We start from the raw sequence: 72,089 nt of genomic DNA on the forward strand, positions 1-72,089 counted from the left end.
GTCCTCCTCCATCTTTCAAAACATTCGACATGTTGCTGGCTGAAGGAGGAGAGCCCAGGCAGTGAATGTGTAAGCAGAGCAGCACGGGCAGTGGATATGTCAGCAAATCTCTGCATGGCTACTCCAGCAGCCCGGGTTTCCTCTTGGTAGGTCCATGTGTCTTCGGCTCAGGGACGTCTTGCCAGAAAGGAGCCTTGACAGCTAAAGCAGGGAACAAGCTGAGGCAGCTGCACCCTGCTCCCACATTCAGAAATGAAGAGACCCAACTAGAATGGCAATGATCAAGGAGCCATTGATCTCTCCGCCCTTCATTTAACCGCATGTGTGTATCGCCCAGGTTGGCACAGTCCACGAACTAAATCCACATTTATGAACCAGGCACCCGTCCAAAATTCTTTAACCGCAACATGGAATTAAGTTACATCAGACCTTAATTCTAAAACTTATGGAATGTTGCCCCACTCGGAAAGTTTGTAAGCCAACTACTCTGTGCCTTTAAACGCCAAATTTTAGCTATCCACTTTATCTATGGCCCACTAATATAAAACCAGTGCTCAGAGGAAACAATCATTGCTCGCTATGAAGAAATCTTCATTCCAATAGGAACCTTTCAAAGTCTGTGTCCATCGGCAAAATCAAAGCCGGACAGGCCGTGCATAAAATCAGCACTCTTAGGCACCAGTTCACAGTCTCCAATATCGCCCTATGGTGGGCTTCTGGTCGACCCGTGCCAGCTACCTCACTCAGCCTCCACGGGGTGTCCACCGGTCTCCTTGCTTGTAGACCATGGGCTCTCGCCAATGTTCAACAAGTTGGGCTCCTGATGGGACGTGGTTAACTTTACTCGAGTCACCCTCGTGTTCTCCTTTTCAGGTAAACCAAATCCACAGGTATCCGTGCCCATACGCAAGCAGTCCATTATTGCTGCATTTCTCCGACCTCCACACCATATGTAGATCCATGTGGTCACCCAGCAAGCAATTCAGCCTGCCACAGGCTCTCTTTAACACACAGTCCAGGGAGATGTTTTCTCCCTACTCTCAGATTTTATTTTAACTTCTGGCAAAGGCTTTTGGTTCCTGAGTACACGAAAGCACTGGTGGGCATCTAATTCACTGCACAGCAGTCTTCCCAGAGGTAGCTTAACCCAGCTAAAAATCACCCAATTTTGGTGGCTCTAAGCATGTGGGCTTACAAACTTTCATTTTTCCCACTTCCCATATTTTCCTCAGAAAACAACCGAGTAAAGGGTGGCTTTGTCTGACCTCTAAATAGACAAGGAAGAAGAATTACCAAGAGGGCAAAGTCAAACAAATAGCTACTCTCCATCTTAAGATGAGTTTTTCCATTGCCACACTGCTAGGTATCCTATTTGTGACTCTGGCTCTCGTAGAGAAACAGGGGCACAGAAACTCATGTCTAAGTGAGACTCATATATAAAGGTTAAGTGTTCATCAAGCAGACATCTGAAAGCAGTGTGGTCCAAACCCACAAGTCCGACATTAACCCATTAACCCACATGTCCAAGACCAATTGCAATGTCCTCCTCCATCTTTCAAAACAGACGACATGTTGCAGGCTGAAGGAGGGGAGCCGAGACAGTGAATGTCTAAGCAGAGCCGCGTGGTCTGTGGATATATCAGCATATCTCTGCATGGCTACTCCAACAACCCGGGCTTCCTTTGGGTAAGTACATGTGTCTTCGGCTCAGGGACGTCTTGCCCGAAAGGAGCCTTGACAGCTAAAGCAGGGAACAAGCTGAGGCAGCTGCACCCTGCTCCCACGTTCAGAAAAGAAGAGACCCAACTAGAATGGCAATGCTCAAGGAGCCATTGATCCCTCCGCCCTTCATTTAACTGCACGTGTGTATCACCCAGGTTGGCACAATCCTCGAACTAAATCCACATTTGTGAACCTGGCACCCGTTCAAAATTCTTTAACCCCAACATGGAATTAAGTAACATCAGGACCTTAATTCAAAGCCTTATGGAATTTTCCCCCACTAGGAAAGTTTGTAAGCCAACTGCTCTGTGCCTTTATACCCCTAATTTTAGCTATTCACTTTATGTATGGCCCACTAATATAAAACCAGTGCTCAGAGGAAACAATCATTGCTCGCCATGAAGAAATATTCATTCTAATAGGAACCTTTCACAGTCTGTGTCCATCGGCAAAATCAAAGCCGGACAGGCCGTGCATAAAGTCAGCACTCTTAGGCACCAGTTCACAGTCTCCAATATCGCCCTCTGGTGGGCTTCTGGTCGACCCGTGCTGGCTACCTCACTCAGCCTCCACGGGGTGTCCACTGGTCACCTTGCTTGTAGACCATGGCCTCTCGCCACTATTCAACAAGTTCGGCTCCTGATGCGATGTGTGAACATTCCTCGAGTCCCCCTTGTGTTCCCCTTTACAGGTAAACAAATCCACAGGTATCCGTGCCCATACGCAAGCAATCCTGTTATTGCTGCATTTATTCGACCTCCACACCATACGTAGATCCACGTGGACACACAGCAAGCAATTCAGCCTGCTCACATGCTCTCTTTAACACACACTCCCAGGGAGATGTTTTCTCCCTAATCTCAGATTTTTTTTTTTTACTTCTGGCCAAGTCTTATGATTCCTGAGTACACCAAAGAACTGGTGGGCATCTATTTCACTGCATACCTGTCTTCCCAGAGGTGGTCAAAACCCAGATAAAGATCACCCCATTTTGGTGGCTCAAGCAAATGGGCTTACAAACTTTCATTTTTCCCCCTTACCGTAGTTTCCCCAGAAAACAACCGAGTAAAGGGTGGCTTTTTCTGACCTCTGGATCGACAAGGAAGAAGAATTACCATGAGGGCAAAGTCAAACATATAGTTACTCTCCATCTTAAGATGAGTTTTTCCATTGCCCCACTGCTAGGTATCCTATTTGTGACTCTGGCTCTCGTAGAGAAATAGGGGCACAGTAACTCATGTCTAAGTGAGACTCATATATAAAGGTTAAGTGTTCATCAAGCAGACATCCGAAAGCAGTGTGGTCCCAACCCCCAAGTCCGACATTAACCCATTAACCCACATATCGAAACCAATTGCAGTGTCCTCCTCCATCTTTCAAAACAGATGACATGTTGCTGGCTGAAGGAGGAGAGATGAGGCAGTGAATGTGTAAGCAGAGCAGCGTGGGCAGTGGATATGTCAGGATATCTCTACACGGCTACTCCAACAGCCCGGGCTTCCTCTGGGTAGGTCCATGTGTCTTCGGCTCAGGGACGTCTTGCCAGAAAGGAGCCTTGTCAGCTAAAGCAGGGAACAAGGTGAGGCAGCTGCACCCTGCTCCCATGTTCAGAAATGAAGAGACCCAACAAGAATGGCAATGCTCAAGGAACCATTGATCCCTCCGCCCTTGATTTAACCACACGTGTGTATCGCCCAGGTTGGCACAACCCACGAACTAAATCCACATTTGCGAACCCTGCCACCCGTTCAAAATTCTTTAACCACAACATGGAATTAAGTAACACCAGGACCTTAATTCTAAAACTTATGGAATGTTTCCCCACTCAGAAAGATTGTAAGCCAACTACTCTGTGCCATCATACGCCAAATTTTAGCTATTCAATTTATCTATGGCCCAAAATATAAAACAAGTGCTCAGAGGAAATATCATTGCTCGCCATGAAGAAATCTTCATTCCAATAGGAACCATTCAAAGTCTGTGTCCATCGGCAAAATCAAAGCCGGACACGCCGTGCATAAAGTCAGCACTCTTAGGCACCAGTTCACAGTCTCCAATATCGTCCACTGGTGTGCTTCTTGTCGACCCGTACCGGGGACCTCGCTCAGCCTTCATGGGGTATCCACCGGTCACCTTGCTTGTAGACCATGGGCTCTCGCCACTATTCATCAAGCCTGGGGTCCTGATGCACATGGTGAACTTTACTCGAGTCACCCTCGTGTTCTCCTTTTCAGGTAAACCAAATCCACAGGTATCCGTGCCCTTACGCAAGCAGTCCTTTTATTGCTGCATTTCTCCGACCTCCACTCCATATGTAGATCCCCGAGGTCACCCAGAAAGCAATTCAGCCTGCTCACAGTCTCTCTTTAACACACAGTCCCTGGGAGATGTTTTCTCCCTACTCCCAGATGTTTTTTTAACTTCTGGCAAGGGCTTATGGTTCCTGAGTTCACGGAAGCACTGGTGGGCATCTATTTCACTGCATAGCTGTCTACCCAGAGGTGGTCTAAACCCAGCTAAAGATAACCCCATTTTAGTGGTTCAAAGCAAGTGGGCTTACAAACTTTCATTTTTCCACCTTTCCATAGTTTCCCCAGAAAACAACCGAGTACAGGGTAGCTTTGTCTGACTTCTGGATAGACAAGGAAGTAGAATAACCATGAGGCAAGGTCAAACAAATAGCTACTCTCCATCTTAAGATGAGTTTTTCCATTGCCCCACTGCTAGGTATTCTATTTGTGACTCTGGCTCTCGTAGAGAAACAGGGGCACAGAAACTTATGTCTAAGTGAGACTCATATATCAAGGTTAAGTGTTCATCAAGCAGACATCCGAAAGCAGTGTGGTCCAAACCCACAAGTCCGACAATAACCCATTAACCCACATGTCCAACACCAATTGCAATGTCCTCCTCCATCTTTCAAAACATTCGACATGTTGCTGTCTGATGGAGGAGAGCCCAGGCAGTGAATGTGTAAGCAGAGCAGCCTGGGCAGTGGATATGTCAGCATATCTCTGCATGGCTACTCCAGCAGCCCGGGTTTCCTCTTTGTAGGTCCATGTGTCTTCGGCTCAGGGACGTCTTGCCAGAAAGGAGCCTTGACAGCTAAAGCAGGGAACAAGCTGAGGCAGCTGCACCCTGCTCCCACATTCAGAAATGAAGAGACCCAACTAGAATGGCAATGATCAAGGAGCCATTGATCACTCCGCCCTTCATTTAACCGCACGTGTGTATCGCCCAGGTTGGCACAATCCACGAACTAAATTCACATTTGCGAACCAGGCACCCGTTCAAAATTCTTTAAACCCAACATGGAATTAAGTTACATCAGACCTTAATTCTAAAACTTATGGAATGTTCCCCCACTCGGAAAGTTTGTAAGCCAACTACTCTGTGCCTTTATATGCCAAATTTTAGCTATCCACTTTGTCTATGGCCCACTAATATAAAACCAGTGCTCAGAGGAAACAATCATTGCTCGCTATGAAAAATCTTCATTCCAATATCAACCTTTCAAAGTCTGTGTCCATAGGCAAAATCAAAGCAGGACAGGCCGTGCATAAAGTCAGCACCCTTAGGCACCAGTTCACAGTCTCCAATATCGCCCTATGGTGGTCTTCTGGTCGACCCGTGACAGCTACCTCACTCAGCCTCCACGGGGTGTCCACCGGTCTCCTTGCTTGTAGACCATGGGCTCTCGCCAATGTTAACAAGCCTGGGCTCCTGATGCGACGTGGTGAACTTTAGTCGAATCACCCTCTTTTTCTCCTTTTCAGGTAAACCAAATCCACAGGTATCTGGGCCCATACACAACCAGTCCTTTTATTGCTGCAGTTCTCTGATCTCCACTCCATATGAAGATCAATGTGGTCACCCAGTAAGCAATTCAGCCTGCCACAAGCTCTCTTTAACACACAGTCCAGGGAGATGTTTTCTCCCTACTCTCAGATTTTATTTTAACTTCTGGCAAAGGCTTATGGTTCCTGAGTACACGAAAGCACTGGTGGGCATCTAATTCACAGCAGAGCAGTCTTCCCAGAGGTAGCTTAACCTAGCTAAAGATCACCCAATTTTGGTGGCTCTAAGCATGTGGGCTTACAAACTTTCATTTTTCCCACTTCCCATATTTTCCCCAGAAAACAACCGAATAAAGGGTGGCTTTGTCTGACGTCTGGATAGACAAGGAAGAAGAATTACCATGAGGGCAAAGTCAAACAAATAGCTACTCTCCATCTTAAGATGAGTTTTTCCATTGCCCCACTGCTAGGTATCCTATTTGTGACTCTGGCTCTCGTAGAGAAACAGGGGCACAGAAACTCATGTCTAAGTGAGACTCATATATAAAGGTTAAGTGTTCATCAAGCAGACATCTGAAAGCAGTGTGGACCAAACCCACAAGTCCGACATTAACCCATTAACCCACATGTCCAAACCAATTGCAATGTCCTCCTCCATCTTTCAAAACAGACGACATGTTGCAGGCTGAAGGAGGGGGGCCGAGACAGTGAATGTGTTAGCAGAGCCGCATGGTCTCTGGATATATCAGCATATCTCTGCATGGCTACTCCAACAACCCGGGCTTCCTTTGGGTAAGTACATGTGTCTTCGGCTCAGGGACGTCTTGCCGGAAAGGAGCCTTGAAAGCTAAAGCAGGGAACAAGCTGAGGCAGCTGCACCCTGCTACCACATTCAGAAATGAAGAGACCCAACTAGAATGGCAATGCTCAAGGAGCCATTGATCCCTCCGCCCTTCATTTAACTGCACGTGTGTATCACCCAGGTTGGCACAATCCACGAATTAAATCCACATTTGTGAACCTGGCACCCGTTCAAAATTCTTTAACCCCAACATGGAATTAAGTAACATCAGGACCTTAATTCAAAGCCTTATGGAATGTTCCCCCACTCAGAAAGTTTGTAAGCCAACTGCTCTGTGCCTTTATACCACTAATTTTAGCTATTCACTTTATGTATGGCCCACTAATATAAAACCAGTGCTCAGAGGAAACAATCATTGCTCGCCATGAAGAAATCTTCATTCTAATAGGAACCTTTCACAGTCTGTGTCCATTGGCAAAATCAAAGCCGGACAGGCCGTGCATAAAGTCAGCACGCTTAGGCAGCAGTTCACAGTCTCCAATATCGCCCTCTGGTGGGCTTCTGGACGACCCGTGCCGGCTACATCACTCAGCCTTCACGGGGTGTCCACTGGTCACCTTGCTTGTAGACCATGGGCTCTCACCACTATTCAACAAGTTGGGCCCCTGATGCGACGTGATGAACATTCCTCGAGTCACCCTTGTGTTCCCCTTTACAGGTAAACCAAATCCACAGGTATCCGTGCCCATACGCAAGCAATCCTGTTATTGCTGCATTTCTCTGACCTCCACACCATATGTAGATCCACGTGGACACACAGCAAGCAATTCAGCCTGCTCACAGGCTCTCTTTAACACACACTCCCAGGGAGATGTTTTCTCCCTAATCCCAGATTTTTTTTACTTCTGGCCAAGTCTTATGGTTCCTGAGTACACCAAAGAACTGGTGGGCATCTATTTCACTGCATACCTGTCTTCCCAGAGGTGGTCAAAACCCAGCTAAAGATCAGCCCATTTTGGTGGCTCAAGCAAATGGGCTTACAAACTTTCATTTTTCCCCCTTACCGTAGTTTCCCCAGAAAACAACCGAGTAAAGGGTGGCTTTTTCTGACCTCTGGATCGACAAGGAAGAAGAATTACCATGAGGGCAAAGTCAAACATATAGTTACTCTCAATCTTAAGATGAGGTTTTCCATTGCCCCACTGCTAGGTATCCTATTTGTGACTCTGGCTCTCATAGAGAAACAGGGGCACAGAAACTCATGTCTAAGTGAGACTCATATATAAAGGTTAAGTGTTCATCAAGCAGACATCCGAAAGCAGTGTGGTCCAAACCCACAAGTCCGACATTAACCTATTAACCCACATGTCTAAAAACAATTGCAGTGTCCTCCTCCATCTTTCAAAACAGATGACATGTTGCTGGCTGAAGGAGGAGAGACAAGGCAGTGAATGTGTAAGCAGAGCAGCGTGGTCTGTGGATATGTCAGCATATCTCTACACGGCTACTCCAACAGCCCGGGCTTCCTCTGGGTAGGTCCATGTATCTTCGGCTCAGGGACGTCTTGCCGGAAAGGAGCCTTGTCAGCTAAAGCAGGGAACAAGATGAGGCAGCTGCACCCTGCTCCCATGTTCAGAAATGAAGAGACCCAACAAGAATGGCAATGCTCAAGGAGCCATTGATCCCTCCGCCTTTGATTTAACCACACGTGTGTATCGCCCAGGTTGGCACAATCCACGAACTAAATCCACATTTGCGAACCTGGCACCCGTTCAAAATTCTTTAACCACAACATGGAATTAAGTAACACCAGGACCTTAATTCTAAAACTTATGGAATGTTCCCCCACTCAGAAAGATTGTAAGCCAACTACTCTGTGCCATCATACGCCAAATTTTAGCTATTCACTTTATCTATGGCCCAAAATATAAAACAAGTGCTCAGAGGAAATATCATTGCTCGCCATGAAGAAATCTTCATTCCAATAGGAACCATTCAAAGTCTGTGTCAATCGGCAAAATCAAAGCCGGACACGCCGTGCATAAAGTCAGCACTCTTAGGCACCAGTTCACAGTCTCCAATATCATCCTCTGGTGTGCTTCTTGTCGACCCGTACCGGGGACCTCGCTCAGCCTTCATGGGGCATCCACCGGTCACCTTGCTTGTAGACCATGGACTCTCGCCACTATTCAACAAGCCTGGGGTCCTGATGCACATGGAGAACTTTACTCGAGTCACCCTCGTGTTCTCCTTTTCAGGTAAACCAAATCCACAGGTATCCGTGCCCATACGCAAGCAGTCCTTTTATTGCTGCATTTCTCTGACCTCCACTCCATATGTAGATCCCCGAGGTCACCCAGGAAGCAATTCAGCCTGCTCACATTCTCTCTTTAACACACAGTCCCTGGGAGATGTTTTCTCCCTACTCCCCGATTTTTTTTTAACTTCTGGCAAAGACTTATGGTTCCTGAGTTCACGAAAGCACTGATGCGCATCTATTTCACAGCACAGCTGTCTTCCAAGAGGTGTTCTAAACCCAGCGAAAGATAACCCCATTTTTGTGACTCAAAGCAAGTGGGCTCACAATCATTCATTTTTCCCACTACCCATAGTTTCCCCAGAAAACAACCGAGTAAAGGGTGGCTTTGTCTGACCTCTGGATAGACAAGGAAGAAGAATTACCACAAGGGCAAGGTCAAACAAATAGCTACTCTCCATCTTAAAATGAGTTTTTCCATTGCCCCACTGCTAGGTATCCTATTTGTGACTCTGGCTCTCATAGAGAAACAGGGGCACAGAAACTCATGTCTAAGTGAGACTCATATATAAAGGTTAAGTGTTCATCAAGCAGACATCCGAAAACAGTGTGGTCCAAACCCACAAGTCCGACAATAACCCATTAACCCACATGTCCAAAACCAATTGCATTATCCTCCTCCATCTTTCAAAACAGACGACATGTTGCTGGTGAAGGAGGAGATCCAAGACAGAGGATGTGTAAGCAGAGTAACGTGGGCAGTGCATATGTCAGCATATCTCTTCCCTGCTACTCCAACAACCCGGGATTCCTCTGGGTAGGTCCACGTGTCTTCGGGTCAGGGATGTCTTGCTGGAAAGGAGCCTTGACAGGTAAAGCAGGGAACAAGCTGAGGCAGCTGCACCCTGCTCCCACGTTCAGAAATGATGATACCCAACTAGAATGGCAATGCTCAAGGAGCCATTGATCCCTCCGCCCTTCATTTAACTGCACGTGTGTATCACCCAGGTTGGCACAATCCACGAACTAAATCCACATTTGTGAACCTGGTACTCGTTCATAATTCTTTAACCCCAACATGGAATTAAGTAACATCAGGACCTTAATTCTAAACCTTATGGAATGTTCCCCCACTCAGAAAGTTTGTAAGCCAACTGCTCTGTGCCTTTATACCCTTAATTTTAGCTATTCACTTTATCTATGGCCCACTAATATAAACCCAGTGCTCAGAGGAAACAATCATTGCTCGCCATGAAGAAATCTTCATTCCAATAGGAACCTTTCAATGTCTGTGTCCATCAGCAAAATCAAACCCGTACAGGCCGTGCATAACGTCAGCACTCTCAGGCACCAGTTCACAGTCTCCAATATCGTCCTTTGGTGGGCTTCAGGTCGACCCGTGCCAGCTACCTCATTCAGCCTTCTCGGGGTGTCCACCAGTCACCTTGCTTGTAGACCATGGGCTCTCGCCAATGTTCAACAAGACTGGGCTCCTGATGCGGCCTGGTGAACTTTAATCGAGTTACCCTCGTGTTCTCCTCCTTGTTAGGTAAACCAAATCCACAGGTATCCGGGCCCATACACAAGCAGTCCTTTTATTGCTGCATTTCTCAGACCTCCACTCCATATGTAGATCCCCGTGGTCACCCAGAAAGCAATTCAGCATGCTCACAGGCTCTCTTTAACACACCGTCCTAGGAAGATGTTTTCTCCCTACTCCCAGATTTTTTTTTTAATTCTGGCAAATACTTATGGTTCCTGAGTACACGAAAGCACTGGTGGGCATCTATTTCACTGCATAGCTGCCTACCCAGAGGTGGTCTAAACCCAGCTAAAGATAACCCCATTTTAGTGGTTCAAAGCAAGTGGGCTTACATACTTTCATTTTTCCACCTTTCCATAGTTTCCCCAGAAAACAACCGAGTACAGGGTGGCTTTGTCTGACTTCTGGATAGACAAGGAAGTAGAATTACCATGAGGCAAGGTCAAACAAATAGCTACTCTCCATCTTAAGATGAGTTTTTCCATTGCCCAACTGCTAGGTATCCTATTTGTGACTCTGGCTCTCGTAGAGAAACAGGGACACAGAAACTCATGTCTAAGTGAGACTCATATATCAAGGTTAAGTGTTCATCAAGCAGACAACCGAAAGCAGTGTGGTCCAAACCCACAATTCCGACAATAACCCATTAACCCACATGCCCAACACCAATTGCAATGTCCTCCTCCATCTTTCAAAACATTCGACATGTTGCTGGCTGAAGGAGGAGAGCCCAGGCAGTGAATGTGTAAGCAGAGCAGCACGGGCAGTGGATATGTCAGCAAGTCTCTGCATGGCTACTCCAGCAGCCCGGGTTTCCTCTTTGTAGGTCCATGAGTCTTCGGCTCAGGGACGTCTTGCCAGAAAGGAGCCTTGACAGCTAAAGCAGGGAACAAGCTGAGTCAGCTGCACCCTGCTCCCACATTCAGAAATGAAGAGACCCAACTAGAATGGCAATGATCAAGGAGCCATTGATCTCTCCGCCCTTCATTTAACCGCATGTGTGTATCGCCCAGGTTGGCACAGTCCACGAACTAAATCCACATTTGTGAACCAGGCACCCGTCCAAAATTCTTTAACCGCAACATGGAATTAAGTTACATCAGACCTTAATTCTAAAACTTATGGAATGTTGCCCCACTCGGAAAGTTTGTAAGCCAACTACTCTGTGCCTTTAAACGCCAAATTTTAGCTATCCACTTTATCTATGGCCCACTAATATAAAACCAGTGCTCAGAGGAAACAATCATTGCTCGCTATGAAGAAATCTTCATTCCAATAGGAACCTTTCAAAGTCTGTGTCCACAGGCAAAATCAAAGCCGGACAGGCCGTGCATAAAATCAGCACTCTTAGGCACCAGTTCACAGTCTCCAATATCGCCCTATGGTGGGCTTCTGGTCGACCCGTGCCAGCTACCTCACTCAGCCTCCACGGGGTATCCACCGGTCACCTTGCTTGTAGACCATGGGCTCTCGCCAATGTTCAACAAGTTGGGCGCCTGATGGGACGTGGTGAACTTTACTCGAGTCACCCTCGTGTTCTCCTTTTCAGGTAAACCAAATCCACAGGTATCTGGGCCCATACACTAGCAGTCCTTTTATTGCTGCAGTTCTCCGACCTCCACTCCATATGAAGATCCATGTGGTCACCCAGCAAGCAATTCAGCCTGCCACAGGCTCTCTTTAACACACAGTCCAGGGAGATGTTTTCTCCCTACTCTCAGATTTTATTTTAACTTCTGGCAAAGGCTTTTGGTTCCTGAGTACACGAAAGCACTGGTGGGCATCTAATTCACTGCACAGCAGTCTTCCCAGAGGTAGCTTAACCCAGCTAAAAATCACCCAATTTTGGTGGCTCTAAGCATGTGGGCTTACAAACTTTCATTTTTCCCACTTCCCATATTTTCCCCAGAAAACAACCGAGTAAAGGGTGGCTTTGTCTGACCTCTGGATAGACAAGGAAGAAGAATTACCATGAGGGCAAAGTCAAACAAATAGCTACTCTCCATCTTAAGATGAGTTTTTCCATTGCCCCACTGCTAGGTATCCTATTTGTGACTCTGGCTCTCGTAGAGAAACAGGGGCACAGAAACTCATGTCTAAGTGAGACTCATATATAAAGGTTAAGTGTTCATCAAGCAGACATCTGAAAGCAGTGTGGTCCAAACCCACAAGTCCGACATTAACCCATTAACCCACATGTCGAAACCAATTGCAATGTCCTCCTTCATCTTTCAAAACAGACGACATGTTGCAGGCTGAAGGTGGGGGACCGAGACAGTGAATGTGTAAGCAGAGCCGCGTGGTCTGTTGATATATCAGCATATCTCTGCACGGCTACTCCAACAACCCGGGCTTCCTTTGGGTAAGTACATGTGTCTTCGGCTCAGGGACGTCTTGCCGGAAAGGAGCCTTGACAGCTAAAGCAGGGAACAAGCTGAGGCAGCTGCACCCTGCTCCCACGTTCAGAAAAGAAGAGACCCAACTAGAATGGCAATGCTCAAGGAGCCATTGATCCCTCCGCCCGTCATTTAACTGCACGTGTGTATCACCCAGGTTGGCACAATCCACGAACTAAATCCACATTTGTGAACCTGGCACCCGTTCAAAATTCTTTAACCCCAACATGGAATTAAGTAACATCAGGACCTTAATTCAAAGCCTTATGGAATGTTCCCCCACTCCGAAAGTTTGTAAGCCAACTGCTCTGTGCCTTTATACCACTAATTTTAGCTATTCACTTTATGTATGGCCCACTAATATAAAACCAGTGCTCAGAGGAAACAATGATTGCTCGCCATGAAGAAATATTCATTCTAATAGGAACCTTTCACAGTCTGTGTCCATCGGCAAAATCAAACCGGACAGGCCGTGCATAAAGTCAGCACTCTTAGGCACAAGTTCACAGTCTCCAATATCGCCCTCTGGTGGGCTTCTGGTCGACCCGTGCCGGCTACCTCACTCAGCCTCCACGGGGTGTCCACTGGTCACCTTGCTTGTAGACCATGGCCTCTCGCCACTATTCAACAAGTTCGGCTCCTGATGCGATGTGTGAACATTCCTCGAGTCCCCCTTGTGTTCCCCTTTACAGGTAAACAAATCCACAGGTATCCGTGCCCATACGCAAGCAATCCTGTTATTGCTGCATTTATTCGACCTCCACACCATACGTAGATCCACGTGGACACACAGCAAGCAATTCAGCCTGCTCACATGCTCTCTTTAACACACACTCCCAGGGAGATGTTTTCTCCCTAATCTCAGATTTTTTTTTTTTACTTCTGGCCAAGTCTTATGATTCCTGAGTACACCAAAGAACTGGTGGGCATCTATTTCACTGCATACCTGTCTTCCCAGAGATGGTCAAAACCCAGCTAAAGATCACCCCATTTTGGTGGCTCAAGCAAATGGGCTTACAAACTTTCATTTTCCCCCCTTACCGTAGTTTCCCCAGAAAACAACCGAGTAAAGGGTGGCTTTTTCTGACCTCTGGATCGACAAGGAAGAAGAATTACCATGAGGGCAAAGTCAAACATATAGTTACTCTCCATCTTAAGATGAGTTTTTCCATTGCCCCACTGCTAGGTATCCTATTTGTGACTCTGGCTCTCGTAGAGAAATAGGGGCACAGTAACTCATGTCTAAGTGAGACTCATATATAAAGGTTAAGTGTTCATCAAGCAGACATCCGAAAGCAGTGTGGTCCCAACCCCTAAGTCCGACATTAACCCATTAACCCACATATCGAAACCAATTGCAGTGTCCTCCTCCATCTTTCAAAACAGATGACATGTTGCTGGCTGAAGGAGGAGAGATGAGGCAGTGAATGTGTAAGCAGAGCAGCGTGGGCAGTGGATATGTCAGGATATCTCTACACGGCTACTCCAACAGCCCGGGCTTCCTCTGGGTAGGTCCATGTGTCTTCGGCTCAGGGACGTCTTGCCGGAAAGGAGCCTTGTCAGCTAAAGCAGGGAACAAGGTGAGGCAGCTGCACCCTGCTCCCATGTTCAGAAATGAAGAGACCCAACAAGAATGGCAATGCTCAAGGAACCATTGATCCCTCCGCCCTTGATTTAACCGCACGTGTGTATCGCCCAGGTTGGCACAATCCACGAATTAATCCATATTTGCGAACCCTGCCACCCGTTCAAAATTCTTTAACCACAACATGGAATTAAGTAACACAAGGACCTTAATTCTAAAACTTATGGAATGTTTCCCCACTCAGAAAGATTGTAAGCCAACTACTCTGTGCCATCATACGCCAAATTTTAGCTATTCACTTTATCTATGGCCCAAAATATAAAACAAGTGCTCAGAGGAAATATCATTGCTCGCCATGAAGAAATCTTCATTCCAATAGGAACCATTCAAAGTCTGTGTCCATCGGCAAAATCAAAGCCGGACACGCCGTGCATAAAGTCAGCACTCTTAGGCACCAGTTCACAGTCTCCAATATCGTCCACTGGTGTGCTTCTTGTCGACCCGTACCGGGGACCTCGCTCAGCCTTCATGGGGTATCCACCGGTCACCTTGCTTGTAGACCATGGGCTCTCGCCACTATTCATCAAGCCTGGGGTCCTGATGCACATGGTGAACTTTACTCGAGTCACCCTCGTGTTCTCCTTTTCAGGTAAACCAAATCCACAGGTATCCGTACCCATACGCAAGCAGTCCTTTTATTGCTGCATTTCTCCGACCTCCACTCCATATGTAGATCCCCGAGGTCACCCAGAAAGCAATTCAGCCTGCTCACAGTCTCTCTTTAACACACAGTCCCTGGGAGATGTTTTCTCCCTACTCCCAGATGTTTTTTTAACTTCTGGCAAAGGCTTATGGTTCCTGAGTTCACGAAAGCACTGGTGGGCATCTATTTCACTGCATAGCTGTCTACCCAGAGGTGGTCTAAACCCAGCTAAAGATAACCCCATTTTAGTGGTTCAAAGCAAGTGGGCTTACAAACTTTCATTTTTCCACCTTTCCATAGTTTCCCCAGAAAACAACCGAGTACAGGGTAGCTTTGTCTGACTTCTGGATAGACAAGGAAGTAGAATTACCATGAGGCAAGGTCAAACAAATAGCTACTCTCCATCTTAAGATGAGTTTTTCCATTGCCCCACTGCTAGGTATTCTATTTGTGACTCTGGCTCTCGTAGAGAAACAGGGGCACAGAAACTTATGTCTAAGTGAGACTCATATATCAAGGTTAAGTGTTCATCAAGCAGACATCCGAAAGCAGTGTGGTCCAAACCCACAAGTCCGACAATAATCCATTAACCCACATGTCCAACACCAATTGCAATGTCCTCCTCCATCTTTCAAAACATTCGACATGTTGCTGGCTGAAGGAGGAGAGCCCAGGCAGTGAATGTGTAAGCAGAGCCGCCTGGGCAGTGGATATGTCAGCATATCTCTGCATGGCTACTCCAGCAGCCTGGGTTTCCTCTTTGCAGGTCCATGTGTCTTCGGCTCTGGGACGTATTGCCAGAAAGGAGCCTTGACAGCTAAAGCAGGGAACAAGCTGAGGCAGCTGCACCCTGCTCCCACATTCAGAAACGAAGAGACCCAACTAGAATGGCAATGATCAAGGAGCCATTGATCACTCCGCCCTTCATTTAACCGCACGTGTGTATCGCCCAGGTTGGCACAATCCACGAACTAAATTCACATTTGCGAACCAGGCACCCGTTCAAAATTCTTTAAACCCAACATGGAATTAAGTTACATCAGACCTTAATTCTAAAACTTATGGAATGTTCCCCCACTCGGAAAGTTTGTAAGCCAACTACTCTGTGCCTTTATATGCCAAATTTTAGCTATCCACTTTGTCTATGGCCCACTAATATAAAACCAGTGCTCAGAGGAAACAATCATTGCTCGCTATGAAGAAATCTTCATTCCAATATCAACCTTTCAAAGTCTGTGTCCATAGGCAAAATCAAAGCCGGACAGGCCGTGCATAAAGTCAGCACCCTTAGGCACCAGTTCACAGTCTCCAATATCGCCCTATGGTGGGCTTCTGGTCGACCCGTGCCAGCTACCTCACTCAGCCTCCACGGGGTGTCCACCGGTCTCCTTGCTTGTAGACCATGGGCTCTCGCCAATGTTAACAAGCCTGGGCTCCTGATGCGACGTGGTGAACTTTAGTCGAATCACCCTCTTTTTCTCCTTTTCAGGTAAACCAAATCCACAGGTATCTGGGCCCATACACAACCAGTCCTTTTATTGCTGCAGTTCTCTGACCTCCACTCCATATGAAGATCCATGTGGTCACCCAGTAAGCAATTCAGCCTGCCACAGGCTCTCTTTAACACACAGTCCAGGGAGATGTTTTCTTCCTACTCTCAGATTTTATTTTAACTTCTGGCAAAGGCTTATGGTTCCTGAGTACACAAAAGCACTGGTGGGAATCTAATTCACAGCAGAGCAGTCTTCCCAGAGGTAGCTTAACCTAGCTAAAGATCACCCAATTTTGGTGGCTCTAAGCATGTGGGCTTACAAACTTTCATTTTTCCCACTTCCCATATTTTCCCCAGAAAACAACCGAATAAAGGGTGGCTTTGTCTGACCTCTGGATAGACAAGGAAGAAGAATTACCATGAGGGCAAAGTCAAACAAATAGCTACTCTCCATCTTAAGATGAGTTTTTCCATTGCCCCACTGCTAGGTATCCTATTTGTGACTCTGGCTCTCGTAGAGAAACAGGGGCACAGAAACTCATGTCTAAGTGAGACTCATATATAAAGGTTAAGTGTTCATCAAGCAGACATCTGAAAGCAGTGTGGACCAAACCCACAAGTCCGACATTAACCAATTAACCCACATGTCCAAACCAATTGCAATGTCCTCCTCCATCTTTCAAAACAGACGACATGTTGCAGGCTGAAGGAGGGGTCCTAGACAGTGAATGTGTTAGCAGAGCCGCATGGTCTCTGGATATATCAGCATATCTCTGCATGGCTACTCCAACAACCCGGGCTTCCTTTGGGTAAGTACATGTGTCTTCGGCTCAGGGACGTCTTGCCGGAAAGGAGCCTTGACAGCTAAAGCAGGGAACAAGCTGAGGCAGCTGCACCCTGCTACCACATTCAGAAATGAAGAGACCCAACTAGAATGGCAATGCTCAAGGAGCCATTGATCCCTCTGCCCTTCATTTAACTGCACGTGTGTATCACCCAGGTTGGCACAATCCACGAATTAAATCCACATTTGTGAACCTGGCACCCGTTCAAAATTCTTTAACCCCAACATGGAATTAAGTAACATCAGGACCTTAATTCAAAGCCTTATGGAATGTTCCCCCACTCCGAAAGTTTGTAAGCCAACTGCTCTGTGCCTTTATACCCCTAATTTTAGCTATTCACTTTATGTATGGCCCACTAATATAAAACCAGTGCTCAGAGGAAACAATCATTGCTCGCCATGAAGAAATCTTCATTCTAATAGGAACCTTTCACAGTCTGTGTCCATTGGCAAAATCAAAGCCGGACAGGCCGTGCATAAAGTCAGCACGCTTAGGCAGCAGTTCACAGTCTCCAATATCACCCTCTGGTGGGCTTCTGGTCGACCCGTGCTGGCTACATCACTCAGCCTTCACGGGGTGTCCACTGGTCACCTTGCTTGTAGACCATGGGCTCTCGCCACTATTCAACAAGTTGGGCTCCTGATGCGACGTGATGAACATTCCTCGAGTCACCCTTGTGTTCCCCTTTACAGGTAAACCAAATCCACAGGTATCCGTGCCCATACGCAAGCAATCCTGTTATTGCTGCATTTCTCTGACCTCCACACCATATGTAGATCCACGTGGACACACAGCAAGCAATTCAGCCTGCTCACAGGCTCTCTTTAACACACACTCCCAGGGAGATGTTTTCTCCCTAATCCCAGATTTTTTTTACTTCTGGCCAAGTCTTATGGTTCCTGAGTACACCAAAGAACTGGTGGGCATCTATTTCACTGCATACCTGTCTTCCCAGACGTTGTCAAACCCCAGCTAAAGATCAGCCCATTTTGGTGGCTCAAGCAAATGGGCTTACAAACTTTCATTTTTCCCCCTTACCGTAGTTTCCCCAGAAAACAACAGAGTAAAGGGTGGCTTTTTCTGACCTCTGGATCGACAAGGAAGAAGAATTACCATGAGGGCAAAGTCAAACATATAGTTACTCTCAATCTTAAGATGAGGTTTTCCATTGCCCCACTGCTAGGTATTCTATTTGTGACTCTGGCTCTCATAGAGAAACAGGGGCACAGAAACTCATGTCTAAGTGAGACTCATATATAAAGGTTAAGTGTTCATCAAGCAGACATCCGAAAGCAGTGTGGTCCAAACCCACAAGTCCGACATTCACCTATTAACCCACATGTCTAAAAACAATTGCAGTGTCCTCCTCCATCTTTCAAAACAGATGACATGTTGCTGGCTGAAGGAGGAGAGACGAGGCAGTGAATGTGTAAGTAGAGCAGCGTGGTCTGTGGATATGTCAGCATATCTCTACACGGCTACTCCAACAGCCCGGGCTTCCTCTGGGTAGGTCCATGTATCTTCGGCTCAGGGACGTCTTGCCGGAAAGGAGCCTTGTCATGTAAAGCAGGGAACAAGATGAGGCAGCTGCACCCTGCTCCCATGTTCAGAAATGAAGAGACCCAACAAGAATGGCAATGCTCAAGGAGCCATTGATCCCTCCGCCCTTGATTTAACCGCACGTGTGTATCGCCCAGGTTGGCACAATCCACGAACTAAATCCACATTTGCGAACCTGGCACCCGTTCAAAATTCTTTAACCACAACATGGAATTAAGTAACACCAGGACCTTAATTCTAAAACTTATGGAATGTTCCCCCACTCAGAAAGATTGTAAGCCAACTACTCTGTGCCATCATACGCCAAATTTTAGCTATTCACTTTATCTATGGCCCAAAATATAAAACAAGTGCTCAGAGGAAATATCATTGCTCGCCATGAAGAAATCTTCATTCCAATAGGAACCATTCAAAGTCTGTGTCAATCGGCAAAATCAAAGCCGGACACGCCGTGCATAAAGTCAGCACTCTTAGGCACCAGTTCACAGTCTCCAATATCATCCTCTGGTGTGCTTCTTGTCGACCCGTACCGTGGACCTCGCTCAGCCTTCATGGGGCACCCACCGGTCACCTTGCTTGTAGACCATGGGCTCTCGCCACTATTCAACAAGCCTGGGGACCTGATGCACATGGAGAACTTTACTCGAGTCACCCTCGTGTTCTCCTTTTCAGGTAAACCAAATCCACAGGTATCCGTGCCCATACGCAAGCAGTCCTTTTATTGCTGCATTTCTCTGACCTCCACTCCATATGTAGATCCCCGAGGTCACCCAGGAAGCAATTCAGCCTGCTCACATTCTCTCTTTAACACACAGTCCCTGGGAGATGTATTCTCCCTACTCCCAGATTTTTTTTTAACTTCTGGCAAAGACTTATGGTTCCTGAGTTCACGAAAGCACTGATGCGCATCTATTTCACAGCACAGCTGTCTTCCAAGAGGTGTTCTAAACCCAGCGAAAGATAACCCCATTTTGGTGACTCAAAGCAAGTGGGCTCACAATCATTCATTTTTCCCACTACCCATAGTTTCCCCAGAAAACAACCGAGTAAAGGGTGGCTTTGTCTGACCTCTGGATAGACAAGGAAGAAGAATTACCACAAGGGCAAGGTCAAACAAATAGCTACTCTCCATCTTAAAATGAGTTTTTCCATTGCCCCACTGCTAGGTATCCTATTTGTGACTCTGGCTCTCATAGAGAAACAGGGGCACAGAAACTCATGTCTAAGTTAGACTCATATATAAAGGTTAAGTGTTCATCAAGCAGACATCCGAAAGCAGTGTGGTCCAAACCCACAAGTCCGACAATAACCCATTAACCCACATGTCCAAAACCAATTGCATTATCCTCCTCCATCTTTCAAAACAGACGACATGTTGCTGGTGAAGGAGGAGATCCAAGACAGAGGATGTGTAAGCAGAGTAACGTGGGCAGTGCATATGTCAGCATATCTCTTCCCGGCTACTCCAACAACCCAGGATTCCTCTGGGTAGGTCCACGTGTCTTCGGGTCAGGGATGTCTTGCTGGAAAGGAGCCTTGACAGGTAAAGCAGGGAACAAGCTGAGGCAGCTGCACCCTGCTCCCACGTTCAGAAATGATGATACCCAACTAGAATGGCAATGCTCAAGGAGCCATTGATCCCTCCGCCCTTCATTTAACTGCACGTGTGTATCACCCAGGTTGGCACAATCCACGAACTAAATCCACATTTGTGAACCTGGTACTCGTTCATAATTCTTTAACCCCAACATGGAATTAAGTAACATCAGGACCTTAATTCTAAACCTTATGGAATGTTCCCCCACTCAGAAAGTTTGTAAGCCAACTGCTCTGTGCCTTTATACCCTTAATTTTAGCTATTCACTTTATCTATGGCCCACTAATATAAACCCAGTGCTCAGAGAAAACAATCATTGCTCGCCATGAAGAAATCTTCATTCCAATAGGAACCTTTCAATGTCTGTGTCCATCAGCAAAATCAAACCCGTACAGGCCGTGCATAACGTCAGCACTCTCAGGCACCAGTTCACAGTCTCCAATATCGTCCTTTGGTGGGCTTCAGGTCGACCCGTGCCAGTTACCTCACTCAGCCTTCTCGGGGTGTCCACCAGTCACCTTGCTTGTAGACCATGGGCTCTCGCCAATGTTCAACAAGACTGGGCTCCTGATGCGGCCTGGTGAACTTTAATCGAGTTACCCTCGTGTTCTCCTCCTTGTTAGGTAAACCAAATCCACAGGTATCCGGGCCCATACACAAGCAGTCCTTTTATTGCTGCATTTCTCAGACCTCCACTCCATATGTAGATCCCCGTGGTCACCCAGAAAGCAATTCAGCATGCTCACAGGCTCTCTTTAACACACCGTCCTAGGAAGATGTTTTCTCCCTACTCCCAGATTTTTTTTTTAATTCTGGCAAATACTTATGGTTCCTGAGTACACGAAAGCACTGGTGGGCATCTATTTCACTGCATAGCTGCCTACCCAGAGGTGGTCTAAACCCAGCTAAAGATAACCCCATTTTAGTGGTTCAAAGGAAGTGGGCTTACATACTTTCATTTTTCCACCTTTCCATAGTTTCCCCAGAAAACAACCGAGTACAGGGTGGCTTTGTCTGACTTCTGGATAGACAAGGAAGTAGAATTACCATGAGGCAAGGTCAAACAAATAGCTACTCTCCATCTTAAGATGAGTTTTTCCATTGCCCAACTGCTAGGTATCCTATTTGTGACTCTGGCTCTCGTAGAGAAACAGGGACACAGAAACTCATGTCTAAGTGAGACTCATATATCAAGGTTAAGTGTTCATCAAGCAGACAACCGAAAGCAGTGTGGTCCAAACCCACAATTCCAACAATAACCCATTAACCCACATGCCCAACACCAATTGCAATGTCCTCCTCCATCTTTCAAAACATTCGACATGTTGCTGGCTGAAGGAGGAGAGCCCAGGCAGTGAATGTGTAAGCAGAGCAGCACGGGCAGTGGATATGTCAGCAAGTCTCTGCATGGCTACTCCAGCAGCCCGGGTTTCCTCTTTGTAGGTCCATGTGTCTTCGGCTCAGGGACGTCTTGCCAGAAAGGAGCCTTGACAGCTAAAGCAGGGAACAAGCTGAGTCAGCTGCACTCTGCTCCCACATTCAGAAATGAAGAGACCCAACTAGAATGGCAATGATCAAGGAGCCATTGATCTCTCCGCCCTTCATTTAACCGCATGTGTGTATCGCCCAGGTTGGCACAGTCCACGAACTAAATCCACATTTGTGAACCAGGCACCCGTCCAAAATTCTTTAACCGCAACATGGAATTAAGTTACATCAGACCTTAATTCTAAAACTTATGGAATGTTGCCCCACTCGGAAAGTTTGTAAGCCAACTACTCTGTGCCTTTAAACGCCAAATTTTAGCTATCCACTTTATCTATGGCCCACTAATATAAAACCAGTGCTCAGAGGAAACAATCATTGCTCGCTATGAAGAAATCTTCATTCCAATAGGAACCTTTCAAAGTCTGTGTCCACAGGCAAAATCAAAGCCGGACAGGCCGTGCATAAAATCAGCACTCTTAGGCACCAGTTCACAGTCTCCAATATCGCCCTATGGTGGGCTTCTGGTCGACCCGTGCCAGCTACCTCACTCAGCCTCCACGGGGTGTCCACCGGTCTCCTTGCTTGTAGACCATGGGCTCTCGCCAATGTTCAACAAGTTGGGCTCCTGATGGGACGTGGTGAACTTTACTCGAGTCACCCTCGTGTTCTCCTTTTCAGGTAAACCAAATCCACAGGTATCTGGGCCCATACACAAGCAGTCCTTTTTTTGTGCAGTTCTCCGACCTCCACTCCATATGAAGATCCATGTGGTCACCCAGCAAGCAATTCAGCCTGCCACAGGCTCTCTTTAACACACAGTCCAGGGAGATGTTTTCTCCCTACTCTCAGATTTTATTTTAACTTCTGGCAAAGGCTTTTGGTTCCTGAGTACACGAAAGCACTGGTGGGCATCTAATTCACTGCACAGCAGTCTTCCCAGATGTAGCTTAACCCAGCTAAAAATCACCCAATTTTGGTGGCTCTAAGCATGTGGGCTTACAAACTTTCATTTTTCCCACTTCCCATATTTTCCCCAGAAAACAACCGAGTAAAGGGTGGCTTTGTCTGACCTCTGGATAGACAAGGAAGAAGAATTACCATGAGGGCAAAGTCAAACAAATAGCTACTCTCCATCTTAAGATGAGTTTTTCCATTGCCCCACTGCTAGGTATCCTATTTGTGACTCTGGCTCTCGTAGAGAAACAGGGGCACAGAAACTCATGTCTAAGTGAGACTCATATATAAAGGTTAAGTGTTCATCAAGCAGACATCTGAAAGCAGTGTGGTCCAAACCCACAAGTCCGACATTAACCCATTAACCCACATGTCGAAACCAATTGCAATGTCCTCCTTCATCTTTCAAAACAGACGACATGTTGCAGGCTGAAGGTGGGGGACTGAGACAGTGAATGTGTAAGCAGAGCCGCGTGGTCTGTTGATATATCAGCATATCTCTGCACGGCTACTCCAACAACCCGGGCTTCCTTTGGGTAAGTACATGTGTCTTCGGCTCAGGGACGTCTTGCCGGAAAGGAGCCTTGACAGCTAAAGCAGGGAACAAGCTGAGGCAGCTGCACCCTGCTCCCACGTTCAGAAAAGAAGAGACCCAACTAGAATGGCAATGCTCAAGGAGCCATTGATCCCTCCGCCCTTCATTTAACTGCACGTGTGTATCACCCAGGTTGGCACAATCCACGAACTAAATCCACATTTGTGAACCTGGCACCCGTTCAAAATTCTTTAACCCCAACATGGAATTAAGTAACATCAGGACCTTAATTCAAAGCCTTATGGAATGTTCCCCCACTCCGAAAGTTTGTAAGCCAACTGCTCTGTGCCTTTATACCACTAATTTTAGCTATTCACTTTATGTATGGCCCACTAATATAAAACCAGTGCTCAGAGGAAACAATGATTGCTCGCCATGAAGAAATATTCATTCTAATAGGAACCTTTCAAAGTCTGTGTCCATCGGCAAAATCAAACCGGACAGGCCGTGCATAAAGTCAGCACTCTTAGGCACCAGTTCACAGTCTCCAATATCGCCCTCTGGTGGGCATCTGGTCGACCCCTGCCGGCTACCTCACTCAGCCTCCACGGGGTGTCCACTGGTCACCTTGCTTGTAGACCATGGCCTCTTGCCACTATTCAACAAGTTGGGCTCCTGATGCGATGTGTGAATATTCCTCGAGTCCCCCTTGTGTTCCCCTTTACAGGTAAACAAATCCACAGGTATCCGTGCCCATACGCAAGCAATCCTGTTATTGCTGCATTTCTCCGACCTCCACACCATACGTAGATCCACGTGGACACCCAGCAAGCAATTCAGCCTGCTCACATGCTCTCTTTAACACACACTCCCAGGGAGATGTTTTCTCCCTAATCTCAGATTTTTTTTTTTTACTTCTGGCCAAGTCTTATGATTCCTGAGTACACCAAAGAACTGGTGGGCATCTATTTCACTGCATACCTGTCTTCCCAGAGGTGGTCAAAACCCAGATAAAGATCACCCCATTTTGGTGGCTCAAGCAAATGGGCTTACAAATTTCATTTTTCCCCCTTACCGTAGTTTCCCCAGAAAACAACCGAGTAAAGGGTGGCTTTTTCTGACCTCTGGATCGACAAGGAAGAAGAATTACCATGAGGGCAAGGTCAAACATATAGTTCCTCTCCATCTTAAGATGAGTTTTTCCATTGCCCCACTGCTAGGTATCCTATTTGTGACTCTGGCTCTCGTAGAGAAACAGGGGCACAGAAACTCATGTCTAAGTGAGACTCATATATAAAGGTAAAGTGTTCATCAAGCAGACATCCGAAAGCAGTGTGGTCCCAACCCCCAAGTCCGACATTAACCCATTAACCCACATATCGAAACCAATTGCAGTGTCCTCCTCCATCTTTCAAAACAGATGACATGTTGCTGGCTGAAGGAGGAGAGATGAGGCAGTGAATGTGTAAGCAGAGCAGCGTGGTCTGTGGATATGTCAGCATATCTCTACACGGCTACTCCAACAGCCCGGGCTTCCTCTGGGTAGGTCCATGTGTCTTCGGCTCAGGGACGTCTTGCCGGAAAGGAGCCTTGACAGCTAAAGCAGGGAACGAGGTGAGGCAGCTGCACCCTGCTCCCATGTTCAGAAATGAAGAGACCCAACAAGAATGGCAATGCTCAAGGAGCCATTGATCCCTCCGCCCTTCATTTAACTGCACGTGTGTATCGCCCAGGTTGGCACAATCCACGAACTAAATCCACATTTGCGAACCCTGCCACCCGTTCAAAATTCTTTAACCACAACATGGAATTAAGTAACACCAGGACCTTAATTCTAAAACTTATGGAATGTTTCCCCACTCAGAAAGATTGTAAGCCAACTACTCTGTGCCATCATACGCCAAATTTTAGCTATTCACTTTATCTATGGCCCAAAATATAAAACAAGTGCTCAGAGGAAATATCATTGCTCGCCATGAAGAAATCTTCATTCCAATAGGAACCATTCAAAGTCTGTGTCCATCCGCAAAATCAAAGCCGGACACGCCGTGCATAAAGTCAGCACTCTTAGGCACCAGTTCACAGTCTCCAATATCGTCCACTGGTGTGCTTCTTGTCGACCCGTACCGGGGACCTCGCTCAGCCTTCATGGGGTATCCACCGGTCACCTTGCTTGTAGACCATGGGCTCTCGCCACTATTCATCAAGCCTGGGGTCCTGATGCACATGGTGAACTTTACTCGAGTCACCCTCGTGTTCTCCTTTTCAGGTAAACCAAATCCACAGGTATCCGTGCCCATACGCAAGCAGTCCTTTTATTGCTGCATTTCTCCGACCTCCACTCCATATGTAGATCCCCGAGGTCACCCAGAAAGCAATTCAGCCTGCTCACAGTCTCTCTTTAACACACAGTCCCTGGGAGATGTTTTCTCCCTACTCCCAGATGTTTTTTTAACTTCTGGCAAAGGCTTATGGTTCCTGAGTTTACGGAAGCACTGGTGGGCATCTATTTCACTGCATAGCTGTCTACCCAGAGGTGGTCTAAACCCAGCTAAAGATAACCCCATTTTAGTGGTTCAAAGCAATTGGGCTTACAAACTTTCATTTTTCCACCTTTCCATAGTTTCCCCAGAAAACAACCGAGTACAGGGTAGCTTTGTCTGACTTCTGGATAGACAAGGAAGTAGAATTACCATGAGGCAAGGTCAAACAAATAGCTACTCTCCATCTTAAGATGAGTTTTTCCATTGCCCCACTGCTAGGTATTCTATTTGTGACTCTGGCTCTCGTAGAGAAACAGGGGCACAGAAACTTATGTCTAAGTGAGACTCATATATCAAGGTTAAGTGTTCATCAAGCAGACATCCGAAAGCAGTGTGGTCCAAACCCACAAGTCCGACAATAACCCATTAACCCACATGTCCAACACCAATTGCAATGTCCTCCTCCATCTTTCAAAACATTCGACATGTTGCTGGCTGAAGGAGGAGAGCCCAGGCAGTGAATGTGTAAGCGGAGCAGCCTGGGCAGTGGATATGTCAGCATATCTCTGCATGGCTACTCCAGCAGCCTGGGTTGCCTCTTTGTAGGTCCATGTGTCTTCGGCTCTGGGACGTATTGCCAGAAAGGAGCCTTGACAGCTAAAGCAGGGAACAAGCTGAGGCAGCTACACCCTGCTCCCACATTCAGAAATGAAGAGACCCAACTAGAATGGCAATGATCAAGGAGCCATTGATCACTCCGCCCTTCATTTAACTGCACGTGTGTATCGCCCAGGTTGGCACAATCCACGAACTAAATTCACATTTGCGAACCAGGCACCCCTTCAAAATTCTTTAAACCCAACATGGAATTAAGTTACATCAGACCTTAATTCTAAAACTTATGGAATGTTCCCCCACTCGGAAAGTTTGTAAGCCAACTACTCTGTGCCTTTATACGGCAAATTTTAGCTATCCACTTTGTCTATGGCCCACTAATATAAAACCAGTGCTCAGAGGAAACAATCATTGCTCGCTATGAAGAAATCTTCATTCCAATAGGAACCTTTCAAAGTCTGTGTCCATCGGCAAAATCAAAGCCGGACAGGCCGTGCATAAAGTCAGCACTCTTAGGCACCAGTTCACAGTCTCCAATATCGCCCTATGGTGGGCTTCTGGTCGACCCGTGCCAGCTACCTCACTCAGCCTCCACGGGGTGTCCACCGGTCTCCTTGCTTGTAGACCATGGGCTCTCGCCAATGTTCAACAAGCCTGGGCTCCTGATGCGACGTGGTGAACTTTAGTCGAATCACCCTCTTTTTCTCCTTTTCAGGTAAACCAAATCCACAGGTATCTGGGCCCATACACAAGCAGTCCTTTTATTGCTGCAGTTCTCTGACCTCCACTCCATATGAAGATCCACGTGGTCACCCAGCAAGCAATTCAGCCTGCTCACAGGCTCTCTTTAACACACAGTCCAGGGAGATGTTTTCTCCCTACTCTCAGATTTTATTTTAACTTCTGGCAAAGGCTTATGGTTCCTGAGTACACGAAAGCACTGGTGGGCATCTAATTCACTGCACAGCAGTCTTCCCAGAGGTAGCTTAACCCAGCTAAAGATCACCCAATTTTGGTGGCTCTAAGCATGTGGGCTTACAAACTTTCATTTTTCCCACTTCCCATATTTTCCCCAGAAAACAACCGAGTAAAGGGTGGCTTTTTCTGACCTCTACATAGACAAGGAAGAAGAATTACCATGAGGGCAAGGTCAAACAAATAGCTACTCTCCATCTTAAGATGAGTTTTTCCATTGCCCCACTGCTAGGTATCCTATTTGTGACTCTGGCTCTCGTAGAGAAACAGGGGCACAGAAACTCATGTCTAAGTGAGAGTCATATATAAAGGTTAAGTGTTCATCAAGCAGACATCCGAAATCAGTGTGGTCCAAACCCACAAATCCGACAATAACCCATTAACCCACATGTCCAACACCAATTGCAATGTCCTCCTCCATCTTTCAAAACAGACGACATGTTGCTGGCTGTGGGAGGAGAGCTGAGGCATTGAATGTGTAAGCAGAGCAGCGTGGGCATTGGATATGTCAGCATATCTCTGCACGGCTACTCCAACAGCCTGGCCTTCCTCTGGGTAGGTCCATGTGTCTTCGGCTCAGGGACGTCTTGCCCGAAAAGAGCCTTGACAGCTAAAGCAGGTAAGAAGCTGAGGCAGCTGCACCCTGCTCCCACATTCAGAAATGAAGAGACCCAACTAGAATGGCAATGCTCAAGGAGCCATTGATCCCTCCGCCCTTCATTTAACCGCACGTGTGTATCGCCCAGGTTGGCACAATCCACGAACTATATCCAAACTTGCCATCCTGGCACCCATTCAGAATTGAAATTACGTGACACCAATAACTTAATTCTATAAGCCTCTGATTATGTTCCTCCCTCTGGAATGTTTTTAAGCCATCTACTCCGTGCACTTGTGCCTCATATTTTCGCTGTTTGCTTAATCTACGGCCCTCTTAGATCAAACCTTTTCTCAGAGGAAAAAATCATTTTCGACCTGAATAAATCTTCATTCCAATAGGAACCTATTGAATTTTGCGTCCATCAACAAAGTCAAAACCGAACAAGCCATTCATAAAGTCAGCCATGATCCACACCAGTTCACAGCCTCGAAAATCCGCCATCTGTTGGGGTTCTGGTCAACCCATGCCTTCCTCAGCTCTATGGTGTCCACCGATCACCTTGCTTGTAGACCATGAGCTCTCTCCAATATTCAAGAAGCTTGGGTTACTCATGCTAGATCATGAATTTTTGTTGATTCACTCTCATATTCTCCATTTCTCCTGTAAACCAAATACACAAGTGTCAGAGGCCAAACTCAATTAGTGTTTTTATTACTACATTTCTCCAACTTCTACTGAGCAAGTAGATTCACGTGGTCACCTTGCAAACCGTCAGCCTGCTCATAAGCTCCCTTTTACACCCATTCCCTGGGAGGTATTTTCTTTGTACTCCCAGATTTTTTTAGTGTTGGCAAAGACTTGTGGTTCCTGAGTACAGGAAAGCACTGTTTCGCATATAAATCAATTCTCTGCATAGCTGTCTTCTAAGGTGTTTCCTAAGCCCATGTAAAGATCAAATTTTGTTGGCTCAAAGCAAGTGGGCTTACAAACTTTCTGCTCTCATACTTCCCATAGTTTCCCCAGTAATCTATTGAATAAAGGGTGGCTTTGTCTGACCACTGGCTAGACAGAGAAGGAAAACTACCATGAGGGAGAGGTCAGACAAACATCTACTCTCCATCTTATGGCTAGTTTCTCCAGTACACCACTGCTAAGGTACCACAATGTGTTAGTCAGGGTACTTTAGGGAAAGAACTACAGTGAAACTCATGTCTAAGGGAGAGTTTTATATAGTTTATATAAAGTGCTTTATATAGTTTATATATAGTGTGCATCTAGCAAAAATCCCAAACCTGTCCTGCCAAAACCCACAAGTCCAAAATTAATCCCTCAACCCCTTTATCCAGTATCAAACCACAAAGTCCTCCTCCATCTCACAAACCAGACACCATGATGTTGACTGGAGGAGGAAAGCCGATTCAGTGAATGTGTAAGCATCTCTGCACCGGCATCGTGTCTACTAGGTCCATGTGGCTTCTCCTCAGGGATGTCTTTCAGGAAATTATTCTTGGGAGCTAAAGCAGGGAACTGGCTAAGGGAGCTGCATCCGGATCTGACCATCATAAAGCAAGGCACCCCAGCATTAGAAAGGCGTGGATCCCTGAACCACTTATCCCTCTCCCTTTCAATTCGCCCCACATGTGTTTATCGGCCAGCTTGTCACAGCAAACTAACTACCTCACAGCTCTTCTAACAGTCCATGACATCAATTGTATCAAGCTCATTTATACCACTATCATTTGTTGCCATCATTTTCTAAACAGTTACTTTCTTTTTGAACTCTTGGTTCAATTCTTCTCTTTTCCTACACTCCCACTCTCGTGACCCCTTGATTTCCTATCTTATACTGAGTGCTGTGTCCCTTCACCACATTTATGTTGTTTACCCCCCCTGGGGAGCAGTATTATACAGCAATCATTGTGATCGGTTTCCCCTTTCTACCCCTACCTTCCATCTACCCTCCTGGTACCCTTCGGTTTCTGTTCCTGAGGGGTTGGTCTGACCTTGATTCTGTGTGTCATGATCCTTTATCTGTACCTGTATACATGCTCTTGCCTACGCACAACTGATTGGCAGAACTGGGATCATGATAGAGGGGGGTGAGGAAGCCTTAAAGATACAGAGGTATGTTGTACATTTCATTAGTGTTATACTGTGCTCTGGTTGCCTCATCCTTTTGTTGTGACCCTTCTGTGAGGGTATGTCCTCCCGTCTACAGATGGGTTTTGGGGCTCTGCTCCAACCCCTTTATCCTAAACAATATGGGGGTTTTTGTTTGTTTGCAGTCTTCTGGTGCCTACCTGATTCTGTCAACACCTCATGATCTTACAGGCTAGGGCCCTTTCATATGGGATTTGTTGCTTCTTTGCTAGATGGCTGCAAGTTTACCATCAGTTTTTTAAGAACCCAGATGTTTTATCTTTTTATAGCTGGGCATCATCAGCTTTCTTTACCTCATTTGCTTATGCATTCATTTTGCCTTCAGCTATTATGCTGGGAGGGTGAGCATCACTGAATGCTGGGTTGTTAGAACAAAGTGTTCTTGTGTTGAGGGAGGGCTTAAGCAGAGGCCCAAAGTCCATCCACTTCCTTAATTTATCGCTATGTAAATATATGTACATAGGCCAATACCTCGATTTTTATTAATATATTTTCATAAGTGCACACCTATGTTTATTCCTGTATCCTTAGATTTGCTTCCTAGATCGTTCCTGTTTTCTTTTTACCTTCCTCCTTTCCCAACATCATGCGTGCCCTTCTTCTCTCAGCTAGATTGCCGTTGCTCCACCACCACCACCAGGATCTCTATGTCCTCCTTGTTGTTCCTTTTAATTCCCTAGTTGTTTCCTGTCTATGGCATCGTTTGCTCACCACTCCTTTCCTCCCACTGTCTCCTCTCCCAAGTGCCTCCAGAAATGCCGGTCCCTTTACTTTCTCCTTGGGCTTTCTTCCCAAACCTATCTTATATTGGTAGGCAAAGCAATAAAAGAGACAAAGCAAAAAGAAAACAAAAGACTGAATAAAAATGGAAAACAAAAAAAGGGGGGAAACCTAGAAAACCCCCCTGAAAACACATACAAAATTCCAAATCTGTCTGCTGACCTTTATGATTATCTCCCCACCAGTCTAGAGGGGTTCTGAGAACTGCCCCTCCTAGCCTGAAATCTATTGTGGGGACACTTCAAGGGCTTCGTGGCTTGGCAATGCTCCCATTGCTAATCTGTTCTGTTTCCTTCCTGGTTCATCCCATTGTGGGGATGGTCAGGCCCGACTCACTCCCTGCTGGGTGTCCCGAGTATTGTCCTCATTCACAATATGTTCCAGTGAGGGGACACCATGTCTCAAGCTGTTGTCAGCCCTACAGTCCTCTCTGTGCCTTAGCAGCAGCATGCAGGGCCGTCCTCCTCAGGACTTGGTGTGCCAATATCCAGTCTAAACCCTCACTCCCTTTTTCCTTTGGGTTTACACTTCCATATGGGCATGGCGGGCCAGCCCCTCTCCCCAACCTGTAGGCTAAGTGTTGTCCTCTGTAGCGCATACTTCTAGGGGAAATGGAGGCGGGGTTGTCAGTTTGGCTTTGATTGGGGATGGCCCCGTAGACCCCTCAGTGATCTACATATAACCTCCTCCCTGGAGGATGGGCAACAGGAAAGTGGGTGAAAACTTGGATCTCCATCTGCAGAAGAATGAAACAGGACCCATACCTCACTCCGTGTACAAAAACAAACTTAAACTGGATTACAGACCTAAATGTAAACCCCAGAGCTATCAGGATCATCAATTAGAAACTTAAGGGGTCTATTGCAGGGCATACATGGACTAGCAAATCTAATAAAGGAAGCACACAGAGCAAAAGACAACACAGATGCCTGGGACCTACTAAAATAAAACACTTATGCACCTCAAAAAATTTCATCAAAATAGTAAAATGAGAACTCACAGATTGGGGTGGTGGGGTAACAATGACACAACTAACGAGAGACTTGTTACCAAAATCTATGGAATTTTTCTAAGAAAAAAATTAGTCCAATTGAAAGGTGGGCAAAGGACATAAAATAGACATTCACCAAAGCTGGCTTGTGAATGACTAACACATACATGAAGATATGCTCACCATTTCCTAGCCACCCAGGAAATGCAAATCAAAACAACAATGAGTTATTACCGTACACTCCTCACAATAGCAATTGAAACACACAACAGAGAATGACAAATGCTAGAGAGGGCATGGAGCATTTGAAACTCTTATACATGGCTGGTAGTCTTGTAAACATTTACAACCAGTGGGGAACGCTATGAGACTACCTGAAGCAAGTAGCATTAGACCCAGCAACACCTCTGCTTGTCATATACCCCAAAGAAGTAAGAGACAGACCCCAGACATGTGTTCTCCTACATTCACCGTAGCACTGTTCACAATAGCAAGAGGCTGGAAAGAGCCCAAATGCCCATCAGTAAAAGAATGGAGGAAGAAACTCTGGTACACATGGAAATTATGTGCCCCTGAAAAACAGTGATGAAACCATGAAACACCCCATTACATAGATGGGCCTGGAAATGATTATGCTTCGTAAAGTTAGTCAATCACAAAAGGACTGGCACACTACTATAAGGATAAACACCAAGATAAAGGCAGAATTCTGCTCTTGGGTCATGTAATCATCTTTTTGTCATGAAATCTGGCCTCCCAAACAAGGTAGTGAGCCAGTATAGTACCCGTGCACTATATATTGCCCTCTTTACAATTGCATCTTACAAACCACTTCAACGGAAGACACGTCCCCTCCACTGGGATCAATTTCTCAAGATGGGAAGGGAGGAAGGAGGGAGACGACCAATCAGTTGCTGCCATACAACATTGTCCTACGGTCACCCAAATTCAACAGATACTCCTACGAGAGTGATTAGCAAACCATCCTGGAAACTCAAGTCAAGACATGAGGGGGAGACGGGTCTGTCTTGGAAAAGGCAATTACACTTTCGTTGATGGGTAAACTGGGTAGAGCAAGATGCCATCTGGGGGGAAACATGCTTAACGGTACTTATAGAACCCAAGGAGAGAATACGCCTGGTATTACATTCCTAACTGGACACTTTTGACCTGGTTTCTATCCAGTCCTTGGTGATCCAGACTGGATGCTGTAGTCATCTAGGATTTTAGACTCTTCTTTCCAGGCTCACAACATCCTCCATGGGCCACATCAGAAGGATCCGATTTGGAAAGTCACTAAGGAGCTGATAAGATAAAGCCCACTAGACCTTATTAGCTCCTTAGTGGCTTTCCAAATCAGTGGGATTTACCTTAGATTCGCCTGAAACAGGTTTAAGAAAGTGCTTTAAAACATACTCCCTTGGACTTAGGGCAAAGTGCTCTAGTGTCCAAAGATGCAGATGACTGCTATCTTAATACTCTGGAATTTGAGTTTGTTGGATTTCAGTCTGGATCTCTTGCTTTGGGAATACCCTGTGAATGGTGTCCCAGGACTATCATATAGTTACTGTTTGTATTCTCTCTTTGCTTTTTTGTCACATATGTTAATCTGGAAGGTATAGTCCTGGCTTTGTGAATGAATGTTATTGAAAATTTTATCCTATTCCCAGTGTATGTGTAGTGACCAGTCACTTAATCTTTTTTTTAATCATTTTACTGGGAGCTCATACAATTCTTATCACAATCTATACATCCATCCATTGTGTCAAGCACATATGTACATTTGTTGCCATCATCATTCTCAAAAAATTTGCCTTCTACTTCAGTCCTTAATATTGGCTCCTCCTTTTGTGCCCCTCCTGCCTCCTTCCCCTCCCTCATGAATCCTTCATAATTCATAAATTATTATGTCATATGTTACACTGTCTAACATCTCCCCCTGCCCACTTCTCTGCTGTCCATCCCCAAGGGAGGAGGCTATTCGTAGATTCTTGTAGTCGGTTCCCCCTTTCCACCCCACATTCCTTCTACCCTCCAGGCATCGCCACTCTCACCATTGGTCCTGAAGGGGTCATCTACCCTGGATTCCCTGTGTTTCCAGTTTCTATCTGTACCAATGTACATCCTCTGGTCTAGCCAGCTTTGTAAGGTGGGATTGGGATTATGATATTGTGGGAAGGAAGCATTAAGAACTAGAGGAAAGTTATATGTTTCATCGTTGCTACCCTGAACCCAGACTGGCTCATCTACTTTCCACAACCCTTCAGTAAGGGGGTGTCCAGGAGGCAAAGGGCACTTACAGAGGTCTAAATACAGGCATGGACATATGTAAATATATTTATATATGACAATGGGAAAATAGATCTATGTGCACATATTATAGGTTTAGTATTAAGTTAGCAAATGGACATTGGACTTCCACTCAAGTACTCCCTCAATGCAAGAACATTTTGTTCTGTTAAATTGGCATTCCATGATGCTCACCTTCCTGACATGATCACTGAAGAAAAATGTGTGCATAAGCAAATGTGGTGAAGAAAGCTGATAGTGCTCGACTATCAAAAGATATAGCATCTGAAGTCATAAAGTCTTGAAGGTATACAAGTGGCCCTCTAGCTCAGAAACAACAAAGCCCACATGGAAAAAGCACAGCAGCCTGTGTGATCAGGTTTAAGGTATCAAAGAACAAAAAATCAAATCATTGTGAATGAGGCGGAGTACAGATTGGGAACGCCTTACAGAAGGGTCACAGGGAGGAGAAGAGCCAGTCAACGATGAAATATACAACTTTCCTCTAGTTCTTAAATGCTTCCTCTCCCCGACCCCCACCCCCACTATCATGATTCCAATTCTACCTTACAAATCCAGCTAGACCCACAGGATATACACTGATACAGACAGGAACTGGAAACACAGGGAATCCCTTCAGGACCAGTGATGAGAGTGGCAAAACCAGGAGGGTAGAAGGAAGATGGGGTAAAAAGGGGGAACCAGTAACAAGAATCTACATATAACACCCCTCCCTGCAGGATGGACAAGAGAAAAGTCAGTGAAGGCAGATAGATGTTGGACAGTGCTAAATTATCAAGTGTTCATGAGGGAGGGTGTGGCGGGAGGGAGGGAAAACATGTGGAGCAGATACCATAGGCTCAAGTAGAAAGAACATGTTTTGAGATTGATGAAGGAAACAAACATAAAAATGTGCTTGAAACAATAGATTTATGTATGGATTGTGATAAGAGTTGTATGAGCCCCCAATAAAATCATTTAAATAAAGATGGAAAGAATACACAGAGTTATGGTATCAAAAGAATAGGTTGACATTCAACCATTTCCAGAGGTGGCATCGGACCAAGAACCAATAGTACTGAAGGAAGAAGCCCAAGCTGCATTAAAGGCACTAGAGAAACACCAGGCTCTGGGAACTGACAAAATACAGGAAACACTCACTCACCAAGAAATCTGGAAGACAGCTGCCCGGTCAACCCACTGGAAGAAATCCATACTTCTGGCCATTCCAAAGAAAAATGAAGTGATTCAACAGAATGGAAATGATAAAATTTTCACTGATAACACATGCCGGTAAAATTTTGATGAAAATATTTCAAAAATGGTTACAACAGGACATCAACGGTGAGCTGCCAGAAATTCAAGCTGGATTCAGAAGCAGATATGATACAAAGAGAATTCTTGCTGACATGAGATAGATGGTGGATGAAACTATAAAATGGCAGAGAGATGCTTATTTGTGTTTTATTGACTACGCAAAAGCACCAGAAAAGAGAGAGCCTAACAATGTGCTGGTTTTCAAATAATCCTCAGCAAGTACAGAAGAATTCACCAAATTCTGGGAGATTTGCTCAAGCAGGGAGCTTTTCTGAAGTTGAGTTTTGGTCTGTTTCTGAGACCCTCAATGCTAATCTTTCTTTATATGTTGTAAGATACTCCCTAGTATTGGTTTATTAAGCCTTAGGAACCACCAAAACACATACATAACACAAAGCAAAACTGACCCGCTGGAGCTTTTATGTAAACTGAACTAAACAAGCATCAACAGCAACAGAGAACGGTCAGATAAAGGGGCAAGGAAGTTTAAAAATAAAAACACGGCATGATTAAGAAAGCCTGGGTATTATGTAGCAACACATGGAAGTGAACGTGTTGGGCAATAATGGAGATGCAAGGAGAACACTGTGGTCATTCTGGGAGATCTGCTGTGAAGCACCAGATCACCAGCACGTGAAGATGATCCAGCCTTTTATTGCTTTCCCACCACAGAAGAGGACGCAGCAAGAACGAGGGAGGGAGGCAGAACCCTTGGCAAATAGCAGGTGGAAAAACGATGAAAAGTGAGGCCAAACAGGATCCCAGTGGTGAGGATTGGTCCAACCCTGGGAACCAGGTAGACTGTATCTGGGAGCTCGTGCTGGGACCCTGGACTCCTCCTCATGAGTGGAATGTTGGGGATACTGTTGTGGATATTACTCACAATTTAGGCACAGATCTGGGTGTGTAAACTATTAGATCCAGTAGCTGGAAGCTAGAAATAACAAACTGCACGGAAATGAAGTAGTCAATGACACCACTCATAAACTGAGTAAATATGCAAATGATGGGCTCAAAAACAGGCCTCAGGAGAAAGGAAAAGTATAATTCTGGAAGTGGAAGAGGAAAGGTTGATGAGAAACAAAAGGTCTCCTGGAGAATGAATGACCAGGTATCCTAAAGAGAGTCTTCATTAAGGGTAATGCCAGCAATTTTACTGACTAAGATAAAATTGAGAGATCTTGTTCTACCCCATTGCCATTGAGTCAAATCCAAGCAAGTCTTGATAAATTTTTAAAAATTGAAATCATATGAAGTATTTTCTCTGATCACAAGTGAGTGAAACCAGAAATCAGTAACAGAAAAAACCCTGAAAATATGGAAATTAATTAACATACTATGAAACTAATAGTGGGTCACGGTAAATATCAAAAGAGAAATCACACATTTTAAAAATCTGATGAAAATGAAGGCACAACATACAATATTCAGAGAAGACAGTGTGCAGAGGGAAACTTACAGCAATAAACAGGAAGGAGAGGGTGAAGGGATCTCCAATTAACAGCCTAACTTGATAATTCTAGAAACTAGAAAGAGGAGACCAAAAAGAAGCCTTAATGTACCAGAAAAAGGGAAATAGCAAAGATCACCCAGAAATAAAATTAAAAACAGAAAGATAATAGAACCAATACAATCAGAAGTTGTTTCTTTGAAACAATCATTAAGAATAACAAGACTCTAGCTAGTGACAAAGAAAACAACCAAAAATAGAGAACTAACTGTCATAGTTAGGTTTTGTATCACCTTGACCAGATCAGAATTCTCAGGGGGTTGGTAACTGAGGCCTAGTAATCCCTATGATGTTGTATAACACAATGTATCCCATAATGGGATCTGCTGTGATCAGCTAATCAGATTAAGGTGGAGTACAATCCTCTTACTCAGGTAACAGCACCAATACACCTGAGAGGAAGTTTACTCAGAGTGGGGCCTAATTCATATTTAAGCGGAGGTTGAGGAGACACTTGCTGGCTTTTTTGCGTCTGAGTCCTGTATCTGACTTGTCTGTCTCTTATTCTTTGTACTTGAACCAGCGGCCTGCCATAATGGCTGCCGATCCATAGAGCAATCAGCAACCTGCTATCTGACCTGAAAACCTTGACTTCGTTTCTCTCTCCTGTCACAGCCTGATTTTCTGACCCGAGATTCATCTACTTCTACAGCCTGTGGTATAGAAGCTGAAGCTACTCAAGTCAGGAGAAGCTTCCAGTTTAAAATCTGACTGGCTGACTTAAAGCCACACTGTCCTTACCTACTTCTACAGCTGTATGAGCTCTGTTATGTATGTACACACACACACACACATAGATTTATATCAAGAACGTGCTGTGTATGTATATATACACATATAAATGCATGCATATATATATAGAACCCCCATAAAGAAACAAAAATTTTCCAAAGCTGTGTACTTAATTTTTTGACAAGACACCTATCACTTTCAAAGTACTTTCCATTATACTTAATACATTTGACAAATCTGCCATTCCTTCCTTGGAAACCCTTTTCAAACTCCTATTTGGGTGGCTGACAGCACTTCCTTAGTTTTTTCTTCATTTCTTCTACATCATCAAATTGCTGGCCTTTCATGCCCCTTTTCATTCGTGGAAATGAAAAGAAGTCGCTCAGAGTGAGGTCAGGTGAGCCAGGTGCATGGGGCGAGAGAGGCATGCTCTTTTAGCTAAAAACTGGTGCACTGAGATGGCTGCATGAGCAGGTACATTATCGTGGTGGCAAAACCCATCCCCCATCTGCCACAAATCAGGCCTTTTTTGTTGCACACTGTTATGCAATCTTTTCAGAACCTCTAAATAGAAAGCTTAGTCAACAGTGTGAGCTGGTGAAACGAACACCAAATGCCCCACAATTTGGCATTTTTGTCTCTTTCAGAAGTTGATGGACATGCAGAACAAGGTTTGTCATCAGTCAACATTTCACCTTTTTTGAAACGAGCAAACCACTTGTACACGAGTTTTTCCCATAGTGCTCTCCGTATAAGCTGTGTGCAACATCACAACAGTGTCTGCCGCATTTTTCCCCAAGGAGGAAACAAATTTCACAGCCACACACTGTTCTCTTAAACCAGCCATCACACAAAAAAAGGAAAGAAAACGAGATTAGAGCAAAACAGCTTTTTGAAAAAAATTCACTGTGATCAGAGAGAAGCTTCCCAAGAGATGCTACTGGGTGCACTAACTCAGAACAAGTAGATGCTGTCCTAGCAGGGGGAAAAGCCTACTACGAAAGGTCTGCCCAGAGGAGCTTTTTCCTGTGATGTACTTTTTGTACCCCCTCATACAGGAATACTACTCAGCCTTTAGGAGAAGTCTTAATACATGCTACGTATGCGTGGAACTTGAGGAACTAAACTGAGCAAAATAAGCCAATTACAGGATAAATACTGTATGACTTTACTTACAAGAAAGAAAAGGCAAATATATAAACACCAAAGTTTACTAGTGGCTACCAGAGGCAGGAAGGAGGGGGGAAGGATTGAATAAAACAATAGAATTGATTACGGGTACGTTGCACACCCAATTATTGTAATTGCTGTCAATGATTTATATAGCTTTAAAAGTAGAATTGGCAAACGTTGTACAAGAAGTATGTTTACAATAACAAGTTAAATAAGAGTAGCTGCTGACCCTGCTTATATTCAATCAAAACTGATATTTGGTTCCTTAGTTTGGAGGTTTAGGGACATGGTTTCATGGAACATCCCAGTAGTTGTTGTTGTTCGTTTTGCCTGGTAAAGTGTGCAGAGCTACTGATTTACTTCCTGCTTCACTGAATACCCTCTGGACTCTTTAAAGCTTGCAAGCAGTCATCCAAGGCACGATAATGTAGCTCTATTGACCCAGAGAAACAGAGGGAGAGAAAGAACTGGACGTAGGCGGATATGAAGGGTCTGGCTAATTACCTCTCTAAACAACTGCCTCCCTTTGAGGCCAGAAACTGGGCTGGTGCCCCCCTCTCATTACTGCACAATTTGGTCATGGATTTTATAGAAGAATCCTGTCCTACAACTCAATAAAACAAAACAAAAACCAAGCAGAATTTCAAACTGTCCTAGAGTCTAGTCTTTCTGGAGCCAAGAAGAGGGATAAAGCTCTGGAACCATTGCCCTGAGATAATTTTAAAGACTGAAACCAAAGTATCCCCGAGCACCATCTTAAAATCTCCTTGTAGTGAGCTTCATGAACTTGAGCATGATGCTCTTTTGAGAACGACCTATATGGAATCACATTGCGAACAGTAACTACAAAGATTAAGTAGAAAAGTTCGAGGGGAGTGGGTGTGTATTACTAAGGAAGAACAACTCAGAAAAGAAGGGTGCTAATGCTCCCACAGCTGGAAGCATGTCATCAGTTTCTCTACATGTAAAGGCTCTCGTACATGTAGAAACTGTCATACATGTAGAAACCCAACAGTATATGGTTTGCTGTGTGTCTTCTCAAGAACCACAAAACCATAAACACAATTTAGAAGGAAAAAGCGCAGGCACTGTTACAGACATTGTCTAGGCATCTCCACACACCTTTCAGAATTGAACAAATCCTTGGTTAAATTGTTCAGTTAAAAACTACGGGACCGATTACAAGGATCTACATGTGACCTCCTCCCTGGGGGGTGGACAACAGAAAAGTGGGTGAACTTGGGAGACGTCGGACAGGGCAAGATATAACAAAATAATAATTTATAAATTATCAAGGGTTCATGAGGGAGGGGGAGGGGAAGCAGGGAGGGAGGGGGAAAATGAGGACCTGATGCCAGGAGCTTAAGTAGAGATCACATGTTTTGAGAATGATGAGGGCAATGAATATACAGATGTGTTTTACAAAACTGATGTATGTGTGGATTATGATAAGAGTTGTATGAGCCCCTAATAAAGCGATTTAAAAAACTATGGGACCATAGTTCTGTGGGACAACTTAGTCAATTGACATACATAGTTCTTGAAGTTAATTGTCTCCCTCCTAGTTTGGTGAGTAGCACCTGTCCTTTAAAAGCTTCCAAGAATCCAACTCAGACACCAGAGAATTAAAGAAACCAAAGACTCAAAGAAGAAACTAGTCCACAGTCTAATTGTCCACAGGAACCATCACTTCATTTATCCTGAGCTCAGAACTAAATGATGCCTTATACTGACCTACCGTTCCATCCAAGTAGATGTCATATAAAACGGGAGAAAAAGGAAGAACAAAATTCAAATTCCTTTATTGGACTGATCGCCTAAAGGAACTCCATTTGACCTTGAAGCAGAAGTCACTCCTGGAGGCCACGTTTCATCAATCAATACATTCTCTAATAACAAACAATCTCACCCCTGAGTGCTGAGCTCCCGTACATAATCAACCAAATGATAAACATTTACCCTAAAGCAAAAATCAGATGGTAGGAAGACGCAAGGAAGTTCAATTAATTGAAAAAGAACAAACAGAATAGAAATAACAAAAATGTTGATATTTTGTGAAAAATATAACCAATGTTATGGAACAATTTGCATTAAAAATATTAACTGGGAACCTAATTTACTTTGTAAACTTTCACATAAACCCAATAAAGTATTATTTCACTAAACAAATTTCAAAGAAATCTGAGAGGTTCAGATTATTTCCACATTAATACATGGACACACAATAAGAACCAATTTCAGAACAATAAACCAATGCAATTGATAGGCCCCTGTGTACTGTTTCCCGATTTGAGGTGTGGGGGCCTGAGGAGTGGGGAGAGACAGCCTGGTGCTTTGGTAAAGGAGTGGCACCTGGTGGGGAATAAGCTGCCGACCGCGGAGGTGCAGAAGCAGAGTGGCATGACATTTAACACAGGTAGTAGACACCGTTTGCCATCCCACAAGAATAACAGCTCCACTACAAACAGAAAAGGTGAATTTCTCCCTTTTTTGTTTCCATATCTTACACCATCCACTGTATCCCCTTCACCCGCATTTCCATTATTTGCCCCCATCCGAGGTGGGGTGGAAACATCCATCGTTGCTATCAGTTCCCCTCAAAAATTTCTTGAGAATACAAAATCATTTGGATAAAAATATTCTGGTAACTTTTTGGGATACGAATATATTTTCAGATAACAATCATATACTTTGTCAGGGAATTACATAACTGAGTTTTATAATCCCTATTTTTAGACAAGTATGCAAATTATAAGTAAAACCTATGAGTTATTGACTGAAGGAAATGATTTTCAGTATAAATCAGAGAATCAAAATCATCTAGACATAACCCCTTACTTTAGGGAGCTTTAATATGGTGATATAATCTATCCACTGACATAGTTTAATATAGACTATTAATGTTCACAGTGCACCTGAGGCAGGAGTTCTCAGTTCACAGGACAACCACAAGTCCTAGTTAACTGACCTCTGACCCAAATGATTCAGATTCACTGCTCAGGATTGAGTTAACAATCCGCATTCTTATGAAGCACACTAAATTGTTCTAGTGTAGGTGGTCTCTTGATAGGCTTGAGAACCGATGGGAAGCACAGAAAACTGTCCCCGGACCTGGTGCTGTCAAGCAAGCACTGGGCTGCTAACCACAAGGTCAACTCCGTGTGGCTGCCTCACTCCGCCTCCACAGGGGGCCCATATGGTCATTCTGTCTTTAAGACCATAGGCTCTCACCAATACTCAGCAAGCCTAGCCCCCTCGTGCTAGGTCATGAACTTTAGACCAGTCAACCCGTTCTCTTCTCCCCTTTTTCCTGTAAACCGAGTCCACAGGTGTCAGTGGTCAAACTCAACCCGTCTCTTTATTGCTGCCTTTCTCCCACTTCCACTCAACTAGTAGATTCAGCTGGTCCCCTAGCAAGCCTTTCAGCCTTCTCTCAGGCTCCCTTTAACATTCTGTCCCAGAGAGGAGTTTTCTTCATGGCTCCAGATTTTATCCAGCTTCTAACAAAAACCATTGGTTCCTGAATCCTCCAAAGCACTGGGTGGGGCATATATTTTCAAAGTTTTCTTTACAGGCATGGGCTAAATCTACCTAAAGATCAAATTTTAATGGCTCAAATCAAGTGGACTTACAAACTTTCTATTTTCATACTTCCCATATTTTCCCCAGAAAACAACCGAGTAAAGGGTGGCTTTGTCTGGCCTTTGGCTAGACAAGGAAGAAGAACTACCATGAGGGAGAGGTCAAACATCTACTCTCTATCTTAGGATTTGTTTCTCCAGTACCCCACTCCCAAGGTACCATTATGTGTTAATCTGGGCACATTAGAGAAACAAATCCAGAGAGAGGGGGAGTTTTATAAAAAGGATATAAGAGAGAGTTTTATATAAAGGGTAAGTGCACATCAAGAAAACAATCCCAACTCAGTGCTGCCCAAGCCTGTAAGTTCAACATTAACCCATATGTCCAACAACAATCCACAAAGTCCTCCTCGATTTCACAAAACACACCTATGTGGCCGACTGCAGGAGGAAAGTTGAATCAGTGAGCGTGTAAGCATCTCAGCGCTGGCAGGGGTCACCACGCGGCTGCTCCAGCACCCAGGGCTGCATCGGGGTAGGTCCATACGGCTTCTCCTCAGCAATGTCTTGAAGGAAGTGAGCCCGGCTAGGTGAACAGGGAGCTAGTTAAGGCAGCTGCACCCTGCTCCAACCATCAGAAAGCAAGAGACCCAAGAACTAGAAACGCCAGGCTCACGGAACTATTTATCCCTCTGCTCTTCAATTAACCGCACATGTGTTAATCAGCCAGGTCGGCACAATAAATGTTAACTATCTCAGGCACCATAAGTTGGTGATGACGAGGGGCAATTAACAACAACAACATGACAGACACTGTTCTAGGTCCTTGGATGAAACAGTAGACCGAACAAAGAGCTTCGATTTCAGTGGGAAAAGACAAGTAGACTAATTTCAAATGTTGAGAATTCTGAAGAAGACAGCCTAAGAGGATTGATGGCGGACCATGTGAAAATCATCTGAGCTGAGGCCTGAATGTTGGAGGCAAGATCTCGGGGAAGGACATTTCAGGATGCAGCAAACTAAAAGAGGCTCGGAAATTAGTTGCCTTCCTTCCCAGTGAGAGCTGGAAGGAGTCTAAGCACTTTGAAGTAGCTGGCCTCCCTGAGGGCCTTGATCAATAGAATACAGCAGAGTTGACACAGTGCCCGTATCCAGTCTGTAAGAAACTGGCTGCTTCCACTTCCTGACTCTGAAGAGTCCTCACTCAGAACTTTTAGCTGCCAGGTAAGAAGCCTGTGTGCCCTGCTGCAGAGCCCATGTGGAGAAGCCTTGAGAACACACAGACAGGGAGAGGCGCCCAGCTGAGCCCAACCTTCTCATCATCTTTGGCAATGAGGAACATTTAGCAAAACCGTCGTAGACCCTCCAGACTAGCTGTCAAGTGCATACCAGCATGTGACCCTAGTCAATGCCATTTGGAACAAAAGATGTATAGTTGAGTTCTGCCTGACTTAGTCTTCCAGGGCTGTGATAACAAGATAGCACAGAAATGTATTCCTCACAGTTCTGGAGGCTAAAAGTACAATTCAGAGTGTCTGCCATGCTGTCTCCTGAGACGTTTGAGAGAAGAGTTGTTTCCTGTGTCTCCCTTAGTTCCTGGTGACTCTGAGCAACCATCAGCATCCCTTGGCTTTAGAAGGATGTGCCATGCTGTCCTCACGCGGAGTGTGACTTTCTGTTCGTCCTCTTCTTTTTATAAGATGCTCATCATGAAGCAAATCCCACCCAACTTTGATAGGATCTCATTTGACTTAGCTGTTTAGCCAAAGAAACCCCCACTTTCAAAACAGGATCACACTCACGGGCTCAGGGACTTCGACTTCAACATATCTTTAGGGAGAACACAAGCAATCCATCACACTGACCTACAACACTGACGGATGGTAAAAGGGTTGCTGTTTGAAGCCATTCAATGTTAAGGCATTGAATGATGTGCAACCATGGAATACTAGAAAACAGTCCAAGAAAAGGATCGGTGCAAAATGAGATAGGAAATGAGTGTAGAGTGTTCAAGAGACCAAAATTGGGTCATCATTAAAAGCTGGTGCTTTGATAAATGAGCAGAGAAGAGAGGAGATGAACGAAGAGAGTTGAGTAAGGGTCTGTTGTGTGGTGCTGGGGGGCCCATGCAGAGAATGGCCAGTGAAACCTTCTAAATTGATAGTGGATATTATCTGAACTTTGAAAGGTCTTCCAGCAGCCGTGTGGCAAACGCACTGTCATGGGGCAAGAGTGGAAAAGGAACAACCAAGTAAGAGACTGTTGCAATCGGTGGTTTTTCCTGATTGGGAATTTAGCCTACTAGGAGAAACTTACCTTGCACCACTGTCATTAACTTCCTGTCTTTTGTTCCACTTCCCGTAACTGGACCTCCTGCTTGTCTCCTTGCTTACCCCTAACTGTGCTTCTTGGTCTCAGCAATTTTCTCTCCACCTTGTGCCCCAGTGTCCTGTGTTATCAGGAGCAGGAAGAAGGAAAGTTTCCGCCTCATTTCTGCTGCTCGTCGTATGTGGACAAGCTCCACTTTAGGGACGTGGGTAACTTCTTTGGGGATAATATACCTCTGAACCTACCTACCTCAGCTCTCTGTCAGTTCTTGGGAGCCCCCTGCCTGAAGACAATAGGATTTCTGCTCCACTTTCTTACTTACACCAAACTGTCCCTCTCCCCCTGGAAGAGGCCGATGGTGGCCCAGGACTGCTATGACTACGGGGTACACCTGCCTTATTCTAGGTTTCACTATTAGAAAGCTTCATCTGCAGAGCGAAGGCTTATTCTTCTATCTCTATTAAACTATATTTTAAACTATCTGCCTGATTTCTATCTGTCTCACAAGGAAATTCAAGCTCAGGTGGGAAATAAGGAATTAGTTTGGGGCTTCACATCCATAACAACTGAAATTTAGTGTCAATAATCTGCCTGTCAGTCTAGTTCTTCTAAGGGCTTTTGCTTTGCTCATAGGTCTTTCCAGACCTCTCTGTTGGTGGTCCATGTGGATTTTCACATATGGCCTTTTCCTTGACTTTTCCTTTGTTATATGACAGCATCTCTGAGTGGACTTCCCTAGGTGGCCTAACTCTGAAACTAGGAATTGGCCTTCCATTCACATCCTTCCTTCCATTACCTTTAGTCTGTCCCCTCCTGGGCTGAAGTAAGTGTTTTCAATCTACATGGCTAAGTCCCTCCCACTGACCAGCCCCAGAGGCTATTGAGCTATGAACGGCCTTCCTTGGAATGCAGAAAGAAAGAGCAACATGGCATGGTGGTTTCTAGAGTCCTACTTGGTCTCAACCATGCATCCTTTATCTGGTTCTAGTTTCTCAGCCTCTCTGTGCTTCTGTTTCCTCACATACCAAATGAGGGTAGAGGCAACAGCGCCTACCTCAGGTTTACATGGGAATGAAAATAATACCTAAACAACACTCAGCACAGTACCTCGCATATAATTGAAAGCTCGATAAATATTAGGTAACATTGGACAGGCCCTGTCCTCATGCACTTTCAGAGTTGAATTTGAATGTGGGTGGAAAGCGGTAGCAGGAGAGCAAGGAGGTCAAGAACTCCTCAAGAAGAAAGCCCATTTGTAGGCCACTGGACATCCCCTTACAGAAGGATCTTGGGGAGGAGATGAGCCAGTCAGGGTGTAGTGTAGCAATGATGGAACATACAACTTTCCTCTAGTTCCTAAATGCTTCCTCCCTCTTCCTCCCACTATCATGATCCCAATTCTGCCTTACAAATCTGGCTAGACCAGAGGATGTACACTGGCACAGATAGGAACTGGAAACACAGGGAATCCAGGGCAGATGATCCCTTCAGGACCAGTGGTGTGAGTGGCGATACTGGGAGAGTGGAGGGAGGGTGGGGTGGAAAGGAGGAACCGATTACAAGCATCTACATATAACCTCCTCCCTGGGGGATGGACAACAGGAAATTAGGTGAAGGGAGGTGTTGGACAGGGCAAGATATGACAAAATAATAATTTCTAAATTATCAAGGGTTCATGAAGGAGAGAGGGGAAAAAATGAGGAGCTGATGCCAGGGGCTTAGGTGGAGCGCAGATTTTAAACCAGAATGAATACATTTTTCTTTGTCTTGCTCATTAAAAACTTTTCCCCAGAGGTGAGGTGCTGTTTTCACAGACCTGCTTGGAAGCACAATGCAGCTGTTCTATGTGTGCCCCTAATTCCAGGCGCAACTCAGAAAGGCTTTCCTCCGGCATGTCTTTGATGACCGCTTCTATTTCAGCTCGAGCTTCAGGGGCTCCTGTGCACCTTGGCACACCCAGGGCACTGTCTCTCAACATCCCTCATGGCTGTCTTCTCCTTGACACGTTTCAAGAACGTCTCGGTTTTTTCAATTATGCGTTGTGCTGGCTCCCTCCTTCACAGCTCCAATTTTAATTTTGCAACTGTTATAATTATCTTTCTTCTGCTAAACTGTCACTGAAGACAGTGAACAGAAAACTCGGCTCAACTCAATGGAGACAATAAGGATAGCTATCATATCACATCAGCAAGGATTTCTCAGGGGCTATTAGCACAAGGTGTAAGGCCACTGACCCAACCTCCGCCATCTAAAAGAGTGATTCTCGACCTTTCTAATGCTGCGGCCCTTTCCTAGTTCCTCCTGTTGTGGTGACCCCGCAACCATACAATTATTTTCATTGCTACTTCATCACAACCCACAGGTTGAGAGCCGCTGCTCAAAAACTGGGTCATCTACTCTGTCTTTGCTGGGCGTTGGATTTATTTCCCATCTTCCCCTCCATCCTTTTTGATTGAATTAGTCATGGAAATACATGAAAAAATATAAGCTGGGGTCTTGTCACTAGGGTTCTGACTGTCTCCATACTCTAGCGAAGGTATTTCACTTTTGGAGACTGCTAGTACTTTCCAGGGAGCAATGTAGTTCTCCCCACCTGCACTCGTTCAGGAGCCCCGGCCGCATACTGGTTACACCCTGGGCTGCTAGCCGTATGGTCGATAGTTCAAAACCACCAATGGCCCCAGGGCAGAAAGGCAGTGCTTCCTTCTCCTGCTCCCCGGAGCTAGCATGGACTTGATGGCAGTGAGGTTGGGTGTTCTGCTCTCCCCGCATGCACCCACTCTCTGTCCCTGTCCCCGTCCCTGTCACCGTCCCTGTCCCTCACACGTGCACATCTCTGGGAGCTGCAGCCATTCCGTAGATGAGGGTGCTTCAGGACGTTCACAGACACACGAAATTGAAAGACCAAAGAAATTGTCCACCAACTCTTGGAAGGCTGCTCATATGTACGAATAGCAGGTGAAAGGTGAGGGGATGGAATAAATGGTGGGTGCCCTGCAGTGGTGACACGGAGTAGCTGTCCCTGGGAAGGCACAACCATAAAGCTTAAAACATTTCTGGTTTGAGGGACCAAGCTTAGAAGCTCCTGGAAAACATACAGGAGGAGACAGCCATGAGGAATAATGAGCAGGAGAGACAGGGGTGATGGCTTGTCAAGCTTTACCAGGCTTCTAAAGAGCTGGAACTGAAATAGAAGTCGCCAGCGAAGACAAACCAGAGGAAAGACAGTTTCACTATCGTTTGGTTGATTCAAATCTTGAGCTTTTAATCCAGGGGAAGGACTTGGAGCAGCAGTTCTCAACCTGTGGGTCGTGACCCCTTTGGGGGTCAAACAACCCTTTCACAGAGGTCGCTCAAGACCATCAGAAAACACATGGTTATAGGAACTGAGACACAGCTCCTCTGTCTCCAGGCAGGTCCGCCCGCATAGACTGTTACCCATGCTACACCATGCTTCACGACAAAGTTTCATTTAATTGTTATTAGAAATAAATATTTCACAATCTATAATTACATATTGTTTTGTGATTATCACTATGTTTTAATTATATTCAATTTTTACCCATGAAAATACATCCTACATATCAGATATTTACATTATGATTCATAACAGAAGAAAAATAAGTGATGAAGTAGCAATGAAAATAATGTTGTGGTTGGAGATCACCACAACATGAGGACCTGTATTAAAGGGTCGCGGCATGATGAAGGCTGAGAACCACTACCTCAGAGGCATTCCACTGAATTCCAACCTGGCCTCGCACTGAGCATGTTGCTTACATATTCAGTGTAAGTCCAGTGGTCTTACTTGTAGCAGAAATTTCTGACAAATCCAGACGATTTACTAACTGTCAGTACCAGTTTATGGTATGCTACAGGCGGATTCAACAGGAATCAAAAGCAGAGTAACTGCCTGTGTCGTTTTTAATTTTCTCGGGTTCCATTTGAGTAAAAGGCTTGTAAGTTACCCGGGGACCAAATGCCCCTGGTGCCTCTACTAGGGGTAGAATGTTCAGGGAGGGTTCAGGGCTGGGACAATAGTGACCTGAAGTCCAGGATCCCTTAGGGCAGGGGTCCTCAAATTGTTTACACAGGGGGCCAGTTCATTGTCTCTCCGACCGTTGGAGGGCCAGACTATGGTTTTCAAAAAACCTATGGTCAAATTCCTATGCACACTGCACGAGTCGGCTGCTAAGCAGGACAGGCAGTGGCAGCAAAAACACCCCGAGGGTGGGATAAATGGCATCGCGCCACATGTGCCCCATGGACCACAGTGTGAGGACGCCTGCCTTAGGGGTTCCTGGGTGCACTGGGGATGAAGGTCACCTACTGCTCCTCGAGAGGAGAAATGCTCTAAGTCCTGGCATCTCCGCCCACTTTCCCGGCACTCTACCGAACTGTTCCCGGTGAATCACGGTTGGAAGGGAAAGCGTACCATTCTCTGCCCACCATTCTCCTTTCTCAAAATGATACTGTGGCCAAATAGAGTTGCAAAGTGAATCTATCAGCTTTTGTTTGCCCAGCCTCTCTGTATCAACTCTATCCCAATTGCACACGATTCATGCAAGGGGGCAATTCCTGAGCATCAAGCTGCTAAGTCCCATCTAGAAAGCACAAAACAAGGAGGCGATTGACAGCTTGCTGCCTCCAGGTTAATAACCCCCACTAGAGAGCGCACCCCTGGGTTGCCCTGAATCTCATGCCTCAGCCCGAGGGAAGGCGTCAAGGACTAGTCGCCGAGGGCGACCTTTAGGTCCAACCATTTTTCTGGACAACAGGCTAGGAGGACCACTGCTTGGGATGGCCCCAAGGCCCTCCAAGACGCCTGCTGGCGGGGCTGATGCTCAAATCTCTCAAGGGAAGGGACACGTGGCAGCTCAGGGAACCTTAAGGGAAATTGGAATTTCTGGCTGGAACATCATGGCAGAGGAGCTGTGTATTAAGTAAGAGCTGTCCCCAAAAGTGCCTGAAGCAGCATAGCTGAAAGCCTAAAGGTAACAGTGACTCCACCTAGGCTTCCGAACGCCATTGGCCTAAGCCTGGGCCACGGAAAACCCGCCTGTAAGAAGGAACAAACCAAATCTGGAAGAACACTAGCCCTATAACGCCTCAAGTTTTAAATTTAGGAAGTATTTTTTTTGTTTTTATTCTTTACTTTCATAGTTATCAATATATATGGCATTCAAAATATATTTTAAAAGCATAAAATTTTCAGTGTTTTTGAAATGTGACCAAATTGTCACATTTATAATTTGGGTACCAGATACGTTTTCATTAAGAATTATGACAATTTTGTGCTTGGTGTTATAGGGCTAGAGCAGCTTGTTTGAAAAACCAGGAGAAAGGCAAAGGGAATGGAGGGGAAAAGGGAAACTTTGGGCTCCCGGGACCAGGCAGGGCTAACTCCCAGGCCTCTTCACCCAGCTCCCTAGGCAGCGCCCTTCCACATGTGGACTGGTGGGTGCCATCTTGGCCATGGTCACAGATCCTGTTACCTCTCAGCTACAATGGCGACTGTGTAGGATCTCTGGGAAAAGCTGAAACAGCTTTGACAAGAGTGAAGCCATTTGGGGCTGACAGAAGCCACCATGAAAAGAAAATAAAGTAGCTAGGAGGTGTAAATGAACTAGCTGATATTGGGGAGGTAGGCTGTGCAGACGTCGCCCAAGGGAATGTCATGAAGGAAATGGGTGTTCAGAAGGCTTGCGAGAACGACCAGAGCAGTTTTGGTTCAACTAAGAATGGCTAACCCTAATATCCTGCTTCTCACTCGCCTAGTCCTGAGGAAGTATCCAGGTACCTACTGTACAAAACAGTGACATTGGAAAAATCAGTGCCTTGAGAAGCCCAGGAGAGGCAGACGAGCCACCACTAGAGAGAACGGGCCTAGTCCTTGCCTAGAAAAATCGAAGCTACAGACAATAATGCTCGAAGCTGAATAAAGGTGTCCAGGCTCTGTTTCACTTGACCCCAAAGAGCCCATGCTCACTCTCCATGTAGGGAGCAAGCCAGTAAATTTCTAGGTGGACAAAGGGGTCACCTTCTTGGTTTCAGAAAAGACTACAGGTGCCTTGTCAAAAGGAAAGGCTTTCATTACAGGGGCCCCAGGGCAGACCCAAGCACACCCATGGACAACGGCCAGAATAACAGATTTAACACAAGAGACAGTTACACACACTCTCCTTCCTGCTAATGCCTCAATGCCCCTTTCCCCTAATTGATCGTTACTTATTAGGAAAAATGGCAGCCATAATTACTTTCTCATCTGCTACAACCACCTTAACACCTGAACTTGAAAAGCCAAAAGTTTTGCTCACCGCTCCAATGTCAGAGTGATATGTGTTTTATCAAGGAGCAGAAGAGACCTCCTCAAAGGAACTTCTTGATAAATCGCTAAAAGATATTCCTTTTATTTGGGCAGAGAACAACGTGCGAGACCTTTCTGAACTTCAGGTGCCTGGGGTCGTACAACTTCTGAGCTCAGATACACTGGTGTGTCAAGCTAACCCTACTCCCTGTATAGCAAAGGTGGGTATTTCTGTTCCCATTTGCAGACTAAAGAGGACAGGCATTTGGGTCCTCTGCAAGTCCACATGGAATGCTCCCCTGCTGCTCATGCAGAAGCCGGGAACTGAGGACTTCCAACCGGTACAGGTTCTCAGAGAGGCAAATGAGAGGATAGAAACTGGCCACCCCACGTGCCAAACCCCGAGAACCTCCTGAGTACTATCCCGTCAAACTGAATTTGTTATACTGTTTTGGACTTAAAGGATGCTTTGTTCTCCATACCCGTGTCCCCTGCACATCAACCCAGTGAAGACTTACAGGGACACAAGGAGATACACCCCCAAACCACCTTGCTCCAGTATGCAGATGACCTCCTCCTGTACTCCGAAACCCTGGAGGAATGCCAACGGGCTACCAAGGACCTGATAATACTCCTTGGCCCTTTGGGGTACAGGGTATCTGCAAGAAAGGCTCAACTGTGTGTCCATAAAGCTGTATACCTAGGCTACCAACTGGAGGAGGGAAAACGGACCTTGTCCCCCAGCCGCACTGAGGCGATCCTCAAAATCCCAGTCCCTGAGACTAAGAGGCAGTTGCAAGAGTTTCTAGGAGCTGTGGGGTACTGTCCATTGTGGAATTTGGGATTTGCAAAAACAATGAAACCCCTATATGCAAGTACTGGGGAAAGGAAAAAGAACTTAAATGGACTGAAGTAGAACAACAAGCGTTTGAATCCTTTAAAAAGTCGCTCATATGGGCAACCTCTCTTGCCCTACTAAACATAGTAAAGCCCTTCCAATTGTCTATGTGAGGCCAGAGGCACAGCAAAAGAAGTGCTAACTGAGAACTTGCGGCCATGGAAGAGACCTGTGGCCTATCTTTCAAAGAAACTGGACTCTGTAGCTGCAGGATGGCTGAGCTGCATGCGAGCTGAGGCTGCCATGGCCATCCTAGTCATAGAAGCTAGGAAGCTTACACTGGGACAGGATATTGCTGTGGTAGGGGGACCTATGGTTGAACCACTCCTAACCAGTCCCCCGGACCGGTGGATCTCGAATGCCAGGACTATACCACAAATCCCCAAGGTAGTGGCTGTGACCATGCCATCCCCAGTGTTACAGCCACAACCTACATACTCAGAAAATGATCTAAAGATAAGGCAAGAGCTGGCCTGCCAAAAAGACTGGGAGCATCCAGGGTGGCTGCTCCATCCTGATGGAAGAAGATTCATGCCAGAAGCTCTGGGAGAGATCTGATTCAAGGACTACATGAAGGTATGCATTTGGGAACCTCTCTAAACTGCCTCAGTTGCTTCTCAGGCACTTTTACATACCCAGGCTTGGACACTGGGTGGCAGATGTCACCCACCGTTGATTGCACTGTGCTCGGGTAAACAAACCCAGAAAAAAAAGGAGCAACCCCAACCACGAGCTCGAGGTAGTAGTCCTGGAGAATTCTGGGAGGTGGACTTTATGGATATCAAACTTAGAAAGTATGGCTACCGATATTTGCTGGTGTTCGTAGACACCTATTCTGGATGGGTGGAAGCCTTCCCAACCAAGAAGGAAACTGCTGCCACTGTGTGTAAATTATTAGTAACTAAAATCGTCCCTAGATTTGGCCTTCCCACCACCTTGGGGTCCAACAATGGCCCAACATTTATTGCTCAAATTACTAAAGTCTTAGCAATGCTTCTAAATATTAACTGGAAGCTCTTCAGGGCAAGTAGAAAAAATAAACAGAACCCTAAAGGAATTGTTCGTTAAGTTGCATTTAGGACCTGGCGAGAACTGGGTTGATCCTTACTTTACCTTTTGCCCTACTTCAAGTCTGAAGCACTCCCTATGTGAAAAGCATGTCCCCATTTGAATTTATGTTTGGCAGACCTTCCCCAAATCCTCCCAAGATTGAAGGAAGTAGAAATAATGGAAGTCACTAATCGTTCCCTCATCGAGTGCCTGCAGGCTGTGCAACAGGTGAGAGACAAATCATCTGCTCTGACACCTTCATTTTGGGCCTAACCAAGGGAAAGGGAACAGGCAGCCAACAACGTGCAACCAGGAAACTGGACATGGGTAAAGAAGCACCAACCTGACACCTTAGAACATAGGTGGACTGACCCATACCAGGTGATACTTACAACACCAACTGCTGTTAAAATAGTGGGGAGGGGGCCGTGGATTCATCAGTCATAAGTTAAAAAAAAAAAGCCCTCCCTGAGCATATCCTGAAAAGATGGACACCCAGAAAGACGGAAAATCTCTCAAAATTAAGGCTTTACAGAACTTAATTGTTTTTCTCCGAGTATTGCTGACAGTACCCAGTGTTTCCCCCAAGTACAAACACATCTGTGGACTGCTATTCTAACCTCCAGCAGTGAATATGTAACCTCTTATACTGGGTATGACCCCCTGTTTTCATTTTGATTTGTTTGATTTGCTAGGAAAGAATTGGCATTCTGGATCCTTTAAAGGTAAAGGGCACAATGGGACCTATACTGGAATCCCGTCCTATGGGTGCGGAATACCCTCTATAGAAAGAAGGCTCCAAACAAACCATGTCTATATATGCCCGGCTCATGGACTCCCTAACTGCCAAGGGGAGGGACATTACCATTGTGCAGCTTGGGGTTGTGAAACTATCATTTTCAGGGTGGAAACTTGTTAAAGATGACCCTATTATTTTTACAAGAATGAGACTCAAGTCGGAAGGGTTTGATCCCACTACGTGTATGGTTTCCAAATGTAGCCCAATTAGAATTGGATTCAAGCGTTATTGGGTTCACTGGGAAAACATGGGGAATTCAACATTATGTAAATGATAGAGATCCCGGGACAACCTTTTCTATCCAGCAAAGTAAAATATGGCAACCTGCCATCCGTACAAAGGCCCAAACCTCGGGATAAATCCTGAAGAGCCACAGCTGGTGTCATTAAGATTCCTTTGCCGCACCCTCCAGACTCTCCAGTAACTTTCCCGTTTACTGCCAGCCCAAGTCACAGGGCCCTTCTCATTCAGGAGCCACCTCAAGGTTCTGTGTTTGATTCTCGGGATGCTATATTCCAATTTATGAACTCAAATCCTCACCTCACAGCTGATTGTTGGCTTTGTCTGAACCCAGCTTCCCCTTACTATGTAGGCACAAGTACAAATAGCACTATTGGTACAGAGTGTAATCCAATTAGAAATGTTAGTAAAAAGGATTACACGAAGCAGCAGTCTATAGGTGATGTTAGTATGGACTCAAGTCTAAGCTCACTTTAAAAGATTTGCAAGGGCAAGGACTGTGTTTTTATTCATCTAAGTATCCCTTTAATATATCAAGATATCGAGATTTTTGCCTTCAAGCTGTTCCCATTGAACCAAATGTTGATCCTAATTTGTTATCTGCTCCAATGAGTACTTTCTTTACATGTTCCACAGGACGAACACCCTGTCTCTTTTCCCCAGTATTCATAGCGGACCCGGGTATTTGTGTGCTAGTGCATGTTAGTCCTCAAGTGTACCTGTGTTCTGGTGAAGGAGGTGTAGGGATAACTTTGGAATTTCCGGATGAGTTCAAAGAGCCCCAGTATTGGTCCCACTGGTAACAGGGCTTGGGATTATGGGATTAGCTGCAGTCGGGTCAGTTGCTTTAATACAAGGAAACTTAAACTATCAGACTCTTAGTCAGCAAATTGCTTTAGATCTACAGGGATTAAAAAAAACCTGTCTCCCATTTAGAAAGATCCCTAGACTCCCTTGTAGCAGTTGTGTTGCAAACCCGCCGAGGGCTTGACTTGCTCTTTTGGAAACAAGGAATGCTGTGCACAGCATTGGGAGAAACTAATTCTATGCAAAGCATTCGGGAATCAATAAAGATAGATGAGCCCTGGTTAGGAAAGGATTAGAACAAAGAGTCAAGAAAAGAAATGGAGGAACCAATTGGTTTGAAAAGCTACTTAATTGGTCAGCCTCGCTAACACCCTATGAACAGCCCTAGCCGGCCCCTAATCCTCCTCCTGCTAAGCCTCACATTTGGCCCAGTAATAACCAATAAGCTAGTGGCATTCATTACACAGAAAGTACAAGCCACAAAACTCTTAGTGCTGAGCCCACCATACACTGGGCTGGCTACCGAAGATTCAATGATTTGAACTTGGCTAAGAACAGGAGAGAATATAGCAGCTCTGGGCAAAGCTTAAATAGCCTTGACAAGAGAAGTCATTTTGAGCTTTCAGAAGCCATTATGAATGGTAAATAAACTAGCTATGAACTGCCAATGAACTAGCTGATACTGGGGAGTTAGGCTGTGCAGACGTAGCCCAAGGGAACGTACAGAAGGAAATGGATGTTCAGAAGGCTTGCGAGAAGGACCAGAGCAGTTTTGGTTCAGCTAAGAATGGCTAACCACAATACCTCGCTTCTGAGCTCTGCCTGCTTGCACACCTACACATTGCAAAAGTATAAAAACCTTTGGAAAATTAGACTGGGGGGGCCGCTCAGTCTCCCCTCAAGAGAGCAGATGGTCTGGTCCCTGCGCAGGAAATGAAACTTGTTCTGCTGAACTTTCCGGCAGTCTGGGCGGTTTGCTGTCTGGGAATGGAGTGTAGCTACAACAGACACAGGTGGTGCCATTCTGCCTGAGAGTGGAGTCACGTGGCTGGGAAAATGGAGGCCGCAGGTTGCGGCCTAGCCGAAAGCTAGCCTGGAGCCGGCCACCCAGCCAGAGTCCTGCCCAAACCAACAGGGTGGACGCAGGCGCCCCCAGGCCTGCTGCTTGCCGGAGCCGCGGCACAACGCTGTGTCCCAGTCTTGGCACAACAGACTCCATTTTGAGTCCTGCACCTCCATCTTAGCTCTCAAGGCTGAACCCTAACCGACCTCCCCTCCCCTGCTCAACCCCAAATTCCTGGAACCAGCTCGTCCCAAAGCCAGAATGTTTTCTGAAGATATGGTCACTCCATCCTTCCTTGACATATAGATAAGATTAACGACCTTCTCCCTTCTGAAGCACCTGTGCGTGCAGAACCTCCCCAGCTATGATCCTCCCCAGCTGTGCCTGCCAACAGTGGGCATAAAAACGCCGCCAGGATTTTTTCCCCTGGCGCAGCTTCAATAGCTCAATATCCTGAGTTGCTGAACCCGCCCGCAAGCTTCTCAATAAAGCCTGCTTCTAAAACTTCGTTAATTGGGTCTTTCATTCTGTTTTCACATCCAAATAGACCTTGTGTTTTGGTGCCAAAAACCCGGGATAGGTGTGTGGCTCCCCCCCTTCTTTTGGGGTCCCCTAAGAGCCACCCATCTTCCCCAAATCTCCAGGACCTTTAGGCGCGGCGCTTGCCTACGTTCAAAATCAGTCTATGGCTGCCCTGATGAGTCTCTCCCTCTCACTCAGACCTTGTGAAAGAAAAGACTTGTTTTTCTCTCCCAAGTTGCCTGGCCCTAGTCCCAGCTTAACAACCACGCACATTGGCTTCCGACGGGCATTTTTGATTTCAACGTTCTACAGGACCTGGACAATTTCTGCAGGAGGACTGGTAAGGATTCTGAAGTCCCCTATGTGCAGGCTTTTTGGGACTTGCCTTCCCGCCCTGACCTCTGTAGCCATTGTTCCGCCCGCCAAATACGGTTAGCTCTATCTCCTCAGCAGAAAGAACCTGCCATTCAAACCCCAGAAGAGCCAGCCAAGCTCCTCAGCGCGCCTCTTCCGCTGCCCTATCAGTCTCCCCCGCCCGCTGCGCCACCCCATTGCTCTCTCCTGTCCTCCCCGCTTGCCTTTCATACCCGCTCCCACAACCCTCCAGCTGCCCTTTGTCCATTAAGAGAGGTTGCAGGTGTACAGGGACTCGTTCAAGTCCACGTCCCTTTTTCCTTAAAGGACCTGTCGCAGATAGAGACCCGCCTGGGCTCTTTCTCAGCAGACCCCTCTAAGTTTATTAAAGAATTTACCTACATTTCCCAAACGTATGATTTAACCTGGCATGACATCCAAGTGATCCTTGCTTCTACCCTTACTGCCGAGGAACGTACACAGACAAAAACCACGCTATCGACCCAAATGTCCCCTTGGGGGCGCATGCCATCCCAATAGAGGACCCCAGTTGGAGTTACCAGCCCGGCCGGGCGTCTGATCTTCCTTATAGAAACCTCATGCTCAGGTACCTCATTAGAGGTCTGGAAACAGTCTCCAACAAGGTTGTCAACTATGACAAACTGAGAGAAGTTACTGCTCTTTTTCTTAACCGCCTCCAGGAGGCACTCACAAAGTACACTCGTTTAGACCCAGGGTCTAAAAAGTGGGGCCTCTATTTTGGCCTCTCACTTCACCTTCCAGTCAGTCCCTGACATCAGAAAGAAAAGCTAAAGAAGGCTGAGGAGGGCCCTGAAACCCCTATACAGGATCTGGTAAAAATGGCATTTAAAGTTTTCAATGCTTGGGAGGAGCCAGCTGAGGCCACATGCCAGGTGAGGGTCCAACAGATGGTTAGCCTCCATTCCCAAGCCCTGGTAGCAGCCCTAAGGCCGGCAGGCAATCCCGTCCATCGCCACGCTCCCCAGGGGAGCCGGCACCTACCGCCAGGAGCCTGCTTCAAATGTGGCCGGGTAGGCCACTGGGCAAAAGTTTGCCCCAATCCCAAGCCTCCTACCAAGCCCTGCCCACAGTGCAAACAGCCAGGCCACTGGAAGTCGAACTGCCCGACCCTGGCTCTGCCACCGGCTCTGCAAAGCCGAGGTGCCGAGATCCTGGAAACTCCAGACACATAGCTGCAAGGTATGGAGCTGCTGGGGTTCATGGACTGAAGAGGCCCTGGCTCCTCGACTCTGGTAACCCTCGCCGAGCCCAGGGTTGTGCTCCAGGTAGCGGACTACCTTCTCCATTTCGCCCTCTCACTCAGGCCCTACTTCCCCTTCCCTGGTCTCGGTTATGGGAATAGACAGGCCCCCCTCCCACTCTGCAGATCCTGTTACTGACTTAGCCCAACAACTTTCCCGCTCCTAGCTCAGTATGCTTTTTACCTCCCACTTACACTCCAACTTACACTGATCAGGAAAACACCCAGTATTGCTCTCTTCCTCAACAAAAATGGTGGGTACACAAATAGAACTTACTCATTCTCCCAAAGTTACAAGAGGAAACAATCATCACCAATATTCACAATTCTCCACACATCGGGCCAAAAGCTCTCTACACGTTTCTAACCCCATATTTCACCCCACTGGACTATGGAGTACTATCAACACAGTACATGCAAAATGCAACATCGGTGCCCTCTCCAATAGCCAGAAAGCTCAACACCCTCATAAACAGCTCCACCAGATGTAAGGGCACCTACTGGGACAGGACTGGCAGATAAACGTTACCCACATGCCAAAGCATAAGCGGTTTAAATATCTCCTCACTATGGTGAACACATTTTCAGGATGGATCAAAGCCTTTCCCACCTCCTCTGAGAGTGCAAGCATAGTCACCACTCACCTTCTTCAAGACATCATTACTCGTTTTGGCCAGCCTGCTTCAATTCAGTCGGACAACGGTCCAGACTTCATATCTATGGTGCAGCAGGCAGTTTGCGCCTCACTGGGCATCTGCTGGAAACTCCACGCAGCCTACCACCCCCAGTCTTCTGGTAAGGTTGAACGAGCTAACGGTCTCATAAAACAACAGCTCACCAAACTCTCCCTAGAACTGCAACTTTCTTGGCCTCAACTATTACCCTTTGCTCTTATACTCGCCTTGGCGCAGCCCCTCAGGAGCCGTCCGGCCTCAGTCCTTTCAAAATACTCTACAGACAACCTTTCCTTTTCTCGCCTCTTCCTGCAACCGATTGCCCTCTGCTAGGTTTTTACCTTCCATACTTGTGCTTGCTCCACAACCTTCTTAGACAACACGCCAACTCTGCCATCCCTGAACCCTCTCTGACCTCTGCTGATCACCAAAAACCAGTGCATCCTGGAGATGCTGTGTTAATTAAATCCCTTGCACCCAAACCCTTAGCACCCCGGTGGAAAGGCCCTTACACTGTCCCTTACCACTCCCTCAGCAATCAAGGTTCTTAGACTAGATTCCAGTGTACATTTGTCCCAAGTCCAGATGGCAGTATACTCTGACCATGGCTCCCAGTGGTCTGCTCAGTCTACTGGTCCTATGTCTCTCTGCCTCACTCACCTCACCAAGCCAGCCAGCTAAACCTAGTATAATTTCCCCTTTTGCCTGGCGATTTTACTTGACTGAAAACTGTACCAATTACGCCTGCACTAAGTGTTATGATTATTTGCTGGCCACCGCTAACTGCCCACCCACAGGGGGCAGAGCACGCATATACTTAAATTTCACTGATTTTAAAACGCTTCCTGTATGACCAGAAGGCAACTACCCAATGTGCAAAAAAGTGAATGCAGAAAAATGTAGGGTGTCCTTGGTCTTCCTGCCAGATACATTACCTTTCCCTTCGTCCCCAGGGATGATTCTACTACCATCAATCTAAATACACTCTCACAATCCCAGACCCCTGGGATAGCCGGTGGACGTCTCCGGTTCCAGGAGCCTAGTGCACCACTCGCCGAGAGAAATTTCTGGACGCCAAACTGTATGTATGGAGGTCGCTACTGCAGGTCCAATCCACCATCCACCGTAATATTCAGATCCAAGACCTTCAACTCACTAACTAAATTTCTAAACCTTCTGAGTCTCCCTTCTCCTGGCTCACCCTGCTTCAGCAGGGACTGGCCATCGCCACTTTGCTGGACTAGGCAACCTCTCCACCTGCTTCATGTGTGCGGCCCTAGAACGCCCTCCTCTGGTAGCAGTACCAGGTCCTGCCCTGTCATTTTCATCCAACGTAAAGACCACAAAAGCCATAACCATCCCCAACGTCCCTCTGTACATCCAACCAGAAAACACTCAAGTGCCCTTTTGCTACTCCAATCCATCGACACAGACATGTAATGTCACCCAAATCCCCTCCAAACCACTAACAGGGCCAGAAAAAATTTTCTTTTGGTGCAACCATACACTCACTATGCATATAAACATCAGTTCTACCTCTACCCGTCACTCTGGTTCCGCAGCTCCCTATATACACTCCGGCTGAGTTCCAGGACAAATACATCCAAGTATACAGTCGTCAAACTAAAAGAGCAGTTTTTCTCCTGATAGCAGTGAGAATCTCCTTCGCCTCAGCAGCAATTGCAGTAGGACTCAGCGGCGGAGCCCTTGAACACTATCATCACAGCAGACAAGTTAACCGCATGCTTCCAGCTGGCAGTCGATGCCTCTGCCAAGTCTCTAGCCTCCCTGCAAAGACAAATAACCTCTGTTGCCCAAGTTGCCTTGCAGAACCACCGCGCTTTACACCTTATCACGGCTGAAAAAGGAGGAACCTGCCTCTTCCTCCAGGAGGAAGGCTGTTATTATATCAATAAACTGGGGATTGTGGAAACTAGAGTCCAGATCCTCAACAAGCTAAACCGAGAGCTGCAAAACAACAGATTCAGAACAGATGGATCTTCCTCCTGGTGGAACTCTTCTCTGTACTCCTTCCTAGCCCTCATACTAGGACCCATAATTTTAGTTATAATTTTGCTCTTAATTGCTCCTTGTCTCATCCAGCTCCGGCAAAGTCGACTCCGCGAAATTACCCGTATAGCAGTTCACCAGCAATACCAACCTCTCCACCCTGTGCTAGGCCGCAACTGTCAGTACTCTGTCTGAAAAGCCCCTCCCCTTGCTTTTTACCCACTACCCACAGGAAGCAGTTACAGAAACGGTTACATCCCTTTTCCCTATAGGGCACAGTCTAAAATGTCCGGTCTTGGCACAACAGACTCCATTTTGAGTCCTGCACCTCCATCTTAGCTCTCAAGGCTGACCCCTAACCGACCTCCCCTCCCCTGCTCAACCCCAAATTCCTGGAACCAGCTCGTCCCAAAGCCAGAATGTTTTCTGAAGATATGGTCACTCCACGCGTCCCTGACATATAGGTAAGATTAACGACCTTCTCCCTTCTGAAGCACCTGTGTGCGCAGATCCTCCCCAGCTTTGATCCTCCCCAGCTGTGCCTGCCAGCAGTGGGCATAAAAACGCTGCCAGGATTTTTTCCCCCTGCGCGGCTTCAATAGCTCAATATCCTGAGTTGCTGAACCCGCCCGCAAGCTTCTCAATAAAGCCTGATTCTAAAACTTCGTTAATTGCATCTTTGATTCTGTTTTCACGTCCAAATAAACCTTATACACTGAGCCTCGAGAAGGCTTTGGGAGTCAAAATCCTCCCAGCCTCCAGGCAGCAGCGTCCCAGCCCCCTCACAAATGCAGCCCGGGAAGGCAGGCGAGTTCCCGGGAAAGCAGGCACGTCATGTCCCGCACACCAGCAAGAAACGGCGCAAAGACGGACACCAGCAAGAAACGGCGCAAAGACGGACACCAGCAAGAAATGGCGCAAAGACGGACACCAGCAAGAAACGGCGCAAAGACGGACACCGTGAATTCAACCCAACAATTCTCCTGAGGGTGGTGAGGTAAAAGGAGCCCAGAGGGGCCCCCAATCCGTGAGACCAACATGGGAGGGCCCACTCACCTCATAGCTCCAAATCACACAGCACCGCTTCTTTTCGACCTCTCCGGGGACAGGTGTGGCTCGGTCCTCGGCTCCACGCGAGAAACAGCTCACGCTGAGGCCTGGTTTGGGATTCCCGTGAGTTTTATGAGCGGTTAGGGAGGCGTGGTCGATGACGTGGGTCGACCCCATTGGCTGAATTGTTGAATTGAATTCACCTGGCCTAGGTGAGCCAATGCAGGTACAGCCCCACCCAGGCATAGCTCCCCCTCCTGGCTGGAAACCTGAACTTCTGAGCATGCAGTGAGCCACTGCTTCATGAGCCGGTAGCTTGGACCTCTGAGCATGTGTAATAGGCCTGCCAGTCCCTATGCTAGCTCCCTAACAGGTTTTCCAGCCAAAGGTCTGCCTTCTGGAGCTGTTCTACAGAAAGCACTTAGTTCCTGACCCCTATGCATTCGGGGTAATGGATGCCCTCGCTTCCGTGCTTGCTTCTATGTCATTCTGGAATGGTCCTTGTTTCACAGGTCGGCGAGGTCAGGAATTCTGGGCTGGTTGGCTACCAAGCACAAAATAAATAGCCAACAGATTGAAATCTCAACCCCTATATTGGTTTATTATCGACCACACAAACTTGTCTTCTGGAACTTCCCTCCTAAATTTCTGAACCCTTGAACTCCTTGACACATGTACTTGGAAAGCAAGGATTCCAAACTCTGATCACCATATCTGACTACTCCCCCAGTCCCTCTGCACTGTCAACCAGCAAAGTCGGGCCTCTCCATTTCTCAGAAGCTGCAGATTGTTACGTGACATCACCCTGTGTTTAAATGTTAGTGATTATGCCACTTAAAAAACAAATGTGTGAGCCAACTGGGGGCAAACAAGACTCGTTTCAAACACCAGCTCTGTCTCCTCTAAGGGCCCGTGTACAACTGCGACAACACAACAGTGGGTCCTGCTGGGTCTCCATTAGCATCTGGGAGGAAGGTTATTTATTACAGGGAATCCTACCTTTGTCCCTTGGTGTTAATTGCAGACTCACTGGGTGACGGATTGTATCTGACACGCACCACGTTTGCCGCAGAAAACACCAACACTTTGTCAAACTCCGTTTGGTATTGCTCCATCCTTCCATTATTCTCCCTAATGACAAAAATAATTAACACATTCATATAAAAGCACAGGATGAGGATAGCTTTAATTTATGCATCTAGTTCAGGGTCATCCCTCTTATCAATATATGACAATCTAATGAGGCTTAATTAAAAAGTAGCAGTGAAGCAATTTAGGAAACTGAGGGATTGTCACGAGTCCTGGTTGTGACAGCATGTTTTGTGCACCATGGAAGATAACAGATTTGTCTTCTGTGGTATCTCATATCCATCATCCTCAAACTACCTGCTCTTAGGGGTAGAGAGACCGAGCTTGTCTTTGAAAAAAGTGCCTGGGTTTGGTAGCCGCTCACAGGATGGCAGGTGTAATGTATTATGAGAAATTAACAAATTTCTGAGAAGATGGCTATTGGAAGGTCTGGCTGGAGGGCAAGGTCATGGCCCTGAAGGATTCAGGATCCAGAAGTCAAGTCAGAACTGGATGCCAGAGACTTTCTCAATCCAGCCCTCTTTGCCCCTCCCCTAAGGCCAATACATTTCTAAGGGTTATGGATTCTACTTCAGAATCTTTCTCAAACCCAGGGCCCTCTTCACCATTATTGTCTAGACCTGGTCACCTCTTGCCTTATAAATAAAAATATGGGTTTATTGTAAGTCTGGGTCTGTTAGGTTTCTCGGGTGGGAAATGTCTCGGTCCTTGGCTACACACTGGAAAGAAATTCACACCAAAGCCTGGTTGGTAATCCGAGTGGGTTTATATACATGAGAGAAGAAGGTTCCGGCGTTACACTAAACTGAACACGGGCACCCTCATGACACTGCACACTCAGCCCTGCTGAGTGGAAGGCAGAGAAGCAGCTGAAGGGAAGGGGCGGTGGTCTCCAGATTCCAGCCTTTTAAGGGCTTTCAGCTGGGAGGCGTCAAGTAAGCTCTCCTGGCTTGGGCTTAGCCCGCATTGGCTTCCAACCTCCTGTAGGGGGCCCCCTAAGCATGGAGAGGAACAACCCCTTGTCTTGCTACCTAACCGGTCTACATTCCTGCATGGCTACATTGAGATGGAACTAGCCCCTTTAGACAGCCTGAGGGGTTCACCAGGAGACACGGGCCCCAGTGTTCCCTGTGACAACCTTAAACCTTAAACTACTGTTGGAGTTTATATTACCTGTGTGGGTCTGTGGGCATGGGACGTTTCCATGCCAGAGACCTGAAGTTACACAAATAGGCATCCAGAACAGAACTCATACAGGCTCTAATAAGATGCTCAGATGCTTCTCGCTAGGATGAGAATTTAACGAAGTGTGTGAGCAGTTCAGATCTTGTAAGGGAGAACAGGTCAGTAGGGTATCCAGAGAAGAGAGCAAAGGTCAGGGGAAAGGGCGGGGGCCCACAGACATCTGTGCTCTGTGTTTGGCCACAAGACAAGAAACCGGGTCTCCTTGCAAAAGAAAGCAGAACAGCAAGTCCCTCAGAACTACGACATTTTTAAACATGACCTATACAACACTCGGCTCTGGGAGGCGCCTTGGAAAACCATAAAAGCCCTAAAAGAGGGGCAAGGAGGAAGCCCAAGTCTTTGATTTTCCCTGCTGTGCTTTCAGTGTTGAAATGTCTGTGCACGGAGCCTTTGAAATTTCAGAATCAGAGAGTGGATTCATAAGCCAAGCTCCTGCTTTATTCTTCAATGCATTTTGGCCCAGCTTCTCCTTGGTGAGACATGTAACAGAAATTCTGGACTTAGGAGCCACTTGGTCCTTGGACACTAGGAGATTTCAGTGGAATCTGAAACAGGGCTCGAACCACCAGCTGGACTGGCCTAGGAAGCCCAAGTATTCAGTCTCCCAAACACCAACCTCCCGTTGCTCTTCATCTGCCTGCACCTTGTTCAGCTTTAGTTGTCCGTGGAAGCGTTTGGCACCCATCTGATGCTTCGGAACCCAGAAAGGAGTAAAGGTAAAACTGGGATTCAAATGAAACAGACTTAAGCAGGACCATAGCCAAGATGTGCCCAGGGCTCCTCGCAGCATTTGTCACCTTCATTTCCCTCTTCGGACTCAGACGTGGCAAGGTTCAGAAACAAGCTTTACCAGAAAGAACAGCTGTGAACCCAGCCTGCTTCCAAGTGAGAAAAAGCCCTTTACACATGAGTTCCTGAGGTCAGCCCAGCCCTGTGCGTCCCCACCCCTCCCAGAGTCCCTGGCTCTCTGGCGAAGCATTAAAGCAAGTGGAAACAGAGATTTGCTCAGAATAAAAAAATCGTTTTTCACAATAGCACGGCACGTTCTGGATGGCAATCACGGCTGCACAAACCATATCCGTCCTCCAGCCATAATGTTGGCACCTCAGTGACCACGCACATACATTGTGTGGCGAGACTCAGAGCCTATTCTATTTGTGGTCAATTGTTTCCTCCCTCTCCATATTTTGCACTTAGGAGACATGCTCTCTGGAGGTGGTTGAGGCTTGTCTTCTCACCAATAATCATCTCCTACACCTTCCTTTACAGTCACTAATTTGATGTGTTCACTCAAAGAAATGCCAATAATATGAGGTTTCAGAGGAGAGCTCCTAGAGCTCCCCCAGACAACAAGGAGGCCGAGTGTCACCGTCATTATCCTGAGCTGGGAGGGGGCACTAGTGTTCTGGAAGCTGGGGATCCGTCACTGCCTGCCCACCGCACAGACAGAGCAGGTGCTGGTTATAATTGCTTCTAGACGTCCTGCCATGCTGAGTTGAAAGTCAAACCCATAAACGCTGCCCGACTACAATAACACTGGAGTACACAGACATTTCTGCATCATTGCTGGGTGAAAATATACTGAGTGGAGTTGGATGAGATGGCAGCAAGTGCCTAAGGAGGGGATGCTGTGGGAATACCAACAAGATGACTGTCAGTTGCCGTTTCCTCCTCTCGTCTGCTTTCCCCCCCTTTCTTTCAGGACCAAAAGACATGACAAATATGTAAGGAAACAAATTTGTTCATTTTTAGAGGAGTCTCCCACCCCACCCCACCCCACCCCACCCCCATCCAACTCTGGCCTCCTTTGAGCAAGCCAGTAGAACTTTTTTTTTTTTTAACCTGGCTTCTACTATGGCAATTTCCGGAGTTGCTATGTGGCTGTGTTTAAAAGTCGCCTTTGGGATCCAGAGCACAATCCTTGTCACAAAGGCATTCTCCCAGTCCCAAATAGCAATGCGACCTCCTTTCAGAAGGTTGTTCTTGTTTCTGTAGACCCATAAAGGAGTTCAAGCTGTTGATCTTGACCGTGGTTGTCGAGTCAGCCTCTCATGGGCACCTCATGGGAAGCGGAGCAAACTATGCCAGTCTGTGCTATCACCAGGTCTGGGAGGGGAAGCCAACCGTGGCGGGCCAGAGGTCGATGTGTGGATGGAGATGATCAGGTCTTTCGTCCTTATTCTATTTCAGTCTGGAAACATCACATTTGTGAGTGGTGATACTGAGAGGGTTGTGGGAGGGTGGATTGGAAAGAGGGAACTGATTACAAGTATCTACATATGACCTCCTCCCTGGGGGACGGACAACAGAAAAGTGGGTGAAGGGAGACATCGGAGCGGTCAAGATCCTGCCTTTTCAATTCCTCCATAGGGAGGCATGGTTGACGGTCATGGTCAACCCCAATGGCTGGATTGAATTCACCTGGCCCAGATGGGCCAATCCAGGTGTAATGCCCACCTAGGTGTACCACCCCTTCCTGGCCGGAAGTTTGAACCTGAGCATATGTAATGGATGACCCAGTCCCTATGCTAAACCACCTAATAGTATTTGCAAGATGCCAAGCACCGTTCTAAGCTTTTTGTGTATAATAATTCAATTATTCCACTTAACAAGCCTATGTGTGGACTCTATTTGGCCTCCTTTTACAGATGAAAAATCAGTGGCACAGGATGATAAAGTCATGAGCCTAGGACCACACAGTGAGGAAGTGGGAAGGAGAGATTTGGACCCAGGCTGCAGAGCCCATGCCTTGGGTGCCTACAGCTGCCATGTAGGACACAGAAAAGCATGGAGCAGACTCGGCGTAAGACATTAGGGAGTTGGGAGGACTGTAGCATGAATGTATGTGCTATGACTTCATGAGAGTAGCTGCTACTCAGATCCAGAAGAGAATACAAGCCTTTTGCAAAAAATATTTTTGCCAAGAGAGTGGAAAACTGCATCTTGTGCGAAATCCCCCAACCTGCACATGTGCATAGCTATTTCAGAAGGTTCCAAACAATGTGTGCTGTGCGGCAAACCAAACTGAGCTCAGGGGGAGCTGGTCTGTGGGTTATGTTAGCCAGAAAGTGAGCAGTTTGAACTCACCAGCCACCACTCCAAGGGAGAAAGAGGAGGCTTTCTGCTCCCATGGACTTACAGCCTTCAAAGTGGCAGGGAGCATTTCCATGCGTCCTATGATTAGGATCTCCGAGGGTGAGGGTGGAGTTGGTTGAGACCTGTCTTCAGGGCATTTCCCAGAAGGGCTTCCTGCAGTGGCTCTGCCTTCAGGAATGTCTGATGACCTTGAGGGCAGCAAAGTCCTAAACACACTCGGGCAGTGGTTCTCAACCTTACTAATACAGGTCCTCTTGTTGTGGTGATGCCCCCCTCCCCCAACCATTAAATGATTTTCTTGCTACTTCATCACTGTAATTTTTCTACAGTTATGAATTGGGTGAGCCCTGTGAAAGGGTCATATGACTCCCAAAGGGGTCGCAACCCACAGGTTGAGAACCACTGCACTAAGGGTTCCCCTCCCAGGCAGCCCTACCAGTGTCTGGTGTGCATAGTTCTGTGAGGTGAGAGAAATGGACTTAGTGTCTGCTTCTGGTGACAGTTGATGCAGGTGGGCTTTCTCCCTATGTCAAATCCCTCTCAAGCCATTTGTCACCACAACAGAGGGAGCCATGCACAAAAAAGCAAGAAGAGGATGCAGCACAGCAGGACAGCAAGCAGAACAATGATTGAATAAGCACAATTCACTTCAATCATGAATCGGGTGCCCCTGAGATGTGAGGAAGACTCCAGTCTAGTGACATTAGATCAGGTTTAGGGATTGAGTGAAGGGACCCCTCTTGGCTCCCCTCAGCCCCTATTTTGCTTTCCCATTGACCCTGACCCTTGCATCGTGATTGGTCCTTATTCCAGCATGATGGTTGGTTTCATAACCACGGCTTATGGGAATGTGTTAGTCGATAGGTTATACAGGCACAGCCTCTGGAATGGGTAAGTGAGGAGGCGATTTGGGCTCGTTCATGCAGACCACTAGTTGTCCTTGACATGACTGGTAGAATGGATCATGTGAAGTGATTTGAGATCGGCGTTGAGATCTGATAGGTCATGCAGACTTCTAGCTGATCCTGGCAGTACCCTATTTTAAGGAAACAGAATGTTTGGCGTTTAAGTCGTATTTGAGCTTAAATTTTGAGCAATAGGCTGTGGCTCACAGTTAGAGTCTATGTGGAGACCCTACATCCATTTTGAGGGGCCACAGATTCAGCCACCATTGAGTTCTTTCCTACTGCTGACTGGCAGTGGAAAGTTTGTCCCTCAGGCAGTGTGCTTGCGTCCACTCCCCGGGCCAGACTCAACGATATATGGTAGTGTGCACATCCCAATGAATGTCCCGCTCATGCTCTCACAGGCCCTCCTGAAACTCCATGAATTGATCTGTCTTCAGTCACAATTTTGTGACAAAGTTGTTTGTTTTCTATGTCTTATTTAAGTTTTCAGGAGCCCAGGTGGTAATGCTGGATAGTGTTGGACTATTAAGAGCAAGGTCGCTGGTTCAAAGCCACTAGTCATTCCACAGGAGAAAGATGAGGTTATTGCTTCCTGTAAAGGTAGCAACTTCAGGATTCCTACACAGAGTCACTATGAGTCAGAGTCAGCAGGACAGAATGGGTGTCATTTTATTTAAGTCACTGTGGCTGTGGGTCCTTCCGACACCATTGTGGCCTCATGCGGATGCTGTCCTTCATCCAGAACAGCAGTTTGTGCCTTTTTCTTGTGTAAAACTTAGCAAAGGAGTTCCTAATAAAATATAGTTGAATTGGGAGTCATTTTCCCCTAAAAACAAAGTAAATACACAAATAGAAATGAGACTATGGTGCTAATAACCAGTTGGAGAGTTGAGAGAGCTGAACTCTCAATCCTGATAGAAACCCATTGTGACTGAGCACCTGCTCAAGGTCATCCACAGCCTATGAGGTTGAGCCTATGTGTTGGGGAGTACTTGTGTACATAAAGTTAACAATTTATCTTTCTAAAGATTCTGTCTAAAACTTACTTTAAATAATAAGTTTTCCCCTGGGATAGGTAAAGTTCAGGGAGTTTTACACCCTAGCATCCACCCACTCTCAGCAATCATCATGTTAGGCCAGAGGAGGCAAATCACACCCACTACCCAGGGAGCACTGCTTCCAAAAGCACATTGCCTGTGCCGGGGCAGAGGGGAGGTACCCGGACCAGAAATGCTGACAGAGTGGAACCAGAGAGCTCAGCCCCCAGCTTCCCGAGGGAGCAGCTGTGATGGTTCACTTCTGGATGAATATGTTTAAGCAAAGGCCAAGGGCATGACTTGGGCAGCACGAAAAGCAGATGTGCAGAGGTTGTTCACTGCATTCCAGAAGGTCAGACACTCTCCGGAGGCTCCTTGGCTCAATGGCAGGAAGTCATTGGTGGCTTCCACCTTCAATCCCAAAAGGTCACTGCCGTCCAGTGGATTCCAACCACAGTGACCCTATATGGAGTTTTCAAGACTGTAAATCTTCATGGGAGCCAGCAGTCTCATTGTCCCCCTTGGGACAGGGAGCTAGCAGCCCGTTTTGCCACCAGGGCTCCTTCCTCTCTAATTCTGGATCCAGTCCCTCCGAATATCCTGCCCTGCCCTTGTCTAGGCTTCTTAAATGCGTTCCACGCAGCTTATTTTAGTCTGGGTGCATTCGAGAAACAAATCCACAGAAAAACTTATGTATAAGAGAGTTGTGTGTAAAGGGTGAGTGCACATCAAGAAAACATGCTCGTATGTGCTTATGCACCCGCTTTGTCTTCAGCGATCATGTCGGGGTAGGCTGGTGTGCTTTTTCCATGTGGGCTTTGTTGTTTCTTAGCTAGATGGCCCCCTGTTTATCTTCCAGCCTTTAAGACCCCAGACGCTATATCCTTTGATAGCCGGGAACCATGGTGCTTAACTACTACACCACCAGGGTTCATTAGCATGTGACTTATCACCTGTCAAAATAGCAGGAGACCAGGTTTCTCCTTTGTGGCCACACCAGGTACTGACAGAACCAAGAACAGAGACACATTTATATATCTTGATTATCATTTGCATATTATATGCCAGGAATCCTTGGAAGTGTCTTGGAATTGTTCTACTCTGGTTCAAATTTCACACACCCTCCCAGTTTCCATACTTACTCTGCCAAACCCCTAGTAACTGATTTGCACCTCCTATCAACTTGGGGAAAAGACCCTATGCCACATATAGAAGTGGACATACTTGGTACCCAGAAAACCTGTTCAGTGTTTTGAGGGCGGCTCAGCAAACAAAATGGGCACAGTGATTAAGCATTCAGCTGCTAACACAACGGTCAACTCTCTAGTGGTTGTGAAAGAGAAGGGTATGGTAGTTGACCCCCCAAAAGAGTTACAAACTTGGAAACCCTACGGGTATTTGTATAGGGTCGCTATGTGTTCCAATTGAGATGATTGTCATAGGTTGGGTTTGGTTTAACCCGTCTTACTGAGGAGACTCCTTCTTTACACGCGATCAGTTACTTTAGAGGAAAAAGACATGCCTGTCCCAGAACAATCCAAGGACTGGTAAAGGCAACACCCACAAAGACACTCCCTCTGCCTGCCTAACTCTAAAATGCTGCCCATAAAACACTCTGCCTGGTAATATCTGGGCAGCACACTGGGGAGGTGCAGCAAATGTGTGTTGAATGTATGAGGCCATTTCATAGTTTGGTTGCACGATCAGGGTGTCTGTCATAAAGCGCATCTCTTTGACTCCACCTCTCAGCAGAGATGAACACAAGCTTCCCGTTTTTTTCTCGGCAATGTCCTTGTCAAATAAAAGTTCCTTGTAGATCAGTAACTTGCCACAGAGCAAAAGATATGGGAAGAGGCTCATCTTTCTCCTGGCTGTGAAATAGAATGGCAAGCCCCTCCCTTCAACACACACACACACACACACACACACGCACGCACGCACACACGCGCGCGCACACACACCTCTGCCTTACAACTACATTCGGTTGATTAGCAAACAAAGCTCTACAACCCAACTATGTGTTTTTCTTCTCCAGAGGAATGACGGACTTACATACCCTGCATTGTCTTTTTTTAATGGAATTGCCCCAGTTCTCCTCACCTTTCCTTAGATAGTGCAGTGAACTATTAGATGACTGCAGGTATTGAAAACTAGTACTGATTTCCAGTTTGTGTCACCTTTGGCTTTGAGCACCCTCCACTTCTCTAGTAAGCTTTCCATTGCTTTGGGGAAAATTTTCTCTTTCTGAATTTATTATGTGAGGGGGGAAGGGTAATAATTAATGTGCCTATGGAGGACTATCCTTCATGACCTAAACTCATTAAGGGGCAGTGCCTGATGGAGCATCAGGTTGGAGGAAGGCCTATTAACAACCTGCATTATACAGATGACACAATTTTGCTGAAAATGAGAAGGACTTGATTCACTTGCTGATGAAGATGAAGGATTAAAGCCTTCAGTTTGGATTATGACTCAAGGTGGAGAAAGCCCAGACCCTCACAACTGGACCTATTGATAACATCATGATAAATGGAGGAAAGTTCGAAATTGTCAAGGATTTTGTCTTGCTTGAATCCACAATCAATTCTCATGGAAGCAGCAGAGAAGAGAACAAATGACACATTTCACTAGTCAAATCTGCTACACGAGACCTCTTTAAAGTGTTGAAAAGCAAGAGATTACTTTGAGGACTGGGGCGGGTTGACCCAGGCCATGGTATTTTCAACTGTCTCATATTTATGTGAAAGTTGAACACTGAATAAGGAAGACCAAAGAAGAATAGATATATTTGATTAATAGTGATGTAAAAGAGTAATGAATGTACCATGGACTGCCAAAAGAACAAAC

Source organism: Tenrec ecaudatus, chromosome 11 (assembly GCF_050624435.1).
Source record: "Tenrec ecaudatus isolate mTenEca1 chromosome 11, mTenEca1.hap1, whole genome shotgun sequence".
In the NCBI taxonomy this organism is placed as follows: Eukaryota; Metazoa; Chordata; class Mammalia; order Afrosoricida; family Tenrecidae; genus Tenrec; species Tenrec ecaudatus.